This window comes from Hordeum vulgare, chromosome 6H, assembly GCF_904849725.1.
Source record: "Hordeum vulgare subsp. vulgare chromosome 6H, MorexV3_pseudomolecules_assembly, whole genome shotgun sequence".
NCBI lineage: Eukaryota > Viridiplantae > Streptophyta > Magnoliopsida > Poales > Poaceae > Hordeum > Hordeum vulgare.
Genome location: NC_058523.1, coordinates 429,745,786 through 429,817,874, shown reverse-complemented (window position 1 = coordinate 429,817,874; position 72,089 = coordinate 429,745,786). Strand labels below are relative to the sequence as shown.

The 72,089-nt window shown below is 43.4% G+C and overlaps 1 protein-coding gene across 1 annotated transcript; it reads right to left on the bottom strand.

The window, feature by feature from the left end:
* Positions 1 to 35,964: 35,964 nt before the first annotated feature.
* Positions 35,965 to 38,035, bottom strand: LOC123402846 (amino acid transporter AVT3B-like). The gene has a single exon (XM_045096803.1). The coding sequence runs from the start codon at positions 37,806 to 37,808 to the stop codon at positions 36,543 to 36,545; it is 1,266 nt and encodes a 421-aa protein (XP_044952738.1). The 5' UTR covers positions 37,809 to 38,035; the 3' UTR covers positions 35,965 to 36,542.
* Positions 38,036 to 72,089: the final 34,054 nt, after the last annotated feature.

Below are 72,089 nucleotides of genomic sequence, written 5' to 3'. Positions count from 1 at the left end.
GAGTGCAATCAAGATTGCATACAACCCAGTACAACACTCGAAGACTAAGCAGATCCAGATTCGTCATCATTTTCTTCGGGACCATGTCCTCCAGGGAAATATCATCATCGACCATGTGAAGACTGACGATCAACTAGCAAATATCTTCACTAAGCCCTTGGATGAGAAATTTTTTTGCAAGTTGCGGTGTGAGCTAAATATCTTAAAATCTTCAAATGTTTTTTAAAAACATGCACACATCCTAACACTTATGCAAAATTGATGACTTAGATGTGCAACACATGAAGAATCGATTTTCTTCAACCAATGAAGAATATCACTCTTAGTGTGCGGAAATCAATGAAGAAATTGATTCTCAGGGCCCTATGATAATTGTACGCGGCGTCTGAAATCAACATTCTTATATGGTGGGTCACGCCACCACACAACTTGAAATTCCTCAAGTTGAATTTCTTCAAAGCTGAATTTCTTCAAAGTTGATTTTCTTCAAAGTAGTTATTCTTCAAACTTGTCTTTCTTCAAAGCTGAAATTCATCATCATGACGCTTTGTCACAAAACCCTCAAATTAATCAAAATCTTCAAAAACACTTGATGATTTTCATTTGCCTTGATATATATATAAACTGTGATTTCAAAGTCCTCAACAACATTCACTTATAGCTATTTCTTAAAATTGATATTTCATCTAAGTGAATGTGATAGGACCCTACTTTCCCCTCTATGCTACTCTCACCAAGTCTATTCAATTCTTCATATGCGTTCTACTTGAAACTTTGTTCAAAATCCTCACTGCGTCCTTGTCAGCTGATTATTTTGTAACAAAATCCTCAAATCTTCAAAAATAATTTTTATATCGTTACACAGTAACTGAACCCCACTTCCCACGATAAGATAAGCACGATCTCCATCGCTTTAAACGGTTGCTACACGTGTCATGCGGAGACGAAAGGGCGGGGGTAGTTCGGTCCAAAAGAATCGTCCAGACAGTTTTCACCTTGGCTATAAATATGACCCCCTCCGGTCAAAACTCTTCGTTCTCTCTCTCGACCTCCTCTCCGCTACAGCAAAGCCCTAGCGCCCCCACTGGAAGTTTCGTCGCCGGTGAGGAAAAGCTTCACTGCCTTGACCTCTCCGTCGCCGAAATCACGCCGGAACCGGATCATCTTCATCTGTCGCCATCGTAGCTGTCCTCTGTTGCCAAGTTAGGGTGCGGTGGACTCGCACCGAAGAGCATCTATTGCTACTTCTTCCTATGTTCTTCGTGCGCGCTATATAGGGTAAATAAAACCCTATTTTTACAGCCCCCTTTTGATCTACTATTTTACCGTAGATTTGTGAAACTTGTTTTTCCTCAAGTGTCTATCAGTCTCTATTACTCAAACACTGCTCATTCCTCAATTGTTGATGAATTTCACTAAGCATCTAAAAGTCTTCACGAGATTCCTCAATTGTGCAAATTTTCGAATTTGTACAACTCTCGAACCCAAGATCAGAGTCCTTAGACAAATTCCTCAACCCACTGGTCAAATTCCTCAACTTTATTTTTTTTTCAATTTCAACAAATCTGAGAATGCATATGACCTCTCCAAATTCCTCGCAACTATACTCTGTTCACAGGTACAAAATGTCGGCTGATGAATCTCTAGGTTCTCATCAACTTAACTCATTTGCAGTGTTTCTTGAAGAAAATCTGCAAGCTTCATCAGAATCCTCAAGAGTTCAATTTCCTCAGCAAAAGCCTCAGCTGAGGAAAATGGAAGATGAAAGGAAGCAAAAGGGTGGCAAGAAGCTTGAACAGAACACTGCCATCGATATTCCTGATGACATATACCTAGAATATTGCACACCTGATGAGCAAGAGACAATGCCCAAGAGGAAGATAAGGCTTCAAAATATAGAACGCCGGTGGGCTAAGGAGTGGAAAGAATACAGATTCGTCACTCCCAAGTACGCGAAGAAATTTGCTCTTAAGCCTCGTGGCAAACGGCCTCCTCTCGAGGATTATCAGGATGCACACCCCTCAAACCTCAAGACAATTGATGACTATTCTGAGGAAAAGACAAAACATTTGTCAAAGCTCTAGAAGCAGGCAGAAACTGCAGTGAGGAAATTTAATGAAGAATCTGCTGCTCTTGCTACTGCCGCCACCTCCTCTGCAGCTGAAACTTCTGGCACGGCCATTCCTCAAGTGAAGTCCGTGCTGCCAAAACCAAAGGCTTCAAAGCCTCAGGAGAAATTGCTTCAGAAAGCTGCACCTGCATCCGCACCAAAACCCTCAGCACCACCAAAGGCTTCAAAGCCTGAACACAAGCAGATTGTGAAGCAGTTGCCGACTGTTTCCAGCTCCTCTGTTCCTTCTGCAACTAGCTCAGAAACAAAGTCTTCACCAACTCCAATGAAGACTAAGGTGACTGTTGGGAGAGGAACCAGACCTAGCCCAAGCAAAATCATCACAGTCCCTTCTGCATCAGAAGGCAGTGATGAATATGATGATGAGACTCTGCAAGCCATCATCAAAAACAAGCAGGAGAGGGTAGCACAAGCTTCAGGCAGCGCCATTCCTCTGGCCATGGACCCAAAAGTCCTCTTGGATTATATCAATATATGGTATGATGACCCCAACACACCTATTGATGATTTGAAGCTTCCCCCAGGCATCGGCCACATGGTGGCCACTTTCATCAACGAGGCCAAGTGGACGGAGACACAAGCCAAACAAGCAAAGGCTGCGAAGCTGAAACGGAGAAATTCCTCACACAGAATCTTCTCAGTCTGACGCCTGGTGCACTTGTGTCCACTCAAGCAGAATTGAAGACTTTGAAAGACAAGTACACCAAGCTATCTGATCGTCAAAGTCTCAAGAACAATTTCATCAAGTTGGCTACTAATGTCGTTGATGACTACAACAAAAAGGCTGCCCCTCTAGCAACACCTCAGCAGCTTGACATTGAAGAAGAACAAACTGCCCGTGCTAAGGAAATGCATCAAGAAAGTCGTGCTGATGAACCGGCTAGTGATGAAATCACCAAGGAAACTCCAGCTGATGACTCTGCTCCAGCTGATGAAACTGCTCCAGCTGATGCTTCTAAGCCAGCTGATGACTCTGCTCCAGCTGAAGAAACTGCTTTAGCTGAGGAAACTGCGAGGACGGATATAACTCCGCCTCCTAAAGAGAAAATGCCTTCGCCAAAACCTTCAAAGGTGAAGAAAATGACTCCGTCTTCATTAGACGTGAAGAAAACAAGAGCTGTTGAAAAGGAAGCTAAGAAGAGAAAAGCTTCCTCAACAGAAGAATCAACTGAGGCCAAACGCCTCAAATCTCTTGATGAAAATGCTCCTTTGGATCCTGTGCCTCTAAACATTGCTCCATCCTATGAGATGACTCCCTTCGAAAGCGAAGACAAGGAGCATATGACTGATGAGGAAATGACGAATGATGTGTCTGAGGAACAAACTGATGAAGAAATTCAGATTGATGACAGTCCTCAGACCTTTATTCCTCCTGAAGAACCTGCTCAAGGATCAGCTGCACCAGCTGAAGAATTTGGCTCTCCCACCAAGCAAACACCTCAAGCTGAGGAAAACCAAGGAGAAAATCCTGAGCCCGAAGAAAATCGAAATCTTGAGCAAAACCCTCAACCTGAGGCTTAGGATGAAGAGATTCCTCCTCCTGACAAAATCCTCAACCAGAGGCTCAGGCTGATGAAATTCCTCACCCAGAGCAAGAACCTCAGCCTGAGGCACGGGCAGATGAAATTCCTCATCCTGAGGAACATGCTGAAGAAAATGCCCCTGCACCAAATCCAGAGAATGATCTTGTCGTTATCAATCCAGAAACTGCGATGATTGTCTCCCCTCAAGGGAAGAAGCAAAACCTTTAGCCGATGCAGCGTCAGCCGTTCTCCAAGCGGCCAAAGTTTCAAAAGGAATCCTTCTTTGAGGAACGTATGTATTTCATCGGAGAAAATCCTTATGACAAGCCTCGCGTCAGGCATATGAAGTTCTGGACCAGGACTCAGCTCAACTACTATGCATCTGTGCTTTGTTTAAGAAACAAAAAATTTCAGCACAAGCATATTCCTCATGTTGAGCTTGAAGTAATTCCTTGCTTTACCCCAGTCCTCAACGTTCTTCATGAAGCAGGACTGCTCCCTCTGTGCTCCGATATCTGCGATTGGAACAGCGACATAGTTCTTCAATTCTATGCAAATTTGCACATCTCTGGAGATCCAACAGATATCAACACTTGGGTGCTGGATTGGATGACACAACACACACACTTCAAGGCCCGTGCAAATGAGCTGCTGCGAGAACTTCGTGTGTTAATTCCTTCAGAGCAGGCCGTGAAGATGTATGATAAATGGGAGCTGCCGAATAAGCTGATGGAAGTCCTCATGAAGCCTTTGGCCAAGGGGCAACCACCAAGAACAACCTTCCTGGTCCATGAGCTGAAGTATGAACCCAGGACTATTTACAGAATCCTCTTCAGTGTTCTTGCGCCAATCAAGGGCCATGATGATGAAGAAGATGTCGTAGGCATCATGAAGAATATCCTCTTCAACATCATCCATAGTATTCCCATCAACACTCACGATTTCTTCTTGAGGACTCTGGCAGAAAATTCTATGTCCCCTTTTGACCTGAAGATTTACGCTCCATGGATAATGAGATTCATCAGACACAGTTCAAGCATCAACTATCACGCTGATTTCAGTAATCACCTTGGATTTATGCCTCCAATAAGGGTAAACAAGAAGACTTTCGAGCCTGTTGAAGGAAAAGGCAAGCCTGTGATTGATGAAGGCAGTCGGCCCCTTGATGGCCAGTTCCGAGAGCCAGATGCATATTCTTCATGGGATGACACTGAAACCCAGCCACCAAGTCATGTTGCTCCAAGGGTGATGAATACCAGAGAGCTTCTCCTCAGTCTTCATCAAAAGGTAGATCAAAATCACAAGCGGGTCAAACGCCAGTTCGGCGCCATTGTGAAAACCCTCACTGAGACCCAGAATGTCGTGAAGCTTAATCATCATTATCATCATGAGGTTTTTGATCGCACCTGGGCCACACTGGCTCATTTGAAGACTCCAACAGAACTTGAAGAATTGGACTTTGCATAGGACTTCGACTGGTCATGGCCGCCAAAGAAGAAATTCAGGCCAATTCCAGTTCCAGACCTTGAGGATAGTTCGTTTTCTTCATTCCGCACTGCAGAATCAAATGAATACCAACAAGACACTGCCACTGGTCCAAGGAGGAAGTCTGCTCCCAAGAATCCTCACGCGTCTTCCTCAACTGCCAAGAAGTGAAAGTCTTCACGGGGCGTTAGTCCTTAGTTTTGTCCCTTTTCGTCACTTGATGACAAAGGGGGAGAAATCTGAGAGTTCTGAGAGTTAGTCTTCACGCGAGATATATTTTGGGGCTTATGAACTTTATTTAAGTTACAAAATCTTGGCTCTTCTGAAGTGTTTTATGTAATGAGTTGTAACTTAAGCCCGATGGTACTCTAATGCTTTTTGAACGTTTTTCTTCGCATGCTTATTCCTCAAAATATTAATGCACGCATGCTGGAATTCGGCAGATACCATTTCTCATCATGCATTCACAATTTCTTCATACTGTATGTCATATGTATGCATGATTTACAAGACTCAGGGGGAGATCTCCATGATATAAATCATCAGTGTGCATTTGATGTGAAAAGCAAAATCCTCAAGAGATGCACATCTTCAGGGGGAGTCTCTCTGAATCTTGATTTCAAATTCCTCAAATGAGTATTTACACTTCATACTTTTATCCCCGTTGAAGACTTAACCTAATTGTCATCAACCACCAAAAAGGGGGGGATTGTAAGTGCATCTAGTGCCCCTTAGTGATTTTGGTGGTTTGAAGACTTATAGGTTAAGTATCTAATGTGTTTATGAGTGTACACAGGATCTATAAGTCGCTCAGGAGTTTGAGATATTCGATGAATACGAACCCTAAAAATGTATATCTTCGGCTGAAGAAATTGGTCTGAAGCTGAAGAATTGAATCGCGAAGAAATTGCGATGAAATTGGTATTCCTCATGAAGAAATTGAAGATGAGGAATTCGGTGTGTCCTCAAGAAAAACAATCTGAAGATTTTGAAGCATGAAGATTTATTCTGTCTGTTTTATTTTCTTCACTTTTGAGTCATAGGAACACCGTACTGTTAAAGGGGGTCAAAGTAACATGTCGGAATGAATTTCCTCATGATGCTCAACCCAAGCCTAATCCTACCAAAAGCCTCAAGTGAGGAATATGAGAGACATGAGGTCTCTCACAGTTGAGGGTTCCGACCGTTACTGCAAGTCGCGCCACATCATGATCTTATCCACACCAACGGTCATATTATTTAAGGGCATTAATGTCAAATCATGTCGGGATGCTCCGGGGCTATAAATAGCCGCCCCCCACAACCATTAGCTGGTTGGCTGCTCCATTGAAAACTGACACTTGTCATAAGAGCAACCCAAATTTCTCAGAGTCTTTGAGAGTAATTCATCAGTGAGGAAATACCCCAAACACCAAACCACAAACCGAAAACCAAGTGATTGAGCATCACTGAAGAAGTTGTTCCTATGTGGGACTGAAGCCTTTTACCTTTGAGGATTGTGCATCCTCCAGACGGTTAGGCGTCATGGTCTAGAGCAATCCAGCAGTCAATTGTGGATCGCCAGGTGACCAAGTTTATCAGGGTTTGGAAGTCTGCCCTGAAGACTTACCACGAGTGTTGGGCGAGGACTGTGTGTTCTTAGCCCAAGGAGAATATGGTAGGGACTGTGTGTCCCGAGACTATGTATCTTTTGGTTTCAATAACAAGCCGCTCCAAACCAGATGTACAACTGTCACAGCAGTTAGAACTGGGTCATCAACCACTGCCTTCCTGTGAAACGGGTTCTATTTCTTCAACTCTTTCAATTCCTCATATTGTATGTTGATGATTCTCACTGTCACTGTTTGAAGAATTTGCTCAAGACTTTCTCTAAAACTCCTCAACCCAAATTCTTCACGCGAGTTAATCCTCACCTGTTTTCTCCGTGCCTGCATACTGTGCAAACTGTTTTTGATATTCTTCACCTTGATAACTGTTGTAGTGATACTTTGCACTCCTGATCATTTGATGTTTCCGCTGCAAGTTAGTCATCAGTGAGGAATTTCCTCAAAAGGAATTTCCTCAGTGATGAAATTCTAAAAATCTCCTATTCACCCCCTCTAGTCGATATAACGCACTTTCAATCATGTCTTGCTCGTGAGAGAGGTTTTAGTCAACGGTTCTGAATCTTTCAGATCCGTGTGTGCTTTACAAATCTTTATGTCATCTTATAGATAATGCTACTATGTGCTATTCGTAAATACTCCAAATATCTACTCTACTATACGAATCCGTTTTACTACTCATAGTTATTCGGATTAGTGTCAAAGCTTGTATCGACGTAACCCTTTACGACGAACTCTTTAACCACCTCCATAATCGAGAAAAATCCCTTAGTTCATTAGTTACTAAGGATAAATTTGACCACTGTTCAGTGATACAATCCTGGATCACCTTTTTGTACCCCTTGACAGACTCATGGCAAGGCACACATTACATGCGATACAGAGCTTGGCATACTTTTAGAGCCTACGGCTAAGGCACACGAGACGACCTTCATCCTTTCTCTTTCTTCTGCCGTGGTCGGGCTTTTGAGTCTTACTCATATTCACACTTTACAACACAGCCAAGATCTCCTTCTTTGCCGATCTATTTTGAAGTCCTTCAAAAACTTTGTCAAGGCATGCATTTCATTTGAAAGTTCTATTAAGCGTTTTGATCTATCTCTATAGATATTGATGCTCAACGTTCAAATAGATCTATACAGGTCTTCCTTTGAAAAAACCCTTTCAAACAACCTTTTATGCTTCACAGAAATTCTACATTACCTCTGATCAACAATATGTCAACCACATATACATATCAGAAATTCTATAGTGCTTCCACTCACTTCTTTGCAAATACAAGTTTCTCATAAACTTTGTACAACCCCAAAAGCTCTGATCATATTATCAAAGTGTATATTCCAACTCCGAGATGCTTGCACGAGTCCATTGAAGGATCGCTGGAGCTTGCATACCTGTTAGTATCCTTAGGATCGACAAAAGCTTCTGGTTGTATCACATACAACCTTTCCTCAAGGAAACCGTCGAGGAAACAATGTTTTGACATCCTATGTGCAATATTTTCATAAATAATACATCAACTGCTAACATAATTCCAACAGACTTTTAGCATTGTTATGAGTGAGAAAGTCTCATCATAGTCAACTCTTTGAACTTTGTCGGAAACATCTTTGCGACAAGTCGAGCTTTTCTTAATGGTGACTTTTCACCATCATCGTCTGTCTTCCATTTAAAGATCCATCTTTACTTAATAGTCATATGACCATCAAGTAGTTCTTCCAAAGTCTACACTTTGTTTTCATACATGGATCCTCTCTCGGATTTCATGGCCTCCAGCCATTTGTCGAAATCCGGGCCCACCATCGCTTCTCCATAGCTCGTAGGTTCATTGTTGTTCAACAACATGACCTCTAAGACAGGGTTATTGCACCACTCTGTAGTAGTACGCGACCTTGTCGACCTACGAGGTTTGCATTAACTTGATTCAAAGCTCAACGATCACCATCATCAGTTTCCACTTCAATTGGTGTAGGCGCCACAAGAACAACTTCCCGCGCCCTGCTACACACTGGTTGAAGTTAAGGTTCTTTAACCTCATCAAGTTCCACCACTCTCCCACTCAATTCTTTCGAGAGAAACCTTTCCTCAAGAAAGGACCCGTTTCTAGAAAAAACACTTTGCTTCCGGATCTGAGATAGGAGATGTATCCAACTGTCTTGGATATCCTATGAAGATGCTTTTATCTGCTTTGGGTTCGAGCTTATCACACTGAAACTTTTCACATAAGTGTCGCAGCGCCAAACTTTCAAGAAAAGACAGCTTAGGTTTTTCCAAACCATAATCTATATTGTGTCATCTCAACGGAAATATACGGTGCCCTATTTTAAAGTGAATGTGGTTGTCTCTAATGCATAACCCATAAACGATAGTGGTAATTCGATAAGGGACATCATAGTATGCACCATATCAAATAGGGTGCGGCTATGACGTTCGGACACACCATCACACTATGGTGTTCTAGGTGGCATCAATTGTGACACACTTTCCACATTGTCTTAACTGTGTACCAAAAACTCGCAACTCAGATATTCATCTCTATGATCATATCGTAGACAGTTTATCCTCTTGTCACGACGATCTTCACTCTGAAATATCTTTAAACTTTTCAACATTTCAAACTTGTGATTCATCAAGTAAATACTCATGCATCTACTCAAATCGTAAGTGAAGTAAGAACATAATGATATCCACTGTGTGCCTCAGCACTCATTGGACTACACACATGAAAATGCATTGCTTCCAACAAGTTACTTTCCTGTTCCATGTGGTATGATTTTGCATGTCTCAAGTGATTCAGAATCAAGTGAATCCAAACGATCCATCCGCATGGAGTTTCTTCATGCGTTTATACCAACAGGTATGGTTTGCATGTCTCAAACGTTTGAAAAATGAGTGAGTACAAAGATCCATCAGCATGGAGCTTCTTCATGCATTTTACACCAACATGACTCAAGTGGCAGTGCCACAAGTAAGTGGTACTATCATTATTACTTTGTATCTTTTGGCACCAATATTATGAACATGTGTAACACTACGATCAAGATTCAATAAACCATTGAGGATAATTATTCAAGCAAATAGAATAACTATTATTCTCTTTAAATGAATAACCGTATTGAAATAAACACGATCCAATCATGTTCATGCTCAACGCAAACACCAAATAACAATTATTTAGGTTTAACACCAATCCCGATGGTAGCGGGAGCGTGCGATGTTTTGATCACATCAAACTTGGAAACACTTCCAACACGTATCGTCACCTCGCCTTTAGCTAGTCTCCGTTTATTCCGTAGCTTTCATTTAGAGTTACTAATCACTTAGCAACCGAACCGGTATCCAATACCCTCGTGCTACTAGGAGTACTAGTAAAGTACACATCAATATCATGTATATCAAACAAACTTCTGTCGACTTTGCCAGCCTTCTTATCTACCAAGTATATAGGGTAGCTCCGCCTCAGTGACCGTTCCCCTCATAACAGAAGCACTTAGTCTCGGGTTTGGGTTCAATCTTGGGTTTCATCATTAGAGCAGCAACTGGTTTGCTGTTTCATGAAGTATCCCTTCTAGGCCTTGCCCTTCTTTAAACCAGTGGTTTTACTAACCATTAACAATTAATCCTCCTTCTTGATTTCTACTTTCGCAGTGTCAAACATTGCAAATTGCTCAAGGATCATCATATCCATCCTTGATATGTTATAGTTCATCACGAAGCTCTAGCAGCTTGGTGGCAGTGACTTTGGAGAACCATCACTATCTCATCTGGAAGATTAACTCCCACTTGATTCAAGCGATTGTTGTACTCAGACAATCTGAGCACATGCTCAACGATTGAGCTTTTCTCCTTTACTTTGTAGATAAAGAATCTTGTCGGAGGTCTCCTACCTCTCAACAAGGTCACAAGCATGGAATCTCAATTTCAACTCTTAGAACATCTTTTATGTTCCGTGACGTTTCAAAATGTCTTCGGCGCCTTGCTTCTAAGCCATTAAGTATTACGCACTGAATTATCACGTAGTCATCAAAAACGTGTATGTCAGATGTTCGCAACATCCACAGACGATGCTCGAGGTGCAGCACACCGAGTGGTGCATTAAGGACATAAGGCTTCTGCGCAACAATGAGGACAATCCTCAGTTTTACGAACTCAGTCCGCAAAGTTGCTACTATCAACGTTCCACTAAATTTTCTCCAGGAACATATAAAAACAGTAGAGCTATAGCGCAAGCTACATCGTAATTCGCAAAGACCATCAAACTATGTTCATGATAATTAGTCCAATTAATCATATTACTTAAGAACTCCCACTCAAAAAGTACATCTCTCTAGTCATTTGAGTGGTACATGATCCAAATCCACTAACTCAAGTTCGATCATCAAGTGAGTTGAGAATAGTTTCAGTGGTAAGCATGTCTATGCTAATCATATCAACTATACGATTCATGCTCGAACTTTCAGTCTCATGTGTTCAGAGGCCATGTCTGCACCTGCTAGGCTCGTCAAGCTTAACCCGAGTGTTCCGCGTGTGCAACTGTTTTGCACCCGTTGTATGTAAACGTTGAGTCTATCACACCCGATCATCACGTGGTGTCTCGAAACGACGAACTGTCACAATGGTGCACAGTCGGGGACAACACAATTTCGTCTTGAAATTTTAGTGAGAGATCACCTCATAATGCTATCGTCGTTCTAAGCAAAATAAGGTTCATAAAAGGATAACATCACATGCAATTCATAAGTGACATGATATGGCCATCATCATGTGCTTCTTGATCTCCATTACCAAAGCACCGGCATGATATTCTTGTCATGGGCACCACACCATAATCTCCATCATCATGATCTCCATCAACGTGTCGCCATCAAGGTTGTCGTGCTACTTATGCTATTACTACTAAAGCTACGTCCTAGCAATATAGTAAACGCATGTGCAAACACAAACGTTAGTTTAAAGACAATCCTATGGCTCCTGCCGGTTGACGTACCATTACAACATGATCATCTCATACATCCAATATATCACATCACGTCATTGGCCATATCATATCACAAGCATACCCTACAAAAACAAGTTAGACGTCCTCTCATTTGTTGTTGCATGTTTTACGTGACTGCTATGGGTATCTAGTATGATCGCATCTTACTTACGCAAAGAACACAACGGAGATGTGCAAATTTCTATTTAACCTCTCCAAGGACCACCTCGGTCAAAACCAATTCAACTAAAGTTGAAGAAACCGATACCCGCCAGCCATATTTATGCAACGAGGTTGCATGTCAATCGATGAAACCGGTCTTTCGTAAGCGTACGAATAATGTCCGTCCGGGCCGCTTCAATCCAACAATACCGCTGAATCGAGAAAACACTAAGGAGAGCAGCAAATCGAACATCACCGTCCAGAAAACCCTTTGTGTTCTACTGGAGATAACATCTACGCATGAACCTAGCTCATGATGCCACTTATGGGGAACGTTGCATGGGAAACAAAAAAATTCCTACGCACACGAAGACCTATCATGGTGATGTCCATCTACGAGAGTAGTTTTGGATCTACGTACCCTTGTAGATCGCACAGCAGGAAGCGTTAATAAACGTGGTTGATGTAGTGGAACGTCCTCACGTCCCTCGATCCGCCCCGCGAACCGTCCCATGATCCGTTCCGATCTAGCGCCGAACGGACGGCACCTCCGTGTTCAGCACACGAACAACTCGACGATGATCTCGGCCTTCTTGATCTAGCAAGCAAGACGGAGAATTAGATGAGTTCTCCGGCAGCGTGACGGCGCTCCGGTGGTGGTGACGATCTACTCGTGGAGGGCTCCGCCCGAGCTCCGTAGAAATACGATCTAGAGGAAGAACTATGGTGTTTAGATCTGAGTGGCACATGGCAAAAGTTGTATCAAATCAGCCCTAAATCACCACTATATATAGGAGGGAGGGGAAGGAGGCTTGGGTGCACAGGACGAGGGAGAGGAGGAGTCCTACTCCAATCCTACTCCAATTAAGATTGGAAAGTGGAGTCCTTCTCTTCCTTCCCACCTCTCTTTTTTTCTTTTTCTTTGGTTTTCTTTCCTTGGCGCCAAGGCCCTCTTAGGCTGTCCCACCAGCCCACTAAGGGCTTGTGCGCCACCCCTAGGTCCATTGGGATTCCCTCAGGTGGGTTGTCCCCCTCCCGGTGAACTTCCGGAACCCATTCGTCACTCCCGGTACATTCCCGGTAATGCCCGAAAACCTTCCGGTAACCAAATAAAGCCATCCTATATATCAATCTTCGTTTCCTGACCATTCCGGAAACCCTCGTGATGTCTGTGATCTCGCCCGGGACTCCGAACAAAATTCGGTAACCACACATATAACTCAACTATACTAAAACATCGTCGAACCTTAAGTGTGCAGACCCTGCGGGTTCAAGAACTATGTAGACATGCCCGAGGCACTCCTCGGTCAATATCCAATAGCGGGACCTGGATGCCCATATTGGATCCTACATATTCTCCGAAGATCTTATCGGTTGAACCTCAGTGTCAAGGATTCATATAATCCCGTATGTCATTCCCATTGTCCTTCGGTATGTTACTTGCCCAAGATTTGATCGTCGGTATCCGCATACCTATTTCAACCTCATTACCGGCAAGTCTCTTTACTCGTTCCGTAATACAAGATCCCGTGACTTACACTTAGTCACATTGCTTGCAAGGCTTGTGTGTGATGTTGTATTACCGAGTGGGCCCCGAGATACCTCTGCGTCACACGGAGTGACAAATCCCAGTCTTTATCCATACTAACTCAACGGACACCTTCGGAGATACCTGTAGAACACCTTTATAGTCACCCAGTTACGTTGTGACGTTTGATGCACACAAGGTATTCCTCTGGGGCCAGTGAGTTATATGATCTGATGGTCATAGGAACAAATACTTGACACGCAGAAAACAATAGCAATAAAACGACACGATCAATATGCTACGTTCATAGTTTGGGTCTTGTCCATCACATGATTGTCCTAATGATGTGATCCCGTTATCAAGTGACAACACTTGTCTATGGTCAGGAAACCTTGACCATCTTTGATCAACGAGCTAGTCAACTAGAGGCTTATTAGGGACAATGTTTTGTCTATGTATCCACACGTGTATTTGTGTTTCCAATCAATACGATTATAGCATGAATAATAAATGATTATTCTGAACAAGGAGATATAATAATAACTAATTTATTATTGCCTCTAGGGTTATATTTCCAACAGATATGGCCAATAACGTGATGTGATAGATTGGATGTATGAGATGATCATGTTGTAATAGTTTATATCGACTTGCACGTCGATGTTACTGCAACCGGCAGGACCCATAGGGTTGTCTGTAAACAAATGTTTGTGTTTGCACATGTGTTTACTATATTGCTAGGTCGTAGATTTAGTAGTAATAGCATAGAGAGCCCGACAACCTCGATGGCGGCACGATGATGGAGATCATGATGATGGAGATAATGGTGTGGCGCCGGTGACAAGAAGATCATGTCGGTGCTTTGGTGATGGAGATCAAGAAGCACAAGATGATGGCCATATCATGTCACTTATGAATTGCATGTGATGTTAATCCTTTTATGCACCTTATTTTGCTTAGAACGACGGTAGCATTATAAGGTGATCTGTCACTAAAATTTCAAGATGAAATTGTGTTCTCCCCGATTGTGCACCATTGCGACAGTTCGTCGTTTTGAGACACCACGTGATGATCGGGTGTGATAGACTCAACATTCACATACAACAGGTTATAAACAGTTGCACATGCAGAACACTCGGGTTAAACTTGACGAGTCTAGCATGTGCAGACATGGCCTCGGAACACATGATACCGAAAACTCGATCATGAATCGTATAGTTGATATGATTAGCATAGAGATGCTTACCACTGAAACTTTTCTCAACTCACGTGATGATCGGACTTGAGTTAGTGAATTTGGATCATGTACCACTCAAATGACTAGAGAGATGTACTTTTTGAGTGGGAGTTTATTAAGTAATTTGATTAGATAAACTCTAATTATCATGAACATAGTCAAAACGACTTTGCGAATTATGATGTAGCTTGCGCTATAGATCTACTATTTTTATATGTTCCTAGAGAAAATTTAGTTGAAAGATGATAGTAGCAACTTTGCGGACAGAGTCCGTAAAACTGAGGATTGTCCTCATTGCTGCGCAGAAGGCTTATGTCCTTAATGCACCACTCGGTGTGCTGCACCTCGAGCGTCGTCTGTGGATGTTGCGAACATCTCACATACACGTTTTTTATGACTACGTGATAGTTGAGTGCGTAATACTTAATGGCTGAGAAGCAAGGCACCAAAGACATTTTGAAACGTCACGAAACATAAGAGATGTTCTAAGAGATGAAATTGGGATTTCATGCGCGTGCCCTTATTGAGTGTTATGAGACCTTGCTACGGCGACAGAAATCTCCTGTCGTCTCTTGAGCTTATGTTGGTTTTTCCCTTGAAGAGGAAAGGGCGATGCAGCACAGGAGCAGTAAGTATTTCCCTCAATTTGAGAACCAAGGTATCAATCCAGTAGGAGAATCGCGTCAAGTCCAGATACCTACGCAAACACAAAAGAGCTTGCACCCAATGCTATAAAGGGGTTGTCAATCCCTTCAAGATTGATTGCAAAGTGAGATCTGAAGGCGGAAAGTGCCACGAAGAAAAACAGTAAGGCTGAAAATATGGTGTCAAGTAGACCCGGGGGCCATTGTGTTCACTAGAGGCTTCTCTCAAAATAGCAAATATTACGGTGGGTGAACAAATTACTGTCGAGCAATTGATAGAACCACGCAAAGTCATGACGATATATAAGGCAATGATCATACATATAGGCATCACGTCCAAGACAAGTAGACATATACTTTCTGCATCTACTACTATTACTCCACACATCGATCGCTATCTAGCATGTATCTAGTGTATTGAGTTCATGACGAAAAGAGTAACGCCTTAAGCAAGATGACATGATGTAGAGGGATAAACTCAAACCAATGATGAAAACCCCATCTTTTACCCTTGATGGCAACAACACGATGCGTGCCTCGCTACCCCTCCTGTCACTAGGTGAGGTCACCGCACGGTATGAACCCAAAACCAAGCATTTCTCCCATTGCAAGAATCAAAGATCAAGTTGGCCAAACAAAACCCACAACTCGAAGAGAATTACAAGGATATGAAATCATGCATATAAGAGATCAGAAGAAACTCAAATAAGATTCATAGATAATCTAATCATAAATCCACAATTCATCGGATCTCGACAAACACACCGCAAAAGAAGATTACATCGGATAGATCTCCATGAAGATCATGGAGAACTTTGTATTGAAGATCCAAGAGAGAGAAGAAGCCATCTAGCTACTAGCTATGGACCCGTAGGTCTATGGTGAACTACTCACGCATCATCGGAGAGGTCATGGTGTTGAAGAAGAAGCCCTCCATATCCGAATCTCCCCTCCGACAGGGCACCAGAATGTGCCCCAGATGGGATCTTGCGGAGACAGAATCTTGTGGCGGCGGAAAAGTATTTTCGTGGATCTCCTGATTTTTTCTGGGATTTTAGGGAATTTATAGGCGAATGAGCTAGGGCAGGGGAGGCCCAGGGAGCCAACAGGCCTGGGACGGGCGGGGCCCCCCTGGCCGCGCCATGAGGGCTTGTGGCCTCTCTCGGGACTCCCCGCCTTGGTTCCCAAGCTTTGTGCGTATCTTCTGTTCTGGGAAAAATCTTTTCGGAAGTTTTATTCCGTTTGGAGTCCGTTTGAAATCCTCCTTTGAAAAGGGTCAAAAACACGGAAAAAAATAGTAACTGACACTTGGCACTGAGTTAATAAGTTAGTCCCAAAAAAGATATAAAAGGCATACAAAACTTCCAAAGTTTCACAAGATAATAGCATGAAACCATCAAAAATTATAGATACGCTGGAGACATATCAAGCATCCCCAAGCTTAACTCCTGCTCGTCCTCGTGCAGGGAAGTGATAAAGACTGAATGTTTGATGTGGAATGCTTCCTAGCATAGTTGTCCTTTGTAACTTCTTTCATGTGACATGAATGTTCTGATCCATAAGATTCAAAACAATAGTTTGCTATTGACATGAAAACAATGATACTTCAAGCAAACTAGCAAGATAATCATGAACTTTCGAAATAACAAGGCCAAAGAAAGTTATCCCTACAAAATCATATAGTCTGGCTATGCTCCATCATCCCCACACAACTAATTTAAATCATGCACAACCCCGGTATTGGCCAAGTAATTGTTTTGCACTCTTACTTTCTCAAACCTTTTACAACTATCACGCAATACATGAGCGTGAGCCATGGATATAGCACTATAGGTGGAATAGAGTGTGGTGGTGGTTGTGAGACAAAAAGGAGGAGATGGTCACATTGACTCGGAGTATCAAAGGGCTATGGAGATGCCCATTAATAGATATCAATGTGAATGACTAGGGATTGCCATACAAAGGATGGAGTAGAGCTATAAATATGTGAAAGCTCAAAAGGAGAACTAGTGGGTGTGCATCCAACTTGCTTGCTCATGAAGACCTAGGGCAATTTGAGGAAGCCCGTCATTGGAAAATACAAGCCAAGTTATATAATAAAGATTCCCACTAGCATATGATGGTGACGAAGCGAGAAGCTCTCAATCATGAAGAACATGGTGCTATTATGAACCACGAGTGTGGAAAAAGATAGTAGCATTGTCCCTTCTCTCTTTTTCTCTCTTTTTTTTATTTGGGCTCTTTGGCCTCTTTTTTTATTGTGGGAAACTTTGGCCTATTTTTTTATTTCCTCACATGGGACAATGCTCTAATAATGATGATCATCACACTTTTATTTACTCACAGCTCAAAGCTTAGAATGATGATGACACTATAGGAAATGCCTCCGGCAGTGTACCGGGATGTGCAACGATCTAGCTTGGCGTATGACGTTGAAACATCTCGCTAGCTATCTTACGATCATGCAATGGCAATATGAGAGTGACGGCACAAGTCATGAGACGGAACGCTGGGAGTTGCATGGCAATATATCTCGGAATGGCTATGAAAATGCCATAGTAGGTAGGTATGGTGGCTGTTTTGAGGAAGGCATATGGTGGGTTTGTGCACCGGCGAAAATTGTGCGGTAATAGAGGGGCTAGCAATGGTGGAAGGTTAAAGTGCATCTATACCATGGACTCACATTAGTCATGAAGAACTCACATACTTGTTGCGGAAGTTTTTATTAGTAATCGAAACAAAGTGCTAAACGCATACTCCTAGGGGAAGGGTTGGTAGGTGTTAACCATCGCGCTATCCCGACCGCAACACACAGGATGAAAATCAATAGATCAATTATGCTCCAACTTCCTAACATAGCGGTTCACCATACGTGCATGTTACGGGAATCACTAACTTCAACACAAGTATTTCTAGATTCACAACACCCTACTAACATACCTCTTAATATTACCAAATCCACGTCTCAAAACTAATTGAGAGGAATCAAACTTCTCTTTCTACTCAATGCACAAGAAGATGGAAGTTTGTGTATCCTCTTTGGGTACCTATCACCTTTGGGACTACTTTCATAGCACAAGCCAACTACCAAGTTACGCACCGCCGTGCTCTAAAAGATCTAAATGAAGCACATAGAGCAAAATTATCTAGCTCAAAAGATATAAGTGAAGCACGATGAGCATTCTAGAAATATCACGATGAGTGCATGTCTCTCTCAAAAAGGTGTGCATTAGGGATGATTGTGACACAACAAAAAGAAAAGACTCCTACGATACAAAACGCTCCAAGCAAAACACATATCATGTGGTGAATAAAAATATAGCTCCAAGTAATGTTACCGATGGATTGAAGACGGAAGAGGGGATGCCTTCCTGGGGCATCCCCAAGCTTAGGCTTTTTGGTGTCCTTGAATTTGGCTTGGGATGCCTTGGGCATCCCCAAGCTTGAGCTCTTTCCACTCTTTATCCCTTTGTCCATGAGAACATCACCCAAAACTTGAAAACTTCACAACACAAAACTTAAACAGAAACTCGTGATAATCATTAGCACAAGAAAACAAACTACCACTTCTTTAGGTACTGTAGCAATCTTGATTTCTATTTATATTGGTGTTACATTACTGTATTCTCACTTTTCCATGGATAGTACCCCCCGATACTATCCATAGTTTCATCAAAACAAGCAACCAACTCAACAAAAACAGAATCTGTCAAAAACAGACTAGTCTGTAGCAATCTGTATACTTCGTATACTTCTAGTACCTCAAAAATTCTGAAACATTACAACTACATGGGAAAAAGGCATATCAACCAGAATCAAAAAGAATCAACTCAAAATATCTTTATGAATAAAAATGAAAAATAATCTCGTGAGCGAAAAGTTTCTGTCTTTTTCCAACAGGATCAAACTACCATTACCAAGACTAGTCATAAAGGTTTTGCTTGGCTCAAACACAAAAAGAAACACAAAAGACACAATCATAATAGAATTATGATGGTGTGGACGCAACAAAACAGAAAGAAAAAGATAAATTCATTGGGTTGCCTCCCAACAAGCGCTATTGTTTAACGCCCTTAGCTAGGCATAAGGCGATAGAATCACGTATCGTCATCCTTAGTGTTCAAACCATAAGTAGCCCTCATCATAGATTCATAAGGAAATCTTATTTTCTTTCTATGAAAATGCTCCATGCCCTTCTTTAAAGGAAATTGAAATCTAATATTCCCTTCCTTCATATCGATGATAGCACCGATAGTCCTTAGGAAAGGTCTACCAAGAATGATAGGGCATGTAGGATTGCAATCAATGTCAAGCACAATGAAATCCACGAGTACATAGTTCCTATTTGTAATAATAAAAACATCATTGATCCTTCCCATGGGTTTCTTGACAGTAGAATCCACAAGATGCAAATTAAGAGAACACTCCTCAATCTCATTAAAACCCAGAATATCACATAAAGACTATGGAATCGCGGAAACCCTAGCACCCAAATCACACAAAGCATTGCATTCATAGTTTTTTATTTTGATTTTGATAGTATGTTCCCACTCATCATGAAGCTTTCTAGGGATAGAAACTTCCAATTCAAGTTTCTCTTTAAGAGATTTTATCACAATTTCGACGATATGATCGGTAAAGGCCTTGTTTTGGCTATAAGTGTGTGGAGAGTTTAGCATGGATTGCATCAAGGAAATGCATTCAATCAAGGAGAAACTATCATAATTGAATTCCTTGAAATCCAAAGTAGTAATTTCATTACTACTCAAGGTTTTAATATCTTCTACTCCACTTTCAATGCTTTTAGCATCAAGATAGATGGACTCTGAATCATTGGGGCGTTTTTCAACCAAAGTGGATTCATATCCAGCCCCATCATCATTAGGTTTGACACAAGAAAACAAAGATTCAATGGGAGTCACACCAACACTTTAAGATCTTCGTGATTCTCATCACAAATTTCAGGTTTAGCAGCCATTTTATTGACTAAAGTAGCGTGTTTATCAGAAATCTGGCCTACCAATTTTTCAAGACGAGCAAACTGAGAATTTAACGCAAGGAGTTCTTTGGTCATATCATCAACTTCTTTATTCATAAAAGCCAAAAAAGAATTTTGCTCCTTCAGTTCTCTACGAAAGTAACTTTTGTAATCAAACTATGTAGACATGAAGCCTTTAACACTAGTTTCAATCCCTTCCAACCTCACATAGTGAGCATCAAAATCCCTTGGTTGGGCCATACAGGTATTAGCACGCAGACAAGCAGACAGAAAGCAAGTGAGAGAAAAGGGCGAACGAAAAAGGCAAACGAAATAGGTAAATATTTTTGTAAATTTTTGTTTTTCACAAGTGGGGGGGAGGAAAACGAGAGGCAAAAAAAGTAAATGCAAGAGATGAGTTTCCGACACTTACTTGGATGAGTTCTTGACTTGATCCTCCCCGGCAACGGTGCTAGAAATCCTTCTGCTACAGCGACAGAAATTTTGTGTCATCTCTTCAGCTTGCGTTGGTTTTTCCCTTGAAGAGGAAAGGGTGATGCAGCACAGGAGCAGTAAGTATTTCCCTCAGTTTGAGAACCAAGGTATCAATCCAGTAGCAGAATCGCGTCAAGTCCAGAGTACCTGCGCAAACACAAAAGAGCTTGCACCCAACGCTATAAAGGGGTTGTCAATCCCTTCAAGATTGATTGCAAAATGAGATCCGAAGGCAGAAAGTGCAACGAAGAAAAATAGTAAGGCTAAAAATATGGTGTGAAGTAGACCCAAGGGCCATAGTGTTCACTAGAGGCTTCTCTCAAAATAAGAAATATTACGGTGGGTGAACAAATTACTGTCGAGCAATTGATAGAACCGCGCAAAGTCAGGACGATATCTAAGGCAATGATCATACATATAGGCATCACATCCGAGACAAGTAGACTGATACTTTCTGCATCTACTACTATTACTCCACACATCGACCGCTATCCACCATGGATCTAGTGTATTGAGTTCATGACGAACAGAGTAACGCCTTAAGCAAGATGACATGATGTAGAAGGGTAAACTCAAACCAATGATGAAAACCCCATCTTTTTACCCTTGATGGCAACAACACGATGCGTGCCTTGCTACCCCTTCTGTCATTAGGTGATGTCACCGCACGGTAAGAACCCAAAACCAACCACTTCTCCCATTGCAAGATTCATAGATCAAGTTGGCCAAACAAAACCCACAACTCGAAGAGAATTACAAGTATATGAAATCATGCATATAAGAGATCAGAAGAAACTCAAATAAGATGCATAGATAATCTGATCATAAATCCACAATTCATCGGATCTCGACAAACACACCACAAAACAAGATCACATCAGATAGATCTCCATGAAGATCATGGAGAACTTTGTATTGAAGATCCAAGAGAGAGAAGAAGTCATCTAGCTACTAGCTATGGACCTGTAGGTCTATGGTCAACTACTCACGCATCATCGGAGAGGTCATGGTGTTGATGAAGAAGCCATCCGTATCCGAATCTCCCCTCCGGCAGGGCACCAGAACGTCCCCCAGATGGGATCTTGCGGAGACAGAAGCTTGCGGCGGCCGAAAAGTATTTTTGTGGATCTCCTGATTTTTTCTGGGATTTTAGGGAATTTATAGGCGAATGAGCTAGGGAAGGGGAGGCCCAGGGAGCCCACAAGCCTGGGAGCCACCCCCCCCCCCCCCCCGTGGCCACGCCACGAGGGCTTGTGGCCTCCCCCGGGACTCCCTACCTTGGTTCCCAAGCTTTCTACGTACCTTATGTTCCGGAAAAAATCTTTTCGAAAGTTTTATTCCGTTTGGACTCCGTTTAAAATCCTCCTTTGAAAAGGGTCAAAAACACGGAAAAACAGGAACTGGCACTGAGTTAATAAGTTAGTCCCATAAAAGATATAAAAGGCATACAAAACATCCAAAGTTTGACAAGATAATAGCATGAAACCATGAAAAATTGTTGATACGTTGGAGACGTATCAGACCTCCGACAAGATTCTTTGTCTACAAAGTAAAGGAGGAAAACTCAATCGTTGAGCATGTTTTTAGATTGTCTGAGTACAACAATCGCTTGAATCAAGTGGGAGTTAATCTTCGAGATGAGATAGTCATGGTTCTCCAAAGTCACTGCCACCAAGTTGCTAGAGCTTCGTGATGAACTATAACATATCAAGGATAGATATGATGATCCGTGAGCGATTCGCAATGTTTGACACTGTGAAAGTAGAAATCAAGAAGGAGCATAAATTGTTGATGGTTAGTAAAACCACTAGTTTCAAGAAGGGCAAGGGCTAGTAGGGATACTTCATCAAACGGCAAACCAATTGTTGCTCTAATGAAGAAACCCAAGATTGAACCCAAACCCGAGACTAAGTGCTTCTGTTATGAGGGGAACGGTCATTGAGGCGGAGCTACCCTAGATACTTGGTAGATGAGAAGGTTGGCGAAGTCAACAGAAGTATAATTGATATACATGATATTGATGTGTACTTTACTAGTACTCCTAGTAGCATGAGGGTATTAGATACCGGTTCGATTGCTAAGTGATTAGTAACTTGAAATAAAAGCTACAGAATAAACGGAGACTAGATAAAGGCAAGGTGACGATAAGTGTTGGAAGTGTTTCCAAGGTTGATGTGATCAAACATCTCACGCTCCCTCTACTTTCGGGATTGGAGTTAAACCTAAATAATTGTTGTTTGGTGTTTGCGTTGAGCATGAACATGATCGGATCGTGTTTATTGCAATACGATTATTCATTTAAAGAGAATAATGGTTATTCTATTTGCTTGAATAATTACCTTCAATGGTTTACTGAATCTCGATCGTAGTGTTACACATGTTCATGATATTGGTGCCAAAAGATAGAAAGTAATAATGATAGTACCACTTACTTGTGACACTCCCACTTGAGTCATGTCAGTGCAAAATACATGAAGAAGCTCCATGCTGATGGATCTTTGTGTTCACTTGATTTCGAATCACTTGAGACATGCAAAACATACCACATGAAACAAGAGAGTAACTTGTTGGAAGTAATACATTTTTGATGTGTGCTGTCCAATGAGTGTTGAAGCACGGAGTGGATATCGTTATGTTCTTACTTCACTGACGACTTGAGTAGATACAGGAGTATTTACTTGATGAATCACTGGTCTGAAATATTGAAAAGTTCAAAGCTATTTCAGAGTGAAGATCGTCGTGACAAGAGGATAAATTGTCTATGATATGATCATATAGATGAATATCTGAGTTGCGAGTTTTGGTACACAGTTAAGACAAAGTGGAAATTGTTTCGCAGTTCATGCCACCTAGAACACCATAGTGTGATGGTGTGTCCGAACGCCATAGTCGCGCCCTATTTGATATGGTGCATACTATTATGTCTCTTATCGAATTACCACTATCGTTTATGGGTTATGCATTAGAGACAACCGCATTCACTTTAAATAGGGCACCGCGTATTTTCGTTGAGATGACACAGTATGAACTATGGTTTGGAGAAACCTGAGCTGTCGTTTCTTGAAAGTCTGGGGCTGCAACGCTTATGTGAAAAAGTTTCATTCTGATAAGCTCGAACTCAAAGCGGATAAATGCATCTTCATAGGATATCCAAAACAGTTGGGTACATCTCCTATCTCAGATCCGGAAGCAAAGTGTTTGTTTCTAGAAACGGGTCATTTCTTGAGGAAAGGTTTCTCTGAAAGAATTGAGTGGGAGAGTGGTGGAACTTGATGAGGTTATTGAACCGTCTCTTCAACCAGCGTGTAGCAGGGCGCAGGAAGTTGTTCCTGTGGCGCCTACACCAATTGAAGTGGAAACTGATGATGGTGATCATTGAGCTTTGGATCATGTTACTACAAACCTCGTAGGTCAACAAGGTCGTGTACTACTATAGAGTGGTACGGTAACCTTGTCTTGGAGGTCATGTTGTTGAACAACAATGAACCTAGGAGCTATGGAGAAGCGATGGTGGGCCCGGATTCCGACAAATGGCTGGAGGCCATGAAATCCGAGAGAGGATCCATGTATGAATACAAAGTGTAGACTTTGGAAGAACTACTTGATGGTCATAGGACTGTTAATTAAAGATGGATCTTTAAAGGGAAGACAGACGATGATGGTGAAAAGTCACCATTAAGAAAAGCTCGACTTGTCGCAAGGATGTTTCCAACAAGTTCAAAGAGTTGACTATGATGAGACTTTCTCACTCGTAGCGATGCTAAAAGTTTGTTGGAATTATGTTAGTAGTTGCTGCATTATTTATGAAATATTGCACATAGGATGTCAAAACATTGTTTCCTCGACGGTTTCCTTGAGGGAAGGTTGTATGTGATACAACTAGAAGGTTGTGTTGATCCTAAGGATGCTAACAAGTATGCAAGCTCCAGCGATCCTTCTATGGATTGGTGCAAGCATCTCGGAGTTGGAATGTACACTTTGATAAGATGATTAAAGCTTTTGGATTTGTACAAGGTTCATGAGAAACTTGTATTTCCAAAGAAGTGAGTGGGAGCACTATAGAATTTCTGATTAGTATATATGATTGACATATTGTAGATCAGAAGTAATGTAGAATTTCTGTAAAGCATAAAGGGTTGTTTGAAAGGAGTTTTTCAAAGGAAAACCTGGATAGAGCTATTTGAGCATTGAACATCAAGATCTATATAGATAGATCAAAACGCTTAATAGAACTTTCGATGAAATACGTGCCTTGACAAGTTTTTGAAGGAGTTCAAAATAGATCAGCAAAGATGGAGTTCTTGGTTGTGATTTAAGATGTGAATTTGAGTAAGACTCAAAGCCCGACCACGGCAGAAGAAAGAGAAAGGACAAAGGTCGTCCCCTATGCCTTAGCCGTAGGCCCTAAAGTATGCCAAGTTGTGTGCCGCACCTGATGTGTGCCTTGCCATGAGTTTGTCAAGGGGTACAAAAGGTGATCCAGGATTGAATCACAAAAAACAGCGGTCAAAGTTATCCTTAGTAACTAGTGGACTAAGGAATTTTTCTCGATTATGGAGGTGATTAAAGAGTTCATCGTAAAGGGTTACGTCGATGCAAGCTTTGACACTAATCCGAATAAACTCTGAGTAGTAAAACAGATTCGTATAGTAGAGTAGATATTTGGAGTATTTACGAATAGCACGTAGTAGCAGCATCTTTAAGATGACATAAATATTTGTAAAGCACACACGGATCTGAAAGATTCAGAACCGTTGACTAAAACCTCTCTCACAAGCAAGACGTGATCAAACCCCAGAACTGTATGGGTGTTGGATTCGTTAAAATCACATGGTGATGTGAACTAGATTATTGACTCTAGTGCAAGTGGGAGACTGTTGGAAATATGCACTAGAGGCATGATAAATTAGTTATTATTATATTTCTTTGTTCATGATAATCGTTTATTATCCATGCTATAATTGTATTGATTGGAAATACAAATACATGTGTGGATACATAGACAAAACACTGTCTCTAGTAAGCCTCTAGTTGACTAGCTCGTTGATCAACGATGGTCAAGGTTTCCAGACCATAGACAAGTGTTCTCACTTGATAACGGGATCACATCATTAGGAGAATCATGTGATGGACAAGACCCAAACTATGAACGTAGCATATTGATCGTGTCGTTTTATTGCATTTGTTTTCTGCGTGTCAAGTATTTATTCCTATGACCATGAGATCATATAACTCACTGGCACCGGAGGAATACCTTGTGTGCATCAAACGTCGCAACGTAACTGGGTGACTATAAAGGTGCTCTAGAGGTATCCCCGAAGGTGTCCGTTGAGTTAGTATGGATCAAGACTGGGATTTGTCACTCCGTGTGACGGAGAGGTATCTCGGGGCCCACTCGGTAATACAACATCATACACAAGCCTTGCAAGAAATGTGACTAAGTGTAAGTCAAGGGATCTTGTATTACGGAACGAGTAAAGAGACTTGCCGGTAACGAGATTGAAATAGGTATGCGGATACCGACGATCGAATCTCGGGCAAGTAACATACCAAAGGACAAAGGAAATGACGTACGATATTATATGAATCCTTGACACTGAGGTTCAACCGATAAGATCTTCGGAGAATATGTAGGATCCAATATGGGCATCCAGGTCTCGCTATTGTATATTGACCGAGGAGTGTCTTGGATCATGTCTATATAGTTTTCGAACCCGTGGGGTCTGCACACTTAAGGTTCGATGATGTTTTAGTATAGTTGAGTTATATGTGTGGATAACAAATGTTGTTCGGAGTCCCGGATGAGATCACGGACGTCACGAGGGTTTCCGGAATGGTCCGTAAATGACGATTGATATATAGGATGGTTTCATTTGGTCACCGGAAAGTTTCGGGCATTACTCGCAGTGTATCGGGAGTGACGAATGGGTTTTGGGTGTTTACCGGAAGGGGCCCACCCACCGGGAGTGAGCCCAAGGCCCTAGGGTGTCTCACCAAGTCCTAGTGGGCTGGTGGAGTCAGCCCATGAAGGCTATGGTGTCACAAGCAAAAATACCAAAGGAACAAAAAGAGGGAAGTGGGAAGGAAGGACTGGACTCCTTCCCCACCAAACCGAATTGGGGTTGGAGTCCAACCCCTCCCCCTTGTCCAGTGCACCCTTGAGGGCCTTCAGCCCCAAGTCTAGCCCCTCCCCTCCACCTATATATATTGGTGGTTTAGGGCTTTTTGAGACACAACTTTGCCACGTGCAACTCTAGCCTATTCCACATAGTTTTACCTCTAGATCGGTTTTCTGCTGAGCTCGGGCAGAGACCTGCAGGAGTAGATCATCACCACCACCGGAGGACCGTCACGCTGTCGGAGAACTCATCTACTTCCCCGTCTTGCTTGCTGGATCAAGAAGGCCGAGATCATCGTTGAGCTGTACGTTTGCTGAATGCGGAGGTGCCGTCCGTTCGGCGCTAGATCGGAACGGATCGTGGGACAGATCGCGAGACGGTTCGTGATACGGATCGTGGGACGGTTCGAGGGACGTGAAAACGTTCCACTACATCAACTGCGTTTCTTAACACTTCCCGTTGTGCGATCTACAAGGGTATGTAGATCTAATCTCCACTCGTAGATGGACATCACCATGATAGGTCTTCGTGTGCGTAGGAAAAAAATTGTTTCCCATGCAACGTTCCCCAACACTTTGACCATCTTTGATCAACGAGCTAGTCAACTAGAGGCTCACTAGGGATAGTGTGTTTTCCATGTATCCACACATGTATTTGAGTTTTCAATCAATACAATTCTAGCATGGATAATAAACGATTATCGTGAATAAAGAAATATAATAATAACCAATTTATTATTTCCTCTAGGACATATTTCCAACAGGTTTTGGTGACCAACTCTAAGCACTTGAGCAACCATGTCATCATAGATACCTCATCGCTTTTAATAGTATTGGCTTTTCCTATGGACTCAATTATGATTTCTCACATAAAAGCAAACTATAGAGTCCTAAAGCATGTTGACAAAAGATGTTTCTTGCATCTAGGGGATCTCCTCACAATCCTTTGTCAATCCATTCATTGAACTTTTCCAGAAATATACTTGGCAGAATCATTAGTCCAATGAAGTATATATTGTTATTAATTATCAAACCACCTAGGGAGAAGTTGTGCTTTCATCGGGCCCTCTTAATGGAGGTAAACCCTATGTTTTGCTCTTGTTTATATTAATGATGGAGTATTGAGTACATAGTTGATCTACCTCGAGTTCATCAGATGTGTTCTAACTCTAGGGCTAGGTGGATGATATTGTGTTGATGTCCCCTCTACGGGCTAAATCATATGGCTTATATACACGTCAGGTATGTTATCTAGGGTTACAAGGTCGGTATCTTTGCATAGAGGCGGCAGGAGAAGTCTTGGAATATACGACAAGCCTTCATTAGATGAAGTCTTGCTAACACCATGCCGTACAACTTCCGGAGTCCATCTTGAGAAGGATGAGGGTCCATCAGTCCAATCCGAGGAGCATGGACCGACTAGGCTAGTACCCCTAATCCAGGACACAATCAAAGCCAGAAACGATTGTTGTGAGGGCAGGACAGAGGAGGAGGCGACAAGGCCGGACAAGGGAGGGGGCAGGGCCATCAGCTAGACGCGGCCACCACAGCTGCTGCTCGGCGTGCCGGAGAAGAGCTCCCGTGACAAACAAACTTTTGCCTTCTGATCTCCTTTATCTCTGCTTGGTTTGATGCCAACATTTGGCATTGCCAATACTTGGCAAGCCAACAATTGGTAATATCAAAAGTTGACAAGATTTAACAACTTCTTGTGAGGTTGGCAAGTAAACATGATAACCAAGCAAGCAGTATCCGATATTTGACGTTTGTCAATTTTTGGCATCAAACGAATCTTGTCATTTGTTCCTTCTTTCTTCCTCCTCAAGTTCCCTTTTGTAGTTTTTTATGGTACGATCTCATGCCCAGCGTGAGGCCAAGGGATATTAAAAAATTGAGACTTATACGTGGGAATATCCCGCGTCACGCCAGACTTCAAACCAGGCCAAAAAACGCGGCTTAAAACCCAGGCGCGAGACCGACCAGACCTGACTGTCTGGCCTAATAAATCGGGCCGGAATTCAGTCCGAGCCTGAAAAGCCCAACTGGCTCCATCCGACGACGGCTAAAATTCAGTTTTGTTAAGCTTGAGCCCGGCCCTACCCGATTGTCGGGCTTGATTTCGAGGCCGGAGCCTGGCCTCATGGAACAGTTAGGCCCGCCCTGGTCCGAGAATTTTGGGCCAGGTCACGTCTGGCCCGGCCGGGCTGCCCAATTTTTTTAATATTGCATTTATTATTATTATTTTTGAAAAATAATGCACCGATTTGAAAATTTTCAAAAATAGGCCTGCCTCGGCCTCTGCGTAGCCGAGTGGAGGCTGTCGGCTCTCGCGTGGCCGACAGGAAGCCAGTCGGCCTAGGCCCGGCCGATTAGTGGCTCTCGGCCACGTGGTGGCCGACTAGTGGCCAGGCCACGTCGATTGCCTTGTCGGCTCTGCCTGTCGGCCCTGGCGAAGCCGATAAGGCTATCGACCTAGGCGTGGCCGACTAGTGGCCACTAGCCAGCCCGAGGCAGCCCCTTCCCCCTCTCCTTCTTCCTCCTTCCTCTTTCTTCCTTCTCCCTTCTCCCATTCTACCTTATCTCCTTTCTCTCTTTCTCCTCCTTCCTTCTCCCCCCACACAAAAAATCTTCCATTTCCACGTTTTGAACCATACATTTATTGTGTAAGGAGGAGGGCATCCAAACTATCCGTCTCACTCGCGATGGGGTAGTTTGTGGTGCTTGTTTTGAAGCTATTTTTGGTGGTGGTGGTGGAGGTTGTAGTGGTGGTGGTGGTGGTGGTGGTGGTGTGGGTGAAGTTGGTTATTTTGGTGGAGCTGGAGGTGGTGGTGTGGGATTATTCTCGGTGTTCGTCAAGAGTCGTTCGTCATTCATCGTTTCTGCGCATGCTTCAAGGGTAAAATATTTTTGTAGATTAGTGTATTAAGTAGTTTATAAACTTTTAGGTGCTCCAGTAGATTAGTATAAATTTAGTTGTTTAACTAGTTTTAGGTGGTCCGGTAGATTAGTATAAATTTAGTTGTTTAACTAGTTTTAGGTGCTCCGGTAGATTAGTATAAATTTAGTTGTTTAACTAGTTATAGGTGCTCCGGTAGATTAGTATAAATTTAGTTGTTTAACTAGTTTTAGGTGGTCCGGTAGATTAGTATAAATTTTTTTAGTGAATGAAGTAGTTTAATTATTTTTAGGTTCTCCGATAGATTTGGAAAATATATTTCGGTTTGTCGTTCTTCTAATTTTTTTTCCTTGTTGAATAATATGTTAGGTGAGCAGAGATGTCTGATTTAGTGACGTTATGTTTGCACTATGGTCGTGGTACCGTTCAAACAAATGAGATGGGAGCTGATCTTAGTGAATTTCAGTACACAGAGGTGCAGGTGTCCTCCCCTAAAACATGGTTTGTTAGTCAGTTGACAGAATGGCTTGCACGATGTTTAGGGTTCAATACTGAAACACACACCATCGGTGTTCATGCATTATGGACCCGGTCCACTGGTAATATTTTCTGGTATTTGAAGCATATAGAGCGGGACGACCAGTGGCTACGCTTGTTACAATCTTGCGAGCGTAGGGGATGTCATCATGTGGCCTTACTTCTCCCCGTGCTAAAGCCGGTGAATGAATCTGAAGTGGAACGTAGCTATGAATATGGTGAGAGCAGTGTAGGGATGCATGATTCACAGTCAATTCATGTGTCCCATGCTGGGGATGATGTTTACGAAGCAGGCCAGAGTAGTCAGGCAGAAGGGGGAGATGCAGATGATTATCTCAGCGGTGAGGCGGATGCCGACGAGATAGATGGGCACATGCAAAACGAGATGCATGAAGAAGATATAACGGGTGATATTTCCGATGAATCCGCCGAATCAGATGGAGAAGAGCACGCACATGAATTGCCTATACAGATTACTCGTATCCTGGAGGCGTACCTATTGTGGCTTCTCGGGAAGGTGATGTTCACAAAGAACCATGTCACTACTTTGAGTGTGTGTTACATCCCCATTGCGCTGGAAATCGCGACTGCTGAGTCGGCTGAACATATCACACCGAGGAGTTGGGGATCTATGGTATTAGCTGCTACCTACCGAGGTATGTGCAACGGTTGTCAGCTTTCCACGGCCAAGTCGGCCATTCTTGGTTGCTCGCTGTTTTTACAACTGTGGTCCTGGGAGAGGTTCTCTATTGGACGACCAAACATAGATGTGGACCACAGTTATCATGTGGGCAACATGCTTGATGGTGATGACATCGACTTGCCAACTTTCGGCCTGTGTTGGACGCGTCGCAAGGTATGTCCCCTGGTATAATGTTATCCACCTTCTTAGTTTACACTATGGTTGAAACTAACTTATGTCTTGCGCAGAGACGGTATGCTAGTGAACAGACTAGGCGAGCCTACACTGCACTAAATGAGCAGTTTGATATGTACACGGGAGTTATTTGGCAACCGTACACGGAAGCAACTAGAATTTCTAGATATCCCAGTGGTATTTATGTGCTATGCACGAGAGATCGGGGTTATTGGATGACGAAATCGAAGATTATCTTCGATGTCTTTGTTGAGGAGATGGCGCAGCAGCGTATTATGAAACAGTTCGGTCTTCGGCAGTTGACTCCTCCGCCCAACACAGAGAACCTGCTGCCAGTAGTAGTCCACAGGTATGTTATACTAACTATATATTACATTTTTTTTCTCTATGGCCTATGGTTAAACATCATCATAAATTACAGGATGACAAGGAAGGGAACCAATAGGACACGGGCTCAGTGGCTACAAAGGCTTGAAGAGTACGTTTTAGAATGGGAAACTGCCACTGAACGTAGGTGGCATGAAGAACAAGCATTTGATCTCGCTGAATACAATGCATATTTGGAGGGGTACATGAGAGGAACACGATTACGCATTGTTCAGCACTCCAATACAGATGAGATTCCGGACCCGCATACGTCTGACACGTACCTGACGTATGATACTTCTGGTTCCAGGTAGTATGCGGTAATATTTATTCTCTTTACGTCATTTAAGTTGTTGTTACTTGCTTCATCATCGGTACTTATTATTCTTAATGACAATTTCAGGGTGAGTTGGCATACAGTCTTCATACTGACGTGATGAACTTTGATCGAAAATTGTCATCTGCAGCTCTTATGGTACCTCGGTCTCAGATTCAATCATGGCTCAAGAGGCTCGAGCAGAGGATAAGAGATATCTATAAAGCTATCACGTGCACACGCACTTCGGATGTTGTGCATCACCAGCCGCAGCCTACGTCGGTGCCGCGTCACTCCGTGCATCGACATCAGCCGCGTCCACGTCTACAAGGAGTGGAACCGACGCCACATCCACCCCCACCTGACCAGCCTGGCAGTTCAGCGTGGCATCAGCCAGAGCACCACGCTTCGCCATCGAGCTTCATGTTTCAGCCAACTCCGCAACATCACAATCCTACTCCTGGTTTCATGTTTCATCCACATCCAACAGGTATGGCCCCTCCTGCATATCATGATGTGTCGGCGTCCGGATCCGGGTTAGGGAGTGAACCAGATGAGCCACCATCGCAGCAAAACATGTGGTTGGACATGTTTTCGACTCCTCCTCCGTGGCCCACACAGGATACACAGTATGACCAGGGTGGATCCGAGATTCCTCCTCGTAACATTAGGGCCCCCCACAGGTGGAGATGGAGTACACCCCCCACGCCCCCAGAGCGCCAACCGAGACGTCGTGAGTGAAGCAAACTCTTTGCCCTTCTATGTATCACTTCAGACTTATGTGTATTTTATGTAAGAGACTTATGTGTATTTTATGTATGAGACTTATGTGTATTTTATCTATGAGACATATTCCTATCTATTTCTATGATCAGTTGGTTCATCGTGGATAACACATATACTACCAATAACTTGAGATTACAAACAAAGTAAGATTCCGGAGATACATAAAATAAGATACATGAAATAAGATACATTAAGATGCAGAGTTCATACAAAAACTACATAAAGTCATCGTCATCCTTCGATGATGCAGAGCTCTGGCCCTTCGACGAAGTGGTACTCTTGGCACTCGTTGATGCTGCCCTCTTGTCCTTGCTACTCGGCATGAAGATATCGTCTTCGTCCTCGCTATCGTCAATCCCTAAAAAGGGATGTTTTACTCCACCTCCACCGTGTATGTTCTGGCCTTTCTTCTTCCATCTTTCATTCAACCGCAGAAGTTCCTTCCGAATCTCCTCATATGTCCTTGCAGGCCACCCTTTCCTAGCTAATGCATGAGCAACCTCATTCAGTAGTGTGTCACTACTGATGAGTTCGTCCCATGAAACTATTATATTGTCTATCTTGAAATTGCTAGCCAAGCGTAGAAGACACTCGGACATACCACTGTGAAAACTACGATCGAAAGGATAATGAGACATTTTGAGCACACACCTTACCAACCTTGCTGTGGAGAGGGTTTTATAGGTGCCGAAGAGCGAGACGAAAACCTAATGGCGGGAAATAAATGGCGGGAAAGCGAGGCGGGAAATAAATGGAGGGAAAGCAAGGCGGGAACAAAATGGCGGGAAAGCTATAGGCGGGAAAATATGGCGGGAAAGAGAGACTTATAGGAAATGGCGGGAAACTAATAACACATATACTATCAATAACTCGAGATTACAGACAAACTAAGACACACCTTGCCGGAATTAAAATACAACTTGCTGAAATTAAGATACAATGTGCTGACACAACTTGCTGAAATTAAGATACAACTTGCTGAAATTAAAATAAATCTACTGAGTCCAGCGTGGATATTTTCCTTTTCCATCACCGGCTTCTTCTGCTGCTTTGGCCGCACGAGCCCTTTCTCTCTTTCTCTCCCTCTCAGCTTCATGGGCATGTTCCCGCTGTCTGTAAACCTCCTCCAACCGAAGTTTCTCTTCTTGGTTTTTCCTTTCATCTCATCAACCTCCTCCAACCGAAGTTTCTCTTCTTGGTTTTTCCTTTCATCTCATCAATAAAAGCCCTCTGCTCCACACAGTACTCTTCCCACTCTTTCTTCTGCGCTGCTTTCTCCTCTGCTTCAGCCTTCTCGCGGCGCTCTTCCAAGTCCAATCTAGCCCATGCACGGCGACCTCTTTCACGAATCTCGGTCACCGCCCAGTCCGGCATTTCCGTGTCAATCCAACGATAGTACATGCAGAGAGGAGGAGGAGAGTAGAAAAAAAAATATATATCAAGTAAACAATAATATCAACAACATATTTACTCTGGATAACTTGAGCATACCGGAGGCCTGAGGTACGCATAAATAGATTCGGGCGGATCAGATTCATAATTGGCGCACATGAAAAACTTCATGCCCAACCAATCTGAAAAATCCGTCACCTCCTTCACCTTGCAGAGATCACCGCAGCAACATCGAACTGCTTCCACATCCCGAGGCAAACTCGCACTCTGCATTTTCTTAGGCCTGATGCTCTGATCCGAGCAAGGAAAACTCATATTGACTGGATGATGGAGGAAGGCAGTGCTAATGTTCTCAAGTGAGGCTGGATGATGGAGGAAGGCAGTCCAATGCCTCCTTTTATAGACTTAGATGACCAGGAAGATGGCGAGAAAACGAGGAGGGAAATGAGGCGGGAAAGATTTGGCAGGAAATAAGAGGGTAAAAAGTTGGCGAAAAAGGTGGCGGGAAAAGAAACGGGCAAAATTTGGCGGGAAAGGTGGTGTGAAAAAATTGGCGGGAATGGAGACGTGGAAATATTGTCAGCAACGGAGGAGGGAACAAAATGGCGTGGCCGATTGGGGGAATATGGGCGGGAAATGGAGTCGGGAAAATAGCTAACGTTCAAAATAAAAAATTCCGTCGCGAGTGAGACGGATAGTTTGGATGCCCTCCTACTTACACAATAAAAGTACGGTTCAAAACGTGGAAATAGAAGATTTTTTGTATGGGGTAGAAGGAAGGAGAAGAAAGAGAGAAAGGAGATAAGGTAGAATGGGAGAAGGAAGAAAGAGGAAGGAGGAACAAGGAGAGGGGGGAAGGGGCGGGCTGGGGCTGGCTCATGGCCACTGATCGGCCATGCCTAGGCCGATAGCCCTATCGGCTTCCCCAAGGCCGACAGGCAGTGGCCTCGCCAATAGTCGGCTCCCACGTTGCCGAGACCCACTAATCGGCCTAGGCCCGGCCGACTGCCTTCTGTCAGCCGCACCAAAGCCGACAACCTCCAATTGGCTAGAGGGTGGCCGAGGCGGGCTTATTTTTGAATTTTTTTAAATCGGTGCATTATTTTTCAAAAAGAATAAAATAAATGCAATATTAAAAAAATTTAGCGCCCATGACAAGGTATAATCGAGACGCATCACTGCATCAGCATGAGAGAGGCACGCATAGATCACAATTTGGCAAACCACGATATAAAATTGGTCCATTAAAGAAAGAAAAATAACTCACGAGATGCTGAAATAAACACACGAGACCCTATAAGTTGATCACTTGGCCTGATTATTTATTTGAAGGGCCAAGGATGGTGAAGCTTTGTAGAAAAACGTCGCCGCTCGTTCAGTGAAAGCCGTTCAATGGTTGGGAATTCAGCCTAATCCGGACGACAGCAACAGTTTGGATCGTTGCGTTACGATAACGGTGTTGTGCGTTTGCCTGGACAAAAAAAAAGTGCGGAGTAGAAGCGACGAGAGAAAAGTGACGGAAAGCGGAGGGGAGAAGATAAGAGATACTTTGCCCGGTATGTGACGATGACTGATCGATCACGCAGAGCTACTGAAGCTTGCACAGTTGGTATGCGTTTTATCTTCTTCCGGGTTTTGCCTATTCCTTCTGTTTGCGAACGGAAATGGATCAGCACAAAAAAAAATCAAGTCACAAGAAATCATAATGCTCCGGGTTTTCCCTATGCCTCCTGCTTGCAGAATGGAAATGTATCAGCACAAAAAATATCATGTGATGAGAACTCATAATGTTCCATGAGAACTTATCTGAATCTGCCCCCAAATTTCATATGCGAATCTCAATCCAATTGGTCGATGCCGTGATAGAACTCCCTCCGGAATGTCTGCCGTGAAACATTGGACAAAGTCAAATAAAAATGATTCATAGTTCCAATTTTATTCCTTCAGGACCCTTTACAAGCTTCGGTTGCTTGCTTGGGACATACTAGAACAACAGTTCGAAACGTATACAATGGTAGTAGGAGTATCATGTAATCATGCTTTGACAAGCAATGTAAGTCGTCCCAATTGCTTGCCCAGCCCAATTAAGCACATACACAAGACACAATATTGCACGCTGACACTACGGGACAAGTAACAAAATACTGAAATTCGTGTCCTTTCATCAATTCCATCACGCACTGCAGCTGGAACATCTAGGACATGAACAGAGTAGAAGAATGCTATGGGCAGACATGATGGAAACTGTCGTAGCAAAACCATACAGATTTCTCCATGCCTCCAATCAACTAGTAGTATCTCGTACTAACAATCTGAACAGAATTCCCAACAATCCATTTCCCAGATCAACAAATAGCTGAGCCAAGCAATTCCTCTCTGATCCGCTGATCCCCTTCTCGTAGTGTGGAAAACTACTACGCGGGAGCTTAACCGGCGTGGATGAGAGAGCCAATGCACCCAGCAATTTAACCCTCGGCGAATACCGGAAATTAAGCGCTGGAAGAGTGGAAGATTTGCACCAGCGACGAGTAGGTGCCGAAGACGGAGAGCACGAGGCCGAGCACGACCAGGAGGACGTCGCTGAGAACCCCGGCCCAGCCCATCTCGGCTCCGAACACCTTCATGTGGAAGGTGGCCGGCAGCACGAACCCGAGCAGCACGCAGACGCTGCTCCCCACGAGGGCGAGGAAGTCGGTGAAATTGGGCACGAGCATGGCCGCGAGCCCCACGGTGACCACGAGCACACACCGCAGCCACCAACAGTAGCGCTTGCCGTGAAACAGGCGCTCGGCGACCTCGTACACTGGGTTCATCATCACCGGCATGGTGAAGAAGAGGTTGATGCACAGCCCCAGCTGCACGGCGGCCGACAGCCACCCGCTGCCGAGGTTGGTGGTGATGATGTCGCGCGTGGCGTCGCCGAACGCGACGTACCCCATGACACCGAACAGCCCGTACATGGCGGCGATGAACGCCATGGACAGCCCGAGCGTGGCGCCGAACTTCTTCTTGTCCGCGGCCTCCGCCTCCAGCGGCAGGACCATACAGACGCCCTCGAAGGCGTACACGGACACGCCCACGCCGTAGAGGAGCGCGGCGGGGGCGCCGAACGCGACGACGGGTGGATGTGCGGCGAGCCAGGTCGACACGTCCTGTCCAACAACGACCCCCATGGCGCCGAGGTCGACGACGTCGGCGAAGATGCTGAGCGGCGCGAGGAGCGTGAGCGTCTTGATGGAGTTGAGCCCGAGCTGGAACGGCAGCATGGCGTAGATGAAGAGCGCCTTAGGGGAGAGGAAGACGTTGGAGGAGGGGGCGAAGATGGGGTAGAGGTGCGCCATGGTGTTGGAGATAAAGATCAGGTATCCGACGCAGAAGCTGGCCTGGCTGAGCACAAGCATGGTGTCCACGGCGAGGCGGCCGGGCGCGCCGAAGACGGCGTCCCCCAGATCCCCGAACGAGGACAGCTTCTTGGGGTGCTCGTCGGCGAGGCGGCGGCGGCAGGCGACGAGCAGCATCATGCAGTAGAAGGTGAGCAGCGCGACGGAGAGGAGCAGGATGGAGCCCGCCGCCCAGCCGGTGCGCGAGAACGTGTAGGGCAGGCCGAGCACGCCGGCGCCGACCACCGCGATGAAGACGTTCGCGAACGTCTTGGGCTGCGACGACAGGTGGCCCCCTTCGGCGCTGTGGTGCGGCAGCAGCGGCGCCGAGTCCAGCCGCGACGACGACGAGCTCGCGTCGCTCCCCAATCCCATGGCGTCCGGGCGATTGAATCGAAATTAACAACGGATCAAGACCACCACCACCAGCACACACACACACACACAGGGACAGAAGATGATGAAACCGCGACCAGGCGAATTCGATGGGATTTGTATTCCTCTTCCTCTCCGGTCGGAAGCGTTGAGAGAAAACGGGCGATCTCGCGACGGGGGAAACCGATGAGAAAGGAGCGGCTGTGGTCTCCCTTTCGGAGGGATTGCCGGTGCTTTTGTAGAGAAGATGGCATGCCATCGTGGGAAAATATATTTTGCCAAAAAAATCGTGGGAAAATATCATGGACGTGGTCCATGAGCATGTTTCGGTTTTCTACGTCCCCCGGGACCACAAGAAGCGCGTGGCGGTGTATGAGTGGTACCTACACAGATGGGCAGTACTCGACGCTCGCGCGCCGACGCGAGAGCTCACGCCGGTCACAGAGCAGTCGTCGGATCGGGCGCCCTTAAACGTCAGATCTCGTCTTAACCTCGAACCACGAACGTGAGCATCTCGTCAGCCATCCTCGTTCAGCGTGCAGCGGCGCTCCCCCAGCCCCTCCCTTTCCTCCCCGTCCCCTCGCAATCGAGGGGTCCTTCTCCCATCGCCCCCTCTCGTCGGACGTCCTCGTCGCCGGTCGTCGTCCTTGCAGAGCCAACAAACGCGAGCGCCTTGTCAGTCCTTCGTTGAAGCTTTTTTGCATCAACGGTTGTAATATTTTATGTCAGCGGTTGTAGCATTTCACCATAGCAATGACCGCTTGCAGCTTTTATATGTCTGGTTGCAGCTTTTTTCATCAACGGTTGTAGCTTTTTATATGTATAATTGCAGCTTTTTTAATCAAAGTTTGTAGCATTTTATGTCAACGGTTGCAACATTCCGTCATGGCAAATGACCGCTTGCAACTTAACATATGCCTGATTAAAGCTTTTTCATTATGGGTTTTGAAGCTTTTTTAAATAGCCATTGCAGCAATTCTGGGTGACGTTTGTAACACTTGTATACGCGCGCCCGGTCATGGCGGCATGCGATGAGGACGATGGACGAAGGCTGGATCCGGCAATGCGGACGATCGACGGTGGCGGAAACTGGCGATCCGGGCGGACCGATGGGGCACGGACCGACACAGCGGCGGCGACAGCGCAGGGGCGCGCATATGTGGACCCCTTCCACCATGCGCCGGACCACACTCGAGCCGTCAGGATTTTTAACTTTTCAAAAATTTCCCTATATTTCCAGAATTCGATAGCTATTCAAGTCTGTGCTCTTTAATACCCTCTCATTTCACTAGTATTATAAGATGTTTTATCTTTAATTTTTACCTTTAATCTGAGTCAAATGTAATTAGATTTGTTTTACTGTGTTTATACACTCTCTTTTATTTCTATCTAATCCGTATTGAAATATTTAAAACATCTTATAATTCAAGAGAGAGGGAGTACTAATATAATTCTCACTAAGTTGTGTTCTCCCATGATTACGGTAGTTTCACATTGTTCTTATGTTTTTGTCCACACCCAAAAAAAGAGATGGTTTGGTTCCACGACCCAAGTTCTTTTCTGGATTTTTATGGGGATCCCATTCTTTATATGCCAACCGTCAAATATTCATAAGTTGTTACATAATCCCTTCGTCCAGAATTACTTGTTGCAAAATGGATAAAATGGATATATCTATAATTAAAATACATCTAGATACGTTCATTCCTATCACAAATATTTCCGGATGGAGGGAGTTCTTCCTTGATTGATTGTTCATAAAATGTCCTATTTTTTGTAAATACGTTTTAATCTGTTTGTTCACCCATTTTCAGTTGGTATTTTGTTTATAGTAGTGAACAGTGGGAGCATCAATTTATATATCATACATTGCTATAAATGTGTTTTTTCTATTGCACAAGAAAGTTAAACATTGTGCAAGAAAAAACAATATCTCAAAACATACATCAATCAAATCAAATAATCAGAAGATCTTGATACATCTACCTGCTATATCATAACTGTGACAATTAATTTCTTGACAACAAAGATCTAATCTTTGACTGTGAGCAGATCATCACCAACGCGTGTATTTCTATGAGTATACACACACTAGTGCCACCTTTTGCCGCGTTTGTCAAATAGTAGCTCAACCATTTTGCAATTCGGTTGCCCTAGGATGTTTGGACTATTTTTTGTCTGTCGCTGAGGACGCAAAGGCAGCATAATCGAGGAAGAACTGACGACACAAGAAAGTACAATATCAGTAGATACAATAACAAATATTAAGGTTGACATAAAAAAATTAAAAGGTCGTTCCAATCAATATGGACATGGGCATGATAAACTTGGTGGCTAAAAGAGTCACGACAACCGACGACGGGAAAGAAGACAACGACAAACATGAGGAAACTAGCGTTAGACGGCCATTATGTGTAAAGAGGTAAAAGAGTCACGCCACTTTCCCTTTGAGTTTCTCTTCACGGATCTGATCCTTCTTAAGATAATCTATCTGAACATAGTCAACAAAGATATGTAGATTTATGTCGTCTTTTAGGGGTGGCAAGGTTAAGGATTCTCTTTTTTTTTAAAAAAGAGAGGTTAGGGATTCTTTTTGTGCGTGCACATCGATGAGATTTTGTGTCAGATGCTTCAATCTATTCAAAGGTTCAAAAACGACGTCTGCACCTTACAGACACTGGTCTTTAGGGACACGTACATGAAGACTTTACTGCTTGCCTCGACAAGGTCACGTCGTCTTTGATAGGGAGTGACGACAGCGTCACGTCGACGGCTCGTTGCGGCGACGGTAGTTGTCGTTAGTTGGTCTAGAGACTTCGAAGTAATTTGTATTATGCTTGAGGTGTTTTATATTTCTGACTTTTATAATAGATCTTGTTTTTTTTAAGAAAAATGAAATTTGGCCAGCATTGTCGTGTAACTACAACTCTTTTGAGCTTATCGACAAACCCAATCATACAAGAACACTTGTGCAAGCTAATATAAAGATTTGGTATTTAAATTTCAACTCCATGTCCGCACTATAAAAATCCGATGAATGTATTCTAAAACTTTTGCGTTCTTGGATTTTTAAAATTTCTTATATTTTTATGTAATTGTCATTCTGCTCGGCGAGTCTTGCCGTTTGATGGTCCATTCAAAATTCCACGGCTACGGAAAATATCTCATGGCTTTCAATGGCAAAACAGAGTATAAATAGGAACAAAAATATCTTACGCCTTGAAAGAGAATGTGGCAAAGACGAATTACACTCCGTTGTCTGTTTTGTCTTTCGCTCCACGTGTGCGGCTCACATTTTTCCATGCTGAATTAGACCCAGACAGCCGTTTCTTGCCCACGTTTCACACCCACTCCTCTGTTAGTCGCATCTTCCTATCAAAACGTAGTAGCGTTGATCGCCGTCCGTTCAAGAAGAGCGCCTGCATTCCACTTGCTATGTAGGTGTGGCATACGACTATTATTATTTTTTTCTGAAACGCTGGGCACTGGCTCGACTCTTGCATCATTTTTGCATGTACATTTGTTACATCATCCCCTGTAGCAACTAACAAGCGTAGACGAGCGACGGCCGTCCCCTTCAGAGAAGACGGCGTCGGCACGACCGGACAAAAGACGCAATCAAGCTGGGCCTGCCACTTTGGCGGCACCTTGCCAGGGAAAAATAGTTAGCCGGCGTGAGCACGATAGTGACGCACGGCGTGCATACCCTGGGTTCGTTGCGTTGTACTTATCGTCCCATATAAAATGAACGGGCATGTTTCTCGAGTATTAGTAGTAGTTGTCAAGTTGCCTTTGGCTCTCTGGGAAAAAAGAAGCTGCCTTTCTTGACGCTGACGTTTGCTTACCCTTATTCGGAGGACGTTGCTTCTTGCTAGATGTTTAGTGGTTGTTTGGAAATAAAATACAGAAATGATATCTGACGAACGTTCGCCACAGGGTCGACCCGGGTGAGCGCGCTTTCCACCGCTTACCTGGCGGCATGGATCCTGCTACAGGTAGAGTAAATCTTTATTTTTACATAAACTAAAGCGGCTATTGCTTCTATTCAGAACCCGTCGCGGTCCTTTATACAATAAAATCCCTCTATTTTATGATAATCAAACCGTAGTCCATTGTTTAGTTGGAAAACGTTTCGTTCTTACAAAATCACTCCTCCCCGTGGTCAGCGTCTTCTTATGTCAGCTGGGGGCGGGGGGGGGGGGGGGGGGAGGGGACGGCCGGCGGTGGCGAGCTTGCTTCGTGAGAAAGCAAAGAGTAAGTTGAGAGAGAGCATGGGACGGAAGGAGAAAGGAAGAGGGAGGCGCACTGATTGTCGATTCTTCGTCGGTGCTGGATCTCGACACGGGGCGCAGATCTCCTGCTCTGGAGCGGAAAGATCCAGGGAGGCAGACGTCAGATGGAAAGAGGGGAAGAGCAAGGCTCGTCGAATGGTTGTATGGCGCAAATCCCCTACCCTCCACCCACTGCCTCCACCATCTCTCGATCATTGAGGAAGCAGGGCGGCTACCTCTGTTGGACTCCCTTCCCTGGTCAACGACCGACACGCACAGGCTGACACGGTGGCGCCCTTCCTTCGACAGTACCGTAGTAGGACGACGACGGTCAAGGTCAGCCTTGCTTGATGCCCCCATCCCCTTGCTGGCCACCATGCTCCGCATCCGGCAATCCAGCTCATACAATCTGGCCGGTCCGCACCCGAGCTCGGCGGCCTTCAGTCCAGCAGTAGACTACACTCAAGCCTCCATCACCTCGAATCCTCAAGGTATAAGCTTTGCTTTCTAATTTGCAAATTTATTAATTTTCCTATAAGGCTTGGAGTTATCTCTGTATAAACTATGATTAGGTGAGTTGGAGGAACATAATGTTGTAATTTGAAAATTAGATGACTCAAACAATTCTTACAACACCTGAACATATCCATCGTTTGTATACATCTATAACGAGGAACATAAGATGGCTTAATTCGGAACCCCGGGCAGCATCAACCTCTACTGTGAATAATTAGGAGAAAGTGAGATGTTTGCCCAATTGCAATGCACCGGTTCTTTTCATTAGATTGGATTTTTCATCACACAGCCGCCCCTATATATATATATATACTTAGGTTTTATATGTTGTATGTAGTATCTATTAAATCGGAGAATATGTATGCGTAGTATATCTTTACCTAATAATAAAGAGGCTATTGCTTCTGTCAGAAAACCCGTCGCCGTTTTTGCAAAAAAGCCCCTAAGATTTTAGTTATTCAATCCGTAGTCCTGATGGAGTCAACCTGAACAGTTACAGCGACCGAAGAGAAAAAAACACCCACGCTCCCACCAACCCTAATCGCATCTCCAACCTCCAGCGTGCTGCCGGCCTCCGCCACGCGCTACCGGCCTACGCCCCGCCGCCGCGTGCCGCCACCACCTTCCTCGCCGACGTTCCTACCCCTTCCCCAAGTGCGCACATGCCCATGGCGTTCTACAGGGGCCGTTGCCGGCTCCCTCACCCGTGGCTCGTCCAGCAGGCCGGCCCCATCCACAAGCCAGCGCAGGGGCTACCCACGCTCTCCCAAGCCTGCGTGAGCCTCCTTCTGCCCTTCAGTCACGGACGACACCACGCCCTGCAGCTCCACGAATACGTCCTCGACCCTGACCGACTTCTGTGAGCCTGATGAGATCTCGGTGGCCACCATACCTCGCACTACTGATGTGTCACCATTGAGGCCATCGCTCGCGGGGGCTAGGCCGTTGTCGATCTGTTCCTCTGGGTCGACGACCTCCTTCATCCATGGTCAGATGTGCTCGTGGACGTCCACATGAGGGTAATGGTCTGGCCGTGCTCCACGATGACTACCACCAAGCGAGGGAGCTTTGCGCCGGTCTCCTCTCCTCTGACCTCAAGTCAGACCACCACCACGACCAGACTTGCTTCTGCATAGGTAAGGAACTTTGTCTACAGATTGCTTCAACAATTTTGTGACCACACTGTAGAGCTTAATAAATTAGTATATGCAAGTTATGTACTTTATGGTTGTATCAGCCAGCGTAGTGAATTTGATGTTTCAGACAGTTGCCTATACAACTCAAACTCACTACTTGGGTCATTTTTTGTTTTTTCCCTATGAATCTAGATTTGACCTTGCGCATGTAATTCAGGGTGTAAAAAAGGAAGCAGGCAAGCTTAAGAGATGGTTCAAAATTAACAGCTTTGTTCACAAATATGGCTCATTATTTTCATCTCAGAGGTTGTCATGTTGATCCACAACAATGGTTGTGTGCATTTATCAAATATAGAGGCCCTATGATCTTCTTAACTTATCTGAAAAATGTTATTCGACATTTCAGGCCTTGGATTACTGTCAGCTAGGAGATGAAGTTGAGAGCAAGGAGTTAAAACTTGATTCGCCAGGTTTTCTCTATATTGTACCATACAGTTCATATTCTGGTTGTCTTGCTTCTTCCGAAATTACTAAAATTCTAAATTACCTTCGAAGTGGTAGAGAATGAAGAAAACTGTTTGTAAGGAGAATCTATAGAAACATTAAATGCAACTAAATTGCTTCTCTGATTCTGGGGGCTATTAGGGCTTAACAGATCATGTGTGCTATCGCAACTTTCGAAAATATTATGGAAATCCATGTAACCATGATTCATCAGAGTCTAATTGACATGGCTCATGAAAATTAAAAATTCATTGTGTGATGTAAACTTAGAACTCTTTTGCTATATCGTTTGATTGTCTTCCTCCCCTGCTCAAAGTCCCCTCCGTCCTGCACGGTATGTTTAGAACTACGAGTATTGGATGGTCGCGAGTCCACAATGTGTATTTTGAGTGAAGTCTGCAATATGTAGGGGCGGTTGTAATCAGTGCTCGATGGTAGCTTGGGTACGAAGCATAGTGTTAGTTAGTGCTATGATTTTGCCTAATTTTTTTTCCACTTTGAAATATTTTCCGCTCTACAAAACTATTAATCCATTACTTGGTTTATATGTTATCTAACAGCTTCATCATTTTTCTTTAGCAGATGCACCAGAATATTGACCAACTAGAGTATATGTACTCCTAATGCTCTCTCTTAAAATACTGAAGTCTTGATAAGTACCACATGCTTTTAAGTTATGCAGTTATGCAGGTCTTATTGTAGACATGCGCTTCTGTGCCGTGAAACTTCTCATCGCCTTCATCATTTCCATAGTTTGTAGGGTGTGCCGAAGGACAAGCTGCCATCAACGACAATGACATGGATGGTGAGCGACCTACAAAGCGATGGTTGACATGCAAGAGTACTGATTGCTTCCAACATTAGATTAGAAACAAATGCATACGACGTTGCACTATAATTTAGAAGATTTTGGTAAATATATATATTAATTTCAGAAAATATGTAAATAGACCAGCTATGTATATGCTCAATTATGAATTATATGTTGCATTGAATTTTCTAAATTTTGGTCGATACGTGAGCGATGGTCAGACTAAAGGGAAGAATTAGTTGATTCATTTAAATATATGCCCGTCCTAACTTGATGAGCAATAAAATTTTGGTTTAAGGTTATACGTGCATTGCATATCATGAACTAACTGGAGGAGCCGAGCTGGATTTGCTGGGTGTGCTCTGTTCTTTTGCTCTACCCGGATGATAGTATGTAAAGGAATGAGTAGCTACTTTTCATCAGAAAAAAAAGGAACAATATAAGTTTTACTTGATGTTCTTTCATGCTGGACTTAACTAACAAACATGTTCCCATTCCACCTTTGCCATGGGATGAGAACCATACAAAACAGATGCTATTGAGTTGTATTGCCAGGTCTGTTTACACACTCTGAATTGAGCAATGCTACATCTATAGGGTATTACGGGGAAGAAAGGTTAACATGGTGATGAGGCATTTTTTCATTGGTCAGTTTTGGGGGCACGGGCCCACCGCGGAGGTTTTGTTAGAAGAGAAGGGAGGTCCGTAACCTTCCGTTAATTATCCGTAGGTGTAGGATTATCGCTCTGAATTTTACTTAAGGGTGAACCTCAAAGGTTGTACCTTTCTACAAAGTGCTAGCTTCTACACATGATCTGAATTTCACGGGGGCACGGGCACCTAAGTGTTGTTATTAGTAGTTTGACTTATCTATCAATAAAATGTCGGGATGACCTGCATTCTAAAAATTGTAGCATCCTGTGAACCAATATTATATGTTTTTGAATGGTTCTTTTTATTGAGCGGCTGGTCTCCACCATGGTCTCCTTGATCTCACGATCTGCTCCTTTACCACGCCTGCCCATGTTTCCATGAGGACACAAGGAGACACAGTGGTGGCCACTAGCAGCGCCAGATCGAGTGTGCATTCAAGCATGATGGTGCGCGAAGTTCATCTTTTTATAAACCTCGGGTTCCTCTTTCTTGCACAAGTTACTCCTTAATTGTTGATTTGATTGTAGTATTTACATGATATTAATGCAATTTGATGAACTTTAATTGTTTTATGTTGGACTTTATAATTTTTATGAGTTTTTGTTGTTCACCCGTTGCAACGCATGGGCACTTTTACTAGTAGTATATAATAATGTTTAAGTAGTATATATAATATATTTTTGGTAGTATGTATCATATTTTGGTATCCTCTTTTTTAATACAAATATATACGTATTTCACAAATATAATAAAAATTATGGGTCAACTTGTAATTTTTTTCATATAACTCACTTTGAAAAATCTTATATATAGTATATGAACATAATTAAAATGCTAAATTAGCATATATATACTCCCGCATGGTAGTATATGGAACATGTTGGGTAACTATCCCGGGTAATATATGATATTTTCGAAGACCATTTCTCTACTAAGTTAAGATATGTTTTTACTATGTAGGACAACGTTCTAGGTTTAAGAAAATAAGTTTTAGGTTTAAGATAAAATTGTCCTAGATTTTGAGAAGATTGTTACAGATCCATGAGAAAAATGTCCAAAGTTTAGGAGATTAACTATCCTATTTTCGGTTCTTGGTTAATAAGCTGGTCATAATAGTTTTTTTTATTTTTGAAAGAAGCTGGTAACAATAGTTAACCCAATAGGTTCCCGGTCCTTATGTTTCTCAGACTACATATGCTTTTGCATTCACAATGGACAATAAATAATCATCATGAGTGGAGAGCACCTGCAACAATGAAGGTGGGAATAAAACTAGCAAAGCTATAAACCAAAAAATGCAAAAAAAAATCCCTAGAAAGACAATGCAAACATGTTTTTAGCCATTCTGCAAATATGGTCTGGTCAAAAGCATAATCTTTCAAGTTGGAAATAGTTGATGTGGGTTATAAATCAAATAATTACCCGTTTAATAGGCTATGCTTGCGGGTGTGATGAATTTTTTCCCCGATGCAACGCACGGGTATTTTTACTAGTTGAAAAGAAAAATCAAAATTGGATCAAAGTTATCAATGTTTCATGAAAAAATCACATGAACATGCATTTCGATGGGTGTTTGATGACTTTTCCACAATTATAATGGTTGATGTTAGGTATGCTCTGTCATTCGCTATACCAGTTGTTCAAGCGAATAAATCATTTTTTACACAAAAAAGTGCACGGGAGGAGACCAGGGTCATGCACTCTTACCACTTGGGTATAAGCGGGGTTTGTGAACATTTGCGCTCAAACACCAATTTATGTATTTGGGTTAAAAATTAATTTCATTTTTGATTAAAAAATACAAAAAATCTGAATTTATATTTTGAAAGAATAAAAAATTATGTTGCTTAGAGTTTTTTATACTAAACTGGCCATGTGCACTTTTATTAGCATGGTAATTTATTTTTAATATTTTCAACCATGCCTTTTTTATCTTCCAAAATAGGACATTTTTACTTGCGCACATGGCATTATTTTAATTAAGAGCATGGTATTTTAATAGTTAATGACATGAGATTTTTATTAATAAGAGGATAAAGTTTTATTATTATGAGCATGGAATTTTAATAATTAATAATATCTCATTTTTATTAATAAGAGGATGAGAGTTTTATCATTAAGATCATGGTATTTTAATAGTTAATGACATGAAATTTTTATAATAAGAGGGTGGAAGTTTTGTTATTAGCAACGTGAATTTTAATAATTAATAATATGTCATTTTATTAGTAAGAGGGTGGGAGTTTTATATTAAGATCATGTCATTTTAATAAATTAAGAGGATGGCCATTTTATTTTTAATGCATGGCAGTTTTATCATTCAATGGGATGATATTTTCTATGATTTTTTGCTTAGTGGACCAAATAAAGTAAATTTTAACAACATGCCAGTTTTATTTTTGGTCCACGACAAAAAAAATAAAGAAATAATGTTCTCTATTTTTATAGCATAGCAATTTTCATATTTCAAATAAAATGCATCATAAGTCGTGAAAGTATTGAAGATGTGTTAGTTTAGTCCAATAACTTCAAACAACAGATTTGGATCCTAAACTATTAGAGTTGCGTGAGTTTAGTCCTATAACTTCAAATTATAGTTTTGGGTTCCAAAACTATGTAAGTTTATTCATCTCACATCCTAAGCTTGCACGGCTATCGTCTATGGTGTATTATATTCAAATGAGCATGTTATATGTGTTTACCTTCCCAAAATTGGTACATGCACTTCCATATTGCAGTGTGTGTTGCAACTTGCATGCCCACCACGAGTGTGGCCATGAAATGGAGGGCAACCTCATCGAGAGGTTTGGCGCGGCCGTTGAGAAGACCCAAAGCCGGTCAGCATGGAGGACGACATCCCTCTCCAGCGTCTATGGTGTATTTATTCAAATGAGCATGTTATATGTGTTTACTTTTCCAAAAGTGGTACATATGCTTCCACATCACGTGTGTTTGCAACTTGCATGCCCACCACTTGTGTGGCCATGAACTGGAGGGCAGCCTCACCGAGAGGTTTGGCACGACCGTTGGAGAGCCCCTGAGCCAATCGGGATGAAGGATGTCATCCCACCTCTCCCTTTCGCTCGCAAGACATCACCGTTGTCCCGACACCCTTGTTGTAAAGTTGGTCTTGTAGGTTGTAGTTTGGGCACGAGTGAAAGGACGTAGATGTCGCCTAGAGGGGGAGAATAGGCACTTTAAAATAATTATGGTTTAGGCTTGTACAAATGCAAAATAAAACTAGTGTTTAATTAGTCAAGCACAAAACATAAAACAACTAGGCTCAGCTATGTGCACCAACAACTTATGCTAAGCAAGACAAACAACTAAGTGATAGCAAGATATATAACAAGAAACAATATGGCTATCACAAAGTAAAGTGCATAAGTAAAGGGCTCGGGTAAGAGATGACTAAGGCACGCGAAGACGACGATGTATCCCGAAGTTCACACCCTTGCGGATGCTAACCTCCGTTTAGAGCGGTGTGAAGGTATAATGCTCCGCAAGAAGCCACCATGGCCACCATAATCTCCTCACGCCCTCGCACAATGCAAGATGATGTGATTCCACTAAGGGACCTTGTGGGCGGTCACCAAACCCATACAAATGGCAACCGTTGGGGGCGGTCACCGAACCCATACACTTTGGAAACCCTTGGGGCGGTCACCGAAACCCATACAAATTGCTCGGGGCAATCTTCACAACCTAATTTAAGACCCCGACTCTTGCCTGGAGCTTTACGACGTAATGATTGAGCTCTCGGGCACCACCAACCGTCTAGGGCACCAAAGCACCCAAGAGGAACAAGCTCTAGGGTACCAAGCACACAAGAGTAATAAACTTCTCAACTTTTCACTTCCAAGTATCACCATGGAGAACTCAAACCAATGCAACTAATGCAATGTCGAGAACACACGAAGTGGTCAAGTCCCTCACACTCAAATCCTAACCCAACAACAAAATATATGGAGGAATATGAGACGAAGCAATGAGCTCACAAAGAACTCCAAGATCTAGATCCAAGGGGTTCCCCTCACATAGAGAAGAAAGTGATTGGTGGAAACGTAGATCTAGATGTCCTCTCCCTTTTCCATCAAGAACTAGCAAGAACCATTGAAGGGATTGAGAATTATAAATCTCGAAGAAAGTCAACAATGGGGGGCAAACACGATCTCAAGAAATAAGGTTCAATGGGGAAGAAGAACCTCTTTTATAGTAGGGGGAAATCCAACCGTTACCCCCTCATCCCACACACAAGCGGTACTACCGCTCATGGGAGCGGTACTACCGCTTGGGCGGCTGAGGCAGCCGCACATGGCGATGGCACGAGGCCACGAGGCAGTAGTGTCGTTGGAATGGTACTACCATTCTCCCAAGCGGTACTACCGCTTGGGTTGTAGCAGAGCAGCTCTACAAACAGAGAGGTTGTGGGAGCGGAGGTAGTTCCGCCTAAGAGGTAATACCACGCTCTACCACCGCTCGAAGTTTTTTGAGGATTCTAGACCCAGAAATACGGGTGTTAGTGGCACGGTAGTAATAGGCGGTACTAATGCTTGAGACCGGTACTAACGTGCCGTAGTACCGACTAGAAACCGCTGAGTCCAACACGAAAAGTCGAGACATTGAAGCGAGCGGTACAGCGCAAGGTACTTGGCCAATGGTGTTGGAAATATGCCCTAGAGGCAATAATAAATTAGTTATTATTATATTTCCTAGTTCATGATAATCGTTTATTATCCATGCTAGAATTGTATTGATTCGAAACTCAAATACATGTGTGGATACATAAACACCACACTGTCCCTAGTGAGCCTCTAGTTGACTAGCTCGTTGATCAAAGATGGTCAAGGTTTCTTGGCCATAGACAAGTGTTGTCACTTGATAACGGGATCACATCATTCTCCTAATGATGCTCTACAACATATGATCGTGTCAATTTATTGCTACTGTTTTCTGCATGTCAATGTATATATTCCTATGACCATGAGGTCATGCAACTCCCGGACACCGGAGGAATACCTTGTGTGTATCAAATGTCGTAACGTGATTGGCTGACTATGAAGGTGCTCTACAGGTATCTCCGAAGGTGTCTGTTGGGTTGGCATGGATCAATACTAGGATTTGTCACTCCGTGTGACGGAGAGGTATCTCGGGGCCCACTCGGTAATACAACATCACAACAAGCCTTGCAAGCAATGTGAATAAGGAGTTAGTCGCGGGATTTTGTATTACGAAACAAGTAAAGAGACTTACCAGTAACGAGATTGAACTAGGTATGGAGATACCAACAATCAAATCTTGGGCAAGTAACATACCAAAGGACAAAGGGAACAACGTACGGGATTAACTGAATCCTTGACATAGAGGTTCAATCGATAAAGTGTTGGGGAACGTTGCATGGGAAACAAAAAATTTCCTACGCACACAAACACCTATCATGGTGATGTTCATCTAGGAGAGGAGATTAGATCTATGTACCCTTGTAGATCGCTAAGAGGGAAGCGTTAAGAAACGCGGTTGATGTAGTGGTACAACTTCGTGATTCAAATCACCGCCGTCCCACGATCCGTCCCACGATCTAGCATCGAACGGACGACAACTGCGCGTTCAGCACACGTACAACTCGATGACGATCTCGGCCTTCTTGATCCAGCAAGAGAGACAGAGAAGTAGATGAGTTCTCCAGCAGCGTGACGGTGCGCCGGTGTTTGTGATGATCTATTCCTGTAGGGCTCCGCCCGAGTTCCGCAGAAATATAATCTAGAGGAAAAACTATGAGGTGTAGGTTTGAGTTGCACGTGGAAAAGTTGTGTCTCAAAAGCCCTAAACCTCTAGTATATATAGGAGGAGGGGAGAGGCAGCCTCGGGCAGCCTTGGCGCACCAAGGAAACCCTCCTTGGGCTGGCCGAAGTGGGAGGGAGGGAGGAGTCCTCCAATCCCACTTGGATTAGGAGTCCTTCCTAATTTTCCCACCTCTTTTGGATTTTCCAATTTTTCCTCATGGGATTTCCTTGGATGACTTTGTCAGCCTATTATACCTTATTGTGCATCCAATAAACCCACGTGGACCCCTTGGGGCGTGGTGGGCCCACCCAGTGGGCCCCGGAACCTATTCGTCACTCCCGGTACACTGCCGGCAATGCCCGAAAACTTTTCGGAATCCAAACACCAACTTCCTATATATCAATCTTTGTTTCCGGACCATTCTGGAAACCCTAGTGACGTCCATGATCTCATCCAAGGCTCCGAACAACCTTCGGTCACCAACACATATAACTCAACTAAACTAAATCGTCACCGAACCTTAAGTGTGGAGACCATGTGGGTTCGAGAACTATGCAGACATGACCCGAGACACTCCTCGGTCAATATCCAATAGAGGGACCTGAATGCCCATATTGGATCCTACATATTCTACGAAGATCTTATTGGTTGAACCTCTGTGCCAAGGATTCATATAATCCCGTATATCATTCTCTTTGTCCTTCGGTACGTTACTTGCCCGAGATTTGATCGTCGGTATCCGCATACCTATTTCGACCTCGTTACCGGCAAGTCTATTTAGTCGTTCTGTAATACAAGATCCCGTGACTCACACTTGAGTCACATTGCTTGCAAGGCTTATATGTGATGTTGTATTACCGAGTGGGCCCTGAGATACCTCTCCGTCACACGGAGTTACAAATCCCACTCTTGATCCATGCTAACTCAACGGACACCTTTGGAGATACCTGTAGAGCACCTTTATAGTCACCCAGTAACGTTGTGACGTTTGATACACACAAGGTATTCCTCCGATGTCAGTGATTTACATGATCTCATGGCCAAAGGAATGAATACTTGACACGCAGAAAACAATAGCAACAAAATGACACGATCAAATGCTACGTTTATAATTTGGGTATTGTCCATCACATGATTCTCCTAATGATGTGATCCCGTTATCAAGTGACAAGACTTGCCTATTGCCAGGAAACCTTGACCATCTTTGATCAACGAACTAGTCAACTAGAGGCTCACTAGGGACAATGTTTTGCCTAAGTATCCACACATGTATTTCAGTTTCCAATCAATACAATTATAGCATGGATAATAAACAATTATCGTGAACAAAGAAATATAATAATAACTAATTTATTATTTCCTCTAGGGCATATTTCCAACAGTCTCCCACTTGCACTAGAGTCAGTAATCCAGTTCACATCACTATGTGATTTTAATGAATCCAACACCCATACAGTTCTGGGGTTTGATCACGTCTTGCTTGTGAGAGAGGGTTTAGTCAACGGTTCTGAACCTTTCAGATCCGTGTGAGATTTACAAATCTTTATGTCATCTCATAGATGCTGCTACTACGTGCTATTCGCAAATATTCCAAATATCTACTCTACTATACGAATCCGTTTTACTACTCAGAGTTATTCGGATTAGTGTCAAAGCTTGCATCGACGTAACCCTTTACGATGAACTCTTTAACCACCTCCATAATCGAGAAAAATTCCTTAGTCCATTAGTTACTAAGGATAACTTTGACCGCTGTTCAGTGATTCAATCCTGGATCACTCCTTGTACCCCTTGAGACACTCATGGCAAGGCACAGATCAGGTGCGGTACACAGCATGTCATACTTTAGAGTCTACGGCTAAGGCACAGAAGACGACCTTCGTCCATTCTATTTATTCTGCCATGGTCGGGCTTTGAGACTTACTCAAATTCACACCTTACAACACAACCAAGAACTCCTTCTTTGCTGATCTATTTTGAACTCCTTCAAAAACCTGTCAAGGCATGCATTTCATTGAAAGTTATAGTTAGCGTTTTGATCTATCTCTATAGATCTTGATGCTCAATGTTCAAGTAGCTCTATCGAGGTCTTCCTTTGAAAACCTCCTTTCAAACAACCCTTAATGCTTTACAGAAATTCTACATTACTTCCGATCAACAATATGTCAACCACATATACTTATCAGAAATTCTATAGTGCTCCCACTCACTTCCTTGGAAATACAAGTTTCTCATAAACCTTGTACAAACCCAAAAGCTTTGATCATCTCATCAAAGTGTATATTCCAACTCCGAGATGCTTGCACCAGTCCATAGAAGGATCGCTGGATCTTGCATACTTGTTAGCATCCTTAGGATCGACAAAACCTTATGGTTGTATCACATACAACCTTTCCTCAAGGAAACCGTCGAGGAAACAATGGTTTGACATCCTATGTGCAATATTTCACAAACAATGCAGCAATTGCTAATATAATTCCAACAGATTTTTAGCATCGCTACGAGTGAGGAAGTCTCATCATAGTCAACTCTTTGTACTTGTCGGAAACATCTTTGTGATAAGTCGAGCTTTTCTTAATGGTGACTTTTCACCATCATCGTCTGTCTTCCTTTTAAAGATCCATCTTTACTCAGTAGGCTTACAACCATCAAGTAGTTCTTCCAAAGTCTACACTTTGTTTTATACATTGATCCTCTCTCGGATTTCATGGCCTCCAGCCATTTGTCGTAATCCGGGCCCACCATCGCTTCTCCATAGCTCGTAGGTTCATTGTTGTTCAACAACATGACCTCCAAGACAGGGTTACCTTACCACTCTGTAGTAGTACGTGACCTTGTCGACCTACGAGGTTTGTAGTAACTTGATCCGAAGCTCAATGATCACCATCATCAGTTTCCACTTCAATTGGTGTAGGCGCCACAGGAACAACTTCCCGCGCCCTACTACACACTGGTTGAAGTGACGGTTCACTAACCTCATCAAGTTCCACCACCCTCCCACTCAATTCTTTCGAGAGAAACCTTTCCTCGAGAAAGGACTCGTTTCTAGAAACAAACACTTTGCTTCCGGATCTGAGATAGAAGATTGATGACCCACAAGTATATGGTATCTATCGTAGTTCTTTCGATAAGTAAGAGTGTCGAACCCAATGAGGAGCAGAAGGATCTCACAAGTGGTTTTCAGCAAGGTAAAATCTGCAAGCACTGAAATTATCGGTGACAAGTAGTTGTGTGGTGAGATGATTCGTAGCAAGCAACAAGTAACAAAAGTAGCAACGGTGTAGCAAAGTGGCCCAATCCCTTTTGTAGCAAGGGACAAACCTGGACAAAGTCATATAGGAGGGAAAACGCTCCCGAGGAGACACGAGAATTTTTTGTCATGCTAGTTTTCATCTTGTTCATATGATTCACGTTCGTTACTTTCATAGTTTGATATGTGGGTGGACCGACGCTTGGGTACTGCCCTTACTTGGACAAGCATCCCACTTATGATTAACCCCTCTCGCAAGCATCCACAACTACGAAATAAGAATTAAGACAAAGTCTAACCATAGCATTAAACTAGTGGATCCAAATCAGCCCCTTACGAAGCAACGCATAAACTAGGGTTTAAGCTTCTATCACTATAGCAACCCATCATCTACTTACTGCTTCCCAATGCCTTCCTCTAGGCCCAAATAATGGTGAAGTGTTATATAGTCGACGTTCACATAACACCACTAGTGGAAAAAGAACATACAACACATCAAAATATCCAACGAATACCAAATTCACATGACTACCATTAGCATGACTTATCCCATGTCCTTAGGAACAAAAGTAAGTACTCACAAAGCATAATCTTATTCATGACCAGAGAGGTAATGAGTAGCATCAAGGATCTGAACATAAACTCTTCCACCAAATAATCCAACTAGCATCAACTACAAGGAGTAATTAACACTACTAGCAACCTTACAAGTACCAATCGGAGTCGTGAGACGGAGATTGGTTACAAGTGATGAACTAGGGTTTGGAGATGAGATGGTTATGATGAAGATGTTGATTGTGATGAGTCCCCTCCAATGAGAGGAGTGTTGGTGATGACGATGGAGACGATTTCCCCCTCCGGGAGGGAAGTTTCCCCCGGCTGGATCGTCCTGCCGGAGCTCTAGATTTGTTCTACTCAAGTTCCACCTCGTGGCGGCGGCGAATCCTCCGAAAAGCTCCCTTTTGATTTTTTTCCGGACGAAACCCTTCATATAGGAAAATATGAGCGCCGGAGGGGCAACAGGGGGCCCACAAGCCCCCCAGGTCCCGCTAGGGGGGTAGGCCGGGCCTGGCAAGCTTGTCGCCTCCAGGTGGCGCCCCTGTGGTACTTCTTCTACCTAGTATTTTTTATATATTCCCAAAAAATTCCACGTTGATTTTCACGGCTTTTGGAGTTGCGCAGAATAGGCATCTCAAACTTGCTCCTTTTTCACGCCAGAATTCCAGTTGCCGACTTTCTCCCTCTTCATGTAAACCTTGCAAAATAAGAGAGAAAATCCATAAGTATTGTACCTCAAAGTGTAATAACAGCCCAAAAAGCAATAAATATCAACATGAAAGCATGATGCAAAATGGACGTATCAACTCCCCCAAGCTTAGACCTCGCTTGTCCTCAAGCGAAAGCCTTGATCAATAAACATGACCACATGTTTAGGGAGAGAGGTGTCGACAAAACAAGATACGAACATGCATGCATCATGATCATGATTAGAACAGCAATACCAACATATAATCTCTCATGCTAAAGTGACAATTCTTTCACAAAGTAATGTGTGGGTCAAGAACCTTACCGAGAAGTAACAACCGATAGCCTTTAGTCATTAAAGCAATTGCAATTTATCACAACATCAGAAAGAGTCAAATAAGAGCTTGTAAAGCAAATCCACATACTCAATCATCTTTTCGTTCTCTACAATTGCTACAACTCACGTGGTACTCATGAGATCAAATTTTCAGCTGTACACAAAGAAAGATAGGGGCTTATAGTTTTGCCTCCCAACTGCTTACCTCAAGGGTAATGTCAACAATAATAATTCATGAATACTTACCTCCAAGTTGACATATGAATATGGATCTTTCCCTAGCATATGACGTTAGCCAATATAAAGGCGAAACAAGCAATTGGTCAAGATCACCATGACTCTTTCAAGGGCAAAAAGTAAAGGTACAAGATAGGCCCTTCGCAGAGGGAAGCAGAGGTTGTCATGCGCTTTTGAGGTTTGGATGTGTGTCCTCTTAGTGCACAGGAACGTCACTTTATATTGCCTCCTATGATAAAGAACTTTATTATGCAGTCTATCGCTTTTATGTCTTCCTCATCACAGGTTTGTACAAAGCTTATTTCCCACACACTAATAGATCATACATATTAGGGAGCAATTTTTATTGCTAGCACCGATGACAACTTACTTGAGGGATCTTATTCAAGCCATAGGTAGGTATGGTGGACACTCATGGCAAAACTAGGTTGAAAGTTTATGGATGCACAAGTAGTATCTCTACTTGGTGCGGGAGTTTTGGCTAATATGAGGTGGAAGAAATCGTCACATGCTAAGGGATCTCTAATCATATAACATTGTTCGGAACCAAGCAAACACAATTCATTATGTTGTCTTCCTTGTCCAACATCTACTTCTAGGCATGTAAGAGTTTAGTGAGTGTTCACAATCATAGATGGTGTCAAGGATGATATATTTATATGTGAACCTCTCCTTCTTTATCACTTCCTATTAATTGCAACAATGACCAAGGTCTACGTTTGTCTACCCTCAACAAGTTTCAATCGTCATCCTTTTTATATGTGAAGCCATCACTTCCCATAAGATCACTACATGATCTTTCATGCTTTTGTTCTTTCTCGATCTTTTGATCATGGAAAGAGGCAAAGCCCTTTGACTAAGATACTCTTTATTATATGGCTCACGAGCTCGAATACATCGGGGGTGACACAAAGAAAAACTGAAGCCTAAAACACTAAGACTTTTATTCTCCTAGAGAAAGAGAAAATTGAAAAGGAACAAACTAAAACAAAGGTAAAGGCAAAAGATATGATGGTGATACGATACCGGGGAAACTCCCCCAAGCTTGGCACAAGCCAAGGGGATTGCCCATACCCATGCTCAGTTGTCTTCCTTTGGAGGTGATGGTGGTGGAGTTGTTGCAATCTTTGATTCCAAAAGGGCCATTAATCTCAGATTTATACCTTGGAGATCTGTGATATGTTTCTCCAGCAAAACAACTTCACGAGTGAGATAAGTATTGCGAGCACAAGTTGTTTCACAAAACCTCAAGAGTTCAATCAAGGATGGAGACAGCAGGTGGAGGTAGGGTTGGAGGAAATCCACTTCTTCAACTTCTTCCTTATTGAGCACAGAATGCACTTCGTCCCATGCTTGACTCTTCTCCTTAGTTTTGCCCTTGGTTTCTTTAGGTAGCCTTTCCCTGGCCTCCATGACTTCCATCCTTTTCAGATCAGCATATACTTCTCCATATACTTGAGGGAGATTGTTCTCCCCCACAGATTCCTGAGATGACATCTTGCTCTAATTCTGCGGCAGAAAACAAGCTCGAAGCGAAAACAGAGGAAATTTGCGGGATATAGAGGTCAGACCTTTCGGGAGAATATATAATGATTTTTTCCAGACCGGACGGAGTACTCCACACGAAAGCGGAGTCCGGGAGGCGCATGAGGTGGCCACAAGCCCTCCAGGCCCGACCAGGGCGGTAGGCCGGGCCTAGCAGGCTTGTCGCCTCCTCATGCACTTTCCGGACTACTTTAAATTTTTCTATTTTTTCAAATATTCCAAAACGGAGGAAAATTGCTACGGGAAAAGTTTTGGAGTCGGTTTACTTACCGAATCACATACCTCTTCATTTTCGGAGTCTGAAAGAGGCTGATAAATATCCCTTATGTACTCCTCCAGAGTTATGGTATTGATAATGTTGCTTTCAACATTTATGGGAGTACCTGAGATGTAATGCTTGATTCTTTGCCCATTTACAACTCTCGGACAATTACCTTCCGTGTTGTTGATCTTGATAGCACCGGAACGATATACTTCCTCAACAATATAGGGACCTTCCCATTTAGAGAGAAGCTTGCCTACAAAGAATCTTAAACGAGAGTTATATAGCAAGACATAATCACCTACATTGAACTCACGCTTTTGTATCCTCTTATCATGCCACCTCTTTACCTTTTCTTTGAACAACTTGGCATTTTCATATGCCTCAGTTCTCCATTCATCAAGCAAGCTAATGTCAAACAACCTCTTCTCACCAGCAAGTTTGAAATCAAAGTTGAGCTCTTTGATTGCCCAATAAGCTTTATGCTCTAGCTCAAGAGGTAGATGACATGCTTTACCGTACACCATTTTGTACGGATACATGCCCATGGGATTCTTATAGGTAGTTCTATAAGCCCATAGTGCATCATCGAGCTTCTTAGACCAATTCTTTCTAGACCTGTTGACAGTCTTTTACAGAATCAGTTTAATCTCTCTATTGCTTAGCTCTACTTGACCACTGGACTGAGGTTGATAGGGAGACGCAATTCTATGGTTGACATCGTACTTAGCAAGCGTTTTACGGAAAGCACCATGAATGAAATGTGAACCGCCGTTGGTCATTAGATATCTAAGGACTCCAAATCTAGGGAAGATAACTTCCTTAAGCATCCTCATAGAGGTGTTGTGATCAGCACTACTAGTGGGGGATAACTTCTACCCACTTAGTGACGTAATCAACAGCAACTAGGATATGAGTATACCCGTTGGATTTTGGAAAAGGTCCCATATAATCAAAGCCCCAAACATCAAATGGTTCAATGACAAGTGAATAGTTCATAGGCATTTCCTGACGTTTACCGATATTACCTATTCTTTGACATTCGTCACAAGACAAGACAAACTTACGGGCATCCTTGAAGAGAGTGGGCCAATAGAAACCTGATTGCAATACCTTGTGTGCGGTCCTTGTTGGAATTATGCCCTAGAGGCAATAATAAATGTATAGTTGTTATTATAATTCCTGTATCAAGATAATAGTTTATTATCCATGCTATAATTGTATTGAATGAAGACTCATTTACATGTGTGGATACATAGACAAAACACCGTCCCTAGCATGCCTCTAGTTGGCTAGCCAGTTGATCAATGATAGTCAGTGTCTTCTGATTATGAACAAGGTGTTGTTGCTTGATAACTGGATCACGTCATTGGGAGAATCACGTGATGGACTAGACCCAAACTAATAGACGTAGCATGTTGATCGTGTCATTTTGTTGCTACTGTTTTCTGCGTGTCAAGTATTTGTTCCTATGACCATGAGATCATATAACTCACTGACACCGGAGGAATGCTTTGTGTGTATCAAACGTCGCAACGTAACTGGGTGACTATAAAGATGCTCTACAGGTATCTCCGAAGGTGTTAGTTGAGTTAGTATGGATCAAGACTGGGATTTGTCACTCCGTGTGACGGAGAGGTATCTCGGGGCCCACTCGGTAATACAACATCACACACAAGCCTTGCAAGCAATGTAACTCAGTGTAAGTTGCGGGATCTTGTATTACGGAACGAGTAAAGAGACTTGCCGGTAAACGAGATTGAAATAGGTATGCGGATACTGACGATCGAATCTCGGGCAAGTAACATACCGAAGGACAAAGGGAATGACATACGGGATTATACGAATCCTTGGCACTGAGGTTCAAATGATAAGATCTTCGTAGAATATGTAGGATCCAATATGGGCATCCAGGTCCCGCTATTGGATATTGACCGAGGAGTCTCTCGGGTCATGTCTACATAGTTCTCGAACCCGCAGGGTCTGCACACTTAAGGTTCGACGTTGTTTTATGCGTATTTGAGTTATATGGTTGGTTACCGAATGTTGTTCGGAGTCCCGGATGAGATCACGGACGTCACGAGGGTTTCCGGAATGGTCCGGAAACGAAGATTGATATATAGGATGACCTCATTTGATTACCGGAAGGTTTTCGGAGTTACCGGGAATGTACCGGGAATGACGAATGGGTTCCGGGAGTTCACCGGGGGGGGGGGGGCAACCCACCCCGGGGAAGCCCATAGGCTTTGGGGAGACACACCAGCCCTTAGTGGGCTGGTGGGACAGCCCCAAGGGGGCCTATGCGCCAAGAAAAGGAAATCAAAGGAAAAGAAAAAAAGAGGGAGGAAGTGGGAAGGGAGGGGGACTCCTCCCACCAAACCAAGTCCAACTCGGTTTTCGGGGGGAGTCCTCCCCCCCTTGGCTCGGCCGACCCCTTGAGGGTCCCTTGGACCCCAAGGAAAGGTCCCCCTCCCTCCTCCTATATATATGGAGCAATTAGGGCTGATTTGAGACAACTTTCTCACGGCTGCCCGACCACATACCTCCATAGTTTTTCCTCTAGATCGCGTTTCTGCGGAGCTCGGGCGGAGCCCTGCTGAGACAAGATCATCACCAACCTCCGGAGCGCCGTCACGCTGCCGGAGAACTCTTCTACCTCTTCGTCTCTCTTGCTGGATCAAGAAGGCCGAGATCATCGTCGAGCTGTACGTGTGCTGAACGCGGAGGTGCCGTTCGTTCGGTACTAGATCGTGGGACTGATCGCGGGATTGTTCGCGGGGCGGATCGAGGGACGTGAGGACGTTCCACTACATCAACCGCGTTCTCTAAATGCTTCTGCTGTACGATCTACAAGGGTACGTAGATCACTCATCCACTCTCGTAGATGGACATCACCATGATAGGTCTTCGTGCGCGTAGGAAATTTTTTGTTTCCCATGCGACGTTCCCCAACAGTGGCATCATGAGCTAGGTTCATGCGTAGATGTCTTCTCGAGTAGAACACAAAAGGTTTTGTGGGCGGTGATGTGCGTTTTTCTGCCCTCCTTAGTAGTTTCTTGATTCCGCGGTATTGTTGGATTGAAGCGGCTTGGACCGACATTACTCGTACGCTTACGAGAGACTGGTTTCATCGTTACGAGTAACCCCCTTTGCTCAAAGATAACTGGCAAGTGACGGTTTCTCCAACTTTAGTTGAATCGGATTTGACCGAGGAGGTCCTTGAATGAGGTTAAATAGCAACTCATATATCTCCGTTGTGGTGTTTGCGTAAGTAAGATGCGATCCTACTAGATACCCTTGGTCACCACGTAAAACATGCAACAACAAAATTAGAGGTCGTACTTGTTTTTGCAGGGTATGATTGTGATGTGATATGGCCAATGATGTGATGTGATATATTGGATGTATGAGATGATCATGTTGTAATAGAAATATCGACTTGCACGTCGATGGTACGACAACCGGCAGGAGCCATAGGGTTGTCTTTATACTAACATATGTGCTTGCAGATGCGTTTACTATTTTGCTAGGATGTAGCTTTAGTAGTAATAGCATAAGTAGCACGACAACCCCGATGGCAACACGTTGATGGATGATCATGGTGTGGCGCCAGTGACAAGAAGATCGTGCCGGTGCTTTGGTGATGGAGATCAAGAAGCACGTGATGATGGCCATATCATGTCACTTATGAATTGCATGTGATGTTAATCCTTTTATGCACCTTATTTTGCTTAGAACGACGGTAGCATTATGAGGTGATCTCTCACTAAAATTTCAAGACGAAATTGTGTTCTCCCCGACTGTGCACCATTGCTACAGTTCGTCGTTTCGAGACACCACGTGATGATCGGGTGTGATAGACTCAACGTTCACATACAACGGGTGCAAAACAGTTGCGCACGCGGAACACTCGGGTTAAGCTTGACGAGCCTAGCATGTGCAGACATGGCCTCGGAACACATGAGACCAAAAGGTCGATCATGAATCATATAGTTGATATGATTAGCATAGGGATGCTTATCACTGAAACTATACTCAACTCACGTGATGATCGGACTTGGGATAGTGTAAGTGGATCATGAACCACTCAAATGACTAGAGAGATGTACTTTTTGAGTGGGAGTTTAGCATATAATTTGATTAAGTTGAACTCTAATTATCTTGAACATAGTCTAAACTCCACTTTGAATATATTTGTGTTGTAGATCATGGCTCACGCAAGTGTCATCCGGAATTTTAATACGTTCCTAGAGAAAGCTAAGTTGAAAGATGATGGAAGCAACTTTGTAGACTGGGCTCGTAATCTTAAGCTAATCCTACAAGCCGGGAAGAAGGATTATGTCCTTAATGCTGCGCTAGGAGATGAACCACCCGCTATGGCTGATCAGGATGTTAAGAACGCTTGGTTAGCGCGTAAGGAGGACTACTCAATAGTTCAATGTGCAGTCTTGTATGGCTTAGAACCGGGACTTCAACGTCGCTTTGAGCGTCATGGAGCATTTGAGATGTTCCAGGAGTTGAAGTTTATCTTTCAGAAGAACGCCCAGATTGAGAGGTATGAGACCTCCGATAAATTCTATGCTTGCAAGATGGAGGAAAACTCGTCTGTCAGTGAACATGTGCTCAAAATGTCTGGGTACTCAAACCGTCTAGTTGAACTGGGGATTGAACTCCGCAAGAAGCTATCACTGACAGAATCCTTCCATCACTGCCGCCAAGCTATAAAGGCTTTGTGTTGAACTACAACATGCAAGGGATGAACAAGTCTCCCGGCGAGTTGTTTGCGATGCTGAAAGTCGCAGAGTCTGAACTCCGTAAAGAGCATCAAGTGTTGATGGTGAGCAAGACCACTAGTTTCAAGAGAAACGTCAAAGGCAAGAAGGGCAATTCGAAGAAGAGTGGAAAGCCTGTTGCCAATCCGTCGAAGAAACCCAAGGCTGGACCTAAGCCTGAAACAGAGTGCTTCTATTGCAAGGGTATGGGTCACTGGAAGCGCAATTGCCCCAAGTATCTGGCAGATAAGAAGGCGGGCAAAGAAAAATCAGGTATATTTGATATACATGTTATTGATGTGTACTTAACCGGCTCTCGTAGTAGTGCCTGGGTATTCGATACTGGTTCTGTTGCTCACATTTGCAACTCGAAACAGGAACTGCGGAATAGACGAAGGCTGGCGAAAGACGAAGTGACGATGCGCGTAGGAAATGGTTCCAAGGTTGATGCAATCGCCGTCGGCACAGTATCACTTCAGCTACCATCGGGATTAGTGATGAACTTAAATCGTTGTTATTTAGTGCCTGCGTTGAGCATGAACATTATATCTGGATCTTGTTTATTGCGAGACGGTTACTCTTTTAAATCTGAGAATAATGGTTGTTCTATTTCTATGAGTAACATCTTTTATGGTCATGCACCGAATGTGAGAGGATTGTTCATATTGAATCTTGATAGCGATACGCATATACATAACATTGAGACCAAAAGAGTTAGAGTAAACAATGATAGCGCCATATTTTTGTGGCACGGCCGCTTGGGTCATATTGGTGTAAAGCACATGAAGAAACTCCATGCTGATGGACTTTTGGAGTCACTTGACTTTGATTCACTTGACACGTGCGAACCATGCCTCATGGGCAAGATGACTAAGACTCCGTTCTCCGGAACAATGGAGCGTGCAAGTGACTTGTTGGAAATCATACATACCGATGTGTGTGGTCCAATGAGCGTGGAGGCACGCGGCGGATATCGTTATTTCCTCACCTTCACTAATGATTTAAGTAGATATGGTTATGTCTACTTGATGAAGCACAAGTCTGAAACATTTGAAAAGTTCAAGCAATTTCAGAGTGAAGTGGAAAATCATCGTAACAAGAAGATCAAGTTCCTACGGTCTGATCGTGGGGGTGAATATCTGAGTTTCGAGTTTGGTACTCACTTAAGACAATGTGGAATTGTTTCGCAGTTAACACCGCCTGGAACACCACAGCGTAATGGTGTGTCCGAACGTCGTAATCGTACTTTGTTAGAGATGGTGCGATCTATGATGTCTCTTACTGATTTGCCGTTATCATTTTGGGGTTATGCATTAGAAACAGCTGCATTCACTTTAAATAGGGCACCATCAAAATCCGTTGAGACGACACCATACGAACTGTGGTATGGAAAAAGGCCAAAGTTGTCGTTTCTTAAAGTTTGGGGATGTGATGCTTATGTCAAAAAGCTTCAGCCTGAAAAGCTGGAACCCAAAGCGGAAAAATGCGTCTTCATAGGTTACCCAAAGGAGACAGTTGGGTACACCTTCTGTCTCAAATCCGAGGGCAAAGTGTTTGTTGCTAAGAACGGAACTTTTCTCGAGAAGGAGTTTCTCTCGAGAGAATTGAGTGGGAGGAAGATAGAACTTGACGAGGTTGTCGAACCTCTCATCCCTCTGGATGGTGGCGCAGGGCAAGGGGAAACCTCTGTCATTGCGACGCCGGTTGAGGAGGAAGTTAATGATGATGATCATGAAACTCCAGTTCATGTTTATGTTGAACCACGCAGGTCGACGAGATCACGCGCTGCTCCAGAGTGGTACGGTAATCCCGTCTTGTCAATCATGTTGTTAGACAACAATGAACCTGCAAATTATGAAGAAGCGATGGTGGGCCCAGATTCCAACAAATGGCTAGAGGCCATGAAATCCGAGATAGGATCCATGTATGAGAACAAAGTGTGGACTTTGGAGATACTACCTCAGGGCCGCAAGGCTATTCAGAACAAATGGATCTTTAAGAAGAAGACGGACGCTGACGGTAATGTGACCGTTTATAAAGCTCGACTTGTGGCAAAGGGTTTTTCACAAGTTCCAGGAATTGACTACGATGAGACTTTCTCTCCCGTGGCAATGCTTAAGTCCGTCAGAATCATGTTAGCAATAGCTGCATTTTTCGATTATGAAATCTGGCAGATGGATGTCAAAACGGCGTTCCTTAACGGTTTCCTTCAGGAAGAGTTGTATATGATGCAACCCGAAGGTTTTGTCGATCCTAAAAATGCTGACAAGGTGTGCAAGCTCCAGCGACCCATTTATGGACTGGTGCAAGCATCTCGGAGTTGGAACAAACGCTTTGATGAGGTGATCAAAGCATTTGGGTTTATACAAGTGGTTGGAGAATCTTGTATTTACAAGAAAGTGAGTGGGAGCTCTGTGGCGTTTCTAATATTATATGTGGATGACATATTACTAATTGGAAACGACGTAGAGCTTTTGGAGAGCATAAAAGGTTACTTGAATAAAAGTTTCTCTATGAAGGACCTAGGAGAAGCTGCTTACATACTAGGCATTAAGATCTATAGGGATAGATCAAAACGCCTGATAGGACTTCCACAAAGCACATACCTTGATAAAGTTTTGAAAAGGTTCAAAATGGAACAGTCCAAGAAAGGGTTCTTGCCAGTTCTACAAGGTACGAGATTGAGTAAGACTCAGTGCCCAGCAACTGATGAAGATAGAGAGCATATGCGCTCCGTCCCCTATGCTTCAGCCATAGGTTCTATCATGTATGCGATGCTGTGCACTAGACCGGATGTTAGCCTGGCCATAAGTATGGCAGGTAGGTTCTAGAGTAATCCAGGAGTGGATCACTGGACAGCGGTCAAGAATATCCTGAAATACCTGAAAAGGACTAAGGAGATGTTTCTCGTGTATGGAGGTGACGAAGAGCTCGCCGTAAAAGGTTACGTCGATGCAAGCTTTGACACACATCCGGACGACTCTAAGTCGCAAACCGGATACGTATTTATTCTTAATGGGGGTGCAGTAAGCTGGTGCAGTTCCAAGCAAAGCGTCGTAGCAGATTCTACATGTGAAGCAGAGTACATGGTTGCCTCGGAGGCGGCTAAGGAGGGTGTCTGGATGAAGTAGTTCATGACGGATCTTGGAGTGGTGCCAAGTGCACTGGATCCAATAACCTTGTTCTGTGACAACACTGGTGCCATTGCCCTGGCAAAGGAACCAAGGTTTCACAAGAAGACCAGACACATCAAACGACCCTTCAACCTCATCCGCGACTACGTCGAGGAGGAGGACGTAAATATATGCAAAGTGCACACGGATATGAATGTAGCAGACCCGCTGACTAAACCTCTTCCACGGCCAAAACATGATCAACACCAGAACTGTATGGGTGTTAGATTTATTACAATGTAATTCACATGGTGATGTGAGGGCTAGATTATTGACTCTAGTGCAAGTGGGAGACTGTTGGAATTATGCCCTAGAGGCAATAATAAATGTATAGTTGTTATTATAATTCCTGTATCAAGATAATAGTTTATTATCCATGCTATAATTGTATTGAATGAAGACTCATTTACATGTGTGGATACATAGACAAAACACCGTCCCTAGCATGCCTCTAGTTGGCTAGCCAGTTGATCAATGATAGTCAGTGTCTTCTGATTATGAACAAGGTGTTGTTGCTTGATAACTGGATCACGTCATTGGGAGAATCACGTGATGGACTAGACCCAAACTAATAGACGTAGCATGTTGATCGTGTCATTTTGTTGCTACTGTTTTCTGCGTGTCAAGTATTTGTTCCTATGACCATGAGATCATATAACTCACTGACACCGGAGGAATGCTTTGTGTGTATCAAACGTCGCAACGTAACTGGGTGACTATAAAGATGCTCTACAGGTATCTCCGAAGGTGTTAGTTGAGTTAGTATGGATCAAGACTGGGATTTGTCACTCTGTGTGACGGAGAGGTATCTCGGGGCCCACTCGGTAATACAACATCACACACAAGCCTTGCAAGCAATGTAACTTAGTGTAAGTTGCGGGATCTTGTATTACGGAACGAGTAAAGAGACTTGCCGGTAAACGAGATTGAAATAGGTATGCGGATACTGACGATCGAATCTCGGGCAAGTAACATACCGAAGGACAAAGGGAATGACATACGGGATTATACGAATCCTTGGCACTGAGGTTCAAACGATAAGATCTTCGTAGAATATGTAGGATCCAATATGGGCATCTAGGTCCCGCTATTGGATATTGACCGAGGAGTCTCTCGGGTCATGTCTACATAGTTCTCGAACCCGCAGGGTCTGCACACTTAAGGTTCGACGTTGTTTTATGCGTATTTGAGTTATATGGTTGGTTACCGAATGTTGTTCGGAGTCCCGGATGAGATCACGGACATCACGAGGGTTTCCAGAATGGTCTGGAAACGAAGATTGATATATAGGATGACCTCATTTGATTACCGGAAGGTTTTCGGAGTTACCGGGAATGTACCGGGAATGACGAATGGGTTCCGGGAGTTCACCGGGGGGGGGGGGGGGGGGCAACCCACCCAGGGGAAGCCCATAGGCTTTGGGGAGACACACCAGCCCTTAGTGGGCTGGTGGGACAGCCCCAAGGGGGCCTATGCGCCAAGAAAAGGAAATCAAAGGAAAAGAAAAAAAAAAGAGGGAGGAAGTGGGAAGGGAGGGGGACTCCTCCCACCAAACCAAGTCCAACTCGGTTTGGGGGGGGGAGTCCTCCCCCCCTTGGCTCGGCCGACCCCTTGAGGGTCCCTTGGACCCCAAGGTAAGGTCCCCCTCCCTCCTCCTATATATATGGAGCAATTAGGGCTGATTTGAGACGACTTTCTCACGGGTGCCCGACCACATACCTCCATAGTTTTTCCTCTAGATCGCGTTTCTGCGGAGCTCGGGCGGAGCCCTGCTGAGACAAGATCATCACCAACCTCCGGAGCACCGTCACGCTGCCGGAGAACTCTTCTACTTCTCCGTCTCTCTTGCTGGATCAAGAAGGCCAAGATCATCGTCGAGCTGTACGTGTGCTGAACGCGGAGGTGCCGTCCGTTCGGTACTAGATCGTGGGACTGATCGCGGGATTGTTCGCGGGGCGGATCGAGGGACGTGAGGACGTTCCACTACATCAACCGTGTTCTCTAAACGCTTCTGCTATACGATCTACAAGGGTACGTAGATCACTCATCCACTCTCATAGATGGACATCACCATGATAGGTCTTCGTGCGCGTAGGAAAATTTTTGTTTCCCATGCGACGTTCCCCAACAGTCCTATCTCCCGCATGGTGTCCTTGGTAGGCCTCGGAGTGACACTTATGTAGGATCTGTCCCTGTTCATGTTCAGGTACACAACGTCTAATAACACCATCTACTCCTTCATATAAAGGTGAGGATCATCCCAAAAGTAATGTCGCAAGTCAAAGAAGAATTTCTTCTTTTGCTGGTACGTGAAACTAGGTGGTATATATTTGGCAACGATATAGTTTGCATAATTAGCATACCCCGGTGCACTACGTGAAGCATTGATGGCATTCAATTGCTCATCGGGAAAGCTATCATCAATAGGTTGTGGGTCATCAAGAACGTTCTCCAACCTAGACAAGTTATCTGCTACGGGGTTATCGGCACCCTTCCTGTCGACAACGTGCAAATCAAACTCTTGTAGCAAGAGAACCCATCAGATAAGTCTAGGTTTAGCGTCCTTCTTCTCCATGAGGTACTTAATAGCAACATGATCAGTGTGAACGGTGACTTTGGAATCAACTATGTAAGACCTGAACTTTTCACATGCAAACACGACTGCTAAAAATTCCTTTTCCATAGTAGCATAGTTTCTTTGGGCACTGTCTAGAGTTTTACTAGCATAGTGAATAACTTTCAACTTCTTATCAACTCTTTGCCCTAGGACATCACCACCAGCATAATCACTAGCATCACACATAATTTCAAAAGGTAAGTTCCAATCAGGTGGTTGAACAATACGTGCAGTTATCAAAGCCCTCTTAAGTATTTCGAAGGCTTCCTCACAATCATCGTCAAAAACAAAAGGAATATCCTTTTGCAAGAGATTGGTAAGAGGCCTAGAAATCTTAGAGAATTCTTTAATGAACCTTCTATAGAAACCAGCATGACCAAGGAAACTTCTTATACCTTTGATATCTATGGGGTATGGCATTTTCTCAATTGCATCAACCTTAGCCTTATCGACTTCAATACCTCTTTCAGAAATTTTATGTCCTAAGATGATGCCTTCATTAACCATAAAGTGGCACTTCTCCCAATTCAAGACAAGATCGGTGTCTTTACATCTCTGCAAGACTCAATCAAGGTTGCTGAGGCAATCATCAAAAGAAGACCCGTAAACGGAGAAGTCATCCATGAAAACCTCAACAATCTTTTCACAAAAGTTAGAGAATATAGCCATCATACATCTTTGAAAGGTGGCAGGTGCATTACATAAGCCAAAAGGCATACGTTTATAAGCAAAGGTACCGAAAGGGCAGGTGAATGTGGTTTTCTCCTGATCAGATTGTGCAACTGTTATTTGGGAGAAACCAGAATAACTTTCTTGAAAGCAGAAGTGTGTGTGTTTAGACAGTCTTTCTAGCATTTGGTCGATAAAAGGCAAAGGGTAATGATCTTTCCTAGTGGCTTTATTCAATTTCCTAAAATCGATCACCATCCTATAGCGAGTAATAATCCTCTACGGGATCAATTCATCCTTATCAATAGGGACAACGGTAATGCCTCCCTTCTTAGGAACGCAATGCACCGGACTCACCCAATCACTATGAGCAACATGATAGATAATACCTGCCTCCAGGAGCTTTAGTATTTCTTTTCTTACTACCTCCTTCATCCTAGGATTTAATCTCCTTTGATGATCAGCAACTGGTTTGGAATCAGGATCAATTTTAATATTGTGTTGGCATAGAGTGGGACTAATGCCCTTAAGATCATCAAGAGTATTTACAATAGCAACACGGTGCTTCCTCAGAGTTTTTAGTAATTTCTTTTCTTCATGCTCTGAGAGGCTAGCACTAATTATGACAGGATATATCTATTTTTCATCAAGATAAGCATACTTAAGATTATCAGGCAACTGTTTAAGCTCGAACACAGGATCACCCTTTGGCGGGGGTGGATCCCCAAGCAGTTCAACACGCAGATTATTCTTAAGGATAGGATATTGTTCTAAGACAACTCTATCTATCTCATCCCTTTCATCCATATGCATATCAGTTTCATGCTCAAGCAAGTATTGCTCTAAGGGATCAGTAGGAGGCACGACAATAGAAGCTAAGGCAATAGTTTCATCCTTACTAGGCAACTCCTTTTCATGAGGTTGTCTACCAAACTTGGAGAAATTGAACTCATGTGACACACCTTCAAAACCAACAGTGACAGTTTGCTTCTCACAGTCAATATGAGCATTGAGGGTACTAAGAAAAGGTCTGCCAAATATGATGGGACAAAAGCTATCTTGGGTGGTAGCAAGAACGAGGAAATCAGCAGGATACTTCGTTTTACCACACAAGACTTCAACATCCCTAACAATTCCCACAGGGCAGATAGTATCTCTATTGGCAAGCTGAATAGTGACATCAATAGGCTCTATCTCAATAGGTGCAATCTCATCTTTGATTTCATCATATAAGGATCGAGGTATTGCACTAACACTAGCACCCACGTCACATCAACCATGATAGCAATGATCTCCTATCTTAACAGAAACAACAGGCGTGCCAACAATAGGCCTATGTTTGTCTCTAGCATGAGGTTTAGCAATTCTAGCAACATCTTCACATAAGTGAATATTATGTCCCTCAACATCGTTGGACAGAAGATCTTCGATAATAGCAATGCTAGGTTCAACTCTAATTTGCTCAGGGGGTGTAGGTGTTCTAATGTAGCCTCTACGTATCAAAGTTGAAGCTTTAGAATGATCCTTTATCCTAACAGGGAAAGGTGGTTTCTCAACATCAGCACTGGGAACAACAGGATCATTATAGGCAATGACTCTTTCTTCAACTGGATTGGGTTTAACTACATTGACTTCTAAAGGAGGATGATATATAAAACAACTTCTATTTGGGTAGATCAACATGAGAAGCAAATGATTCACACAATGAAGCTACTATCTCAGAGACAAGTTCATACTTAGCACTAAAGTCACAAAAAGTATTTGTTTCAACAAAGGATTTAACGCAATCAAACTGGAAATTCATACCTGACTCGTTACCTTCTTCAAGCTCCCAATCTTCAGAGTTGCGTTTAATTCTCTCCAATAAATTCCATTTGAAGTCAATATCTCTCTTCATAAAAGAACTGGTACAAGAAGTGTCAAGCATGGTGCGATCATCATGAGAAAGCCGAGCATAGAAGTTCTGAATGATAATTTCTCTCGAGAGCTCATGGTTGGGGCATGAATATAACATTGATTTAAGCCTCCTCCAAGCTTGAGCGATGCTTTCTCTGTCACGAGGCCAAAAATTATAAATATAATTCCGATCACGATGTACTAAATGCATAGGATAAAACTTTTGATGAAATTCCAATTTCAACCGATTGTAGTCCCATGATCTAGTATCATCACATAGCCTATACCATGTCAACGCCTTATCTTTCAAAGATAAAGGAAATACTTTCTTCTTGACCTCATCCTCGGGCAAACCTGCAAGCTTAAATAAACCACAAACTTCATCTACATAGATTAGATGCAAGTCTGGATGTGATGTTCCATCTCCGGTAAAAGGATTAGCCAGCAGTTTATCAAGCATACCCGAAGGAAATTCAAAGCAAATATTTTCAATAGGTGCAGCAGGTTGAGGAGAAACTCTTTGTGCTTCTGTTCGAGGTGAAGATATCCCGAACAAGCACCTCAAAGGATTAGTATCCATAGTGACAAGTGACAATAAATTT

Bases quoted from the DNA above. Each gene is read 5' to 3' on its own strand.
- LOC123402846 (XM_045096803.1), bottom strand. From the start codon at position 37,808: ATGGGATTGGGGAGCGACGCGAGCTCGTCGTCGTCGCGGCTGGACTCG.